The 63,130-nt window shown below is 45.3% G+C and overlaps 3 protein-coding genes and 1 pseudogene across 5 annotated transcripts; all 4 read right to left on the bottom strand.

Moving 5' to 3' along the window:
* Positions 1–16,379: 16,379 nt before the first annotated feature.
* On the bottom strand, positions 16,380–50,196 carry LOC112621181 (glutathione S-transferase Mu 1-like). Its single transcript, XM_025380467.1, is given in 9 exon segments — positions 16,380–17,307; positions 47,154–47,264; positions 47,355–47,450; positions 48,401–48,422; positions 48,424–48,499; positions 48,598–48,679; positions 48,996–49,060; positions 49,493–49,568; positions 49,892–50,196. Coding segments are annotated over 9 exon segments (654 nt in total). The 5' UTR covers positions 49,928–50,196; the 3' UTR covers positions 16,380–17,217.
* On the bottom strand, positions 18,576–22,646 carry LOC112620616 (glutathione S-transferase Mu 5-like). Its single transcript, XM_025379350.1, has 5 exons — positions 22,632–22,646; positions 21,071–21,209; positions 20,872–20,972; positions 19,600–19,695; positions 18,576–19,512 (listed from the first exon to the last, which is right to left on the bottom strand). Exons 1-5 carry the CDS (start codon positions 22,644–22,646, stop codon positions 19,189–19,191), a joined length of 675 nt encoding a protein of 224 aa, XP_025235135.1. The 3' UTR covers positions 18,576–19,188.
* GSTM2 (glutathione S-transferase mu 2) lies at positions 32,241–38,510 on the bottom strand. 2 transcript variants are annotated; one of them, XM_025380446.1, is made up of 8 exons: positions 38,381–38,510; positions 38,014–38,089; positions 37,522–37,586; positions 37,132–37,213; positions 36,931–37,031; positions 35,840–35,935; positions 35,639–35,749; positions 32,241–32,781 (listed from the first exon to the last, which is right to left on the bottom strand). In XM_025380446.1, the coding sequence occupies exons 1-8, from the start codon at positions 38,414–38,416 to the stop codon at positions 32,692–32,694; spliced, it is 657 nt and encodes a 218-aa protein (XP_025236231.1). In that variant the 5' UTR covers positions 38,417–38,510; the 3' UTR covers positions 32,241–32,691. The 2 variants fall into 2 exon arrangements, with proteins under 2 accessions (XP_025236231.1, XP_025236239.1); XM_025380454.1 differs by lacking the exon at positions 35,639–35,749 and having other exon boundaries at positions 38,381–38,462.
* A 4,072-nt stretch (positions 50,197–54,268) lies between the features above and the next one.
* Positions 54,269–55,062, bottom strand: LOC112604966 (annotated as a pseudogene). Its single transcript, XR_003115313.1, has one exon. The product of XR_003115313.1 is annotated as a 60S ribosomal protein L7 pseudogene (transcript).
* Positions 55,063–63,130: the final 8,068 nt, after the last annotated feature.

The raw sequence follows: 63,130 nt of genomic DNA, 5'->3' as shown, positions 1-63,130 counted from the left end.
CCTATCTCAATATAATTCTTCATAAAAACACACGTGCTCTCCCTGCTGATTGTGTCCGACTAATCTCCCAAACCGCAACCCCTTCTACAAAGCAACAACTCCTTTCCTTCCTAGGCATGGTTAGGTACTTTCACCTTTGGATAAACTAGTTTTACCATCTTGACTAAACCATTGTATAAACTCAGAAAAGGAAACCTAGCTGACCCCATAGATCCTAAATCCTTTCCCCACTCCTCTTTCTGTTCCTTAAAAACAGCCCTGGAACCTGCTCCCACACTAGCTTTCCCTAACTCATCCCAACCCTTTCTCATTACACACAGCTGAAGTGCAGGGCTGTGCAGTCAGAATTCTTACACAAGAACCAGGACCATGCCCTGTAGCCTTTCTGTTCAAACAACTTGACCTTACTGTTTAGGCTGGCTCCCACATTATTCCTGATACCACACCTGACCCCCATGACTGTATCTCTCTGATCTACCTGACATTCACTCCATTTCCCCATATTTCCTTCTTTCCTGTTCCTCACCCTGATCACACTTAGTTTATTGATGGCAGTTACACTAGGCCTAATTGCCACTCACCAGCAAAGGCAGGCTATGCTATAGTATCTTCCACATCTATCCTTGAGGCTACCACTCTGCCCCCGTCCACTATCTCTCAGCAAGTCAAACTAATTGCCTTAATTGGGCCCTCACTCTTGCAAAGGTACTGCACATCAATATTTATACTGATTCTATATATGCCTTCCATATCCTGCACCACCATGCTGTTATATGGGCTGAAAGAGGTTTTGCTATGCAAGGATCCTCCATCATTAATGCCTCTTCAATAAAAACTCAAGTCCGCTTTACTTCCAAAGGAAGCTGCAGTCGTTCACTACAAGGGCCATCAAAAGGCATCATATCCCATCACTCAGGGCAGCACTTATGCTGATAAGGTAGCTAAAGAAGCAGCTAGCATCCCAACTTCTGTCCCTCACAGCCAGTTTTTCTCCTTCTCATCAGTCACTCCCACCTACTCTCCCACTGAAACTTCCACCTATCAATCTCTTCCCACACAAGGCAAATGGTTCTTGGACCAAGGAAAATGTCTCCTTCCAGCCTCACAGGCCCATTCTATTCTGTTGTCATTTCATAACCTCTTCCATGTAGGTTATAAGCCACTAGCCCATCTCTTAAAACCCCTCATTTCCTTTCCATCGTAAAAATCTATCCTCAAAAAATCACTTCTCAGTGTTCCATCTGCTATTGTACTACTCCTCAGGAATTTAATCCTCCCTTCCTTATACGTCAAGCTCGAGAATTTGCCCCTGCCCAGGACTGGCAAATTGACTTTACTCACATGCTCCAAGTCAGGATACTAAAATATCTCTTGGACTGGGTAGACACTTTCATTGAATGGGTAGAGGCCTTTCCCACAGGGTCTGAGAAGGCCACTGCAGTCATTTCTTCCCTTCTGTCAGATATAATTCCTAGGTTTGGACTTCCCACCTCTAAACAGTCCAATAACAAACCAATCTCTATTAGTCAAATCACCCAAGAATTTTCTCAGGCTCTTGGTATTCAGTAAAATCTTCATACCCCTTACCATCCTCAATCTTCAGGAAAGATAAAACAGACTAATGGTCTTTTAAAGACACACCTTACCAAGCTCAGCCTCCAACTTAAAAAGGACTGGACAATACTTTTACCACTTGCCCATCTCAGAATTCGGACCTGTTCTCAGGATGCTACAGGGTACAGCCCATTTAAGCTCCTGTATGGATGCTCCTTTTTATTAGGCCCCAGTTTCATTCCAGACACCAGCCCAACTTGGTCTGTGCCCCAAAAACTTGTCATCCCTACTATCTTCTCTCTAGGCAAATTCATAGTTACCATTCTCAACTACTTGTAAATGCCCTGCCCTTGTTTACACTGCCAGTTTGCACTTTTCCTCCAAACCATCATAAATGATATCTCCTGGTTTTACCTCAAACCACCACCCTTAAGTCTCTCTTGAAGTAGATAGAAGATCTTCAGTGGCAAGGTATACTCCAATACTTTCACCCTGATGAAGTCCTATTCTTTACTTTTATACTCACTCTTATTCTTGTTCCTGTTCTTATGCCACTCTCTACCTCTCCCCAGTTATCTCCACCACACTATCAATCTCACTCACTCTCTCCTAGCCGTTTCTAATCCTTCTTTAACAAACAATTGCTGGCTTTGCATTTCTCTTTCCTCCAAAATCACCAAAGCCTCAACTTACTCACTGCTTAAAAAGGGGGATTCTGTATATTTTTAAATGAAGAGTGTTGTTTTTGCCTAAATCAATCTGGCCTGGTGTATGACAACATAAAAAAACTCAAGGATAGAGCCCAAAAACTCACCAACCAAGCAAATAATCACGCTAAACTCCCTTAGGCACTCTGATTGGATCCTGGGTCCTCTCAATTCTTAGTCCTTTAATACCTGTTTTTCTCCTTCCCTTATTCAGACCTTGTGTCTTCTGTTTAGTTTCTCAATTCATATAAAACTGTATCCAGGCCATCACCAATCACTCTATAGGACAAATATTCCTTCTAACAACCCCACAATATGGCCCCTTACCACAAAATCTTCCTTCAGCTTAATCTCTCCCACTCTAGGTTCCCACGCCACCCCTAATCCTGCTCAAAGCAGCCCTGAGAAACATTGCCCATTATCTCTCCATACCACCCCCAAAAAATTTTTCGCTGCCCCAACACTTCAACACTATTTTATAAGAAGACAGGAATGTCAGGCCTCTGAGCCCAAGCCTGCAGATGGCCTGAGGCAACTGAAGAACCACAAAAGAAATTAAAAGGGCTGGTTCCTGCCTTAACTGATGACATTACCTTGTGAAATTCCTTCTCCCTGCTCAGAAGCTCCTCCACTGAGCACCTTGTGACCCCTGACCCTGCCAGCAAGAGAACAACCCCTTTGACTGTAATTTTCCACTACCTACACAAATCCTATGAAACTGCACCACTCCTAACTCCCTTTGCGAACTCTCTTTTGACTCAGCCCACCTGCACCCAGGTGATTAAAAAGCTTTATTGCTTACACAAAGCCTGTTTAGTGGTCTCTTCACACAGAGGCACATGACATAAACTGAGTTGCTTCTTTTAATATGCAATTTTAAGTCTATTTAACTGACAACTGGTTGAGGTTGTGAAACAGCTTGTCAAGAATCTGAAAGTCTAAAATAGGAAAAAAGAAAACGTTTTTCTTTTATGAGTCTATAAGATATACTTCTATGGGCATGCCTAATACATTCTATGTATTTATGTGTTGTGGTCACAATGTTTCACTACCAAAAATATATAAAAGGCTCTAGTTAATTGGCTTAAAGAAAAATAAAAGCATTTAAATCAAATACTTTATAAGGAAAAGAGAAAAGACTTGTTAAATGCTTTTTCAAGTTTAGGTAACTTAAGTAAAATCTTTAGTAAATAAGCTAGCCAATTATGGGTAAAGTAATATTAGAAATGTCTTAAAAATTGCCAGCATACATTTTTGTTTGCATTCATTAATCAAGCAATTTCATTCTTACCCCTGCCAAATACTATAAGATGTCAAAATTTGGCATTGGGGTTACAAAACTATAAACCCAGCCCAAAACAGAATGACCTGTGCTTGTGTAATTTTTAATATATAAGACATTAATATTGGTTTAATGAAAATAGCTGCATCTTGAATTTAGTAAGATTACCATAACTTTTAATCCTGTGGCTTTAGGCAATCTAGTCCACAGGCAGTAGGAGGTTTGTTTTGGGAAAGGACTGTTATCGCCTTTGTTTCAAAGTCAAACTATAAATTAAGTTCTTCCCAAAGTCCAGGAATGAACAAGGACAGCTTGGAGGTTAGAAGGAAGATGGAGTCAGTTAGGTCCTATCTTTTTCACAGTCTCAGTTTTAATTTTGCAATGACAGTTTCATAACTTTAAATGGTAACTATTACAGTTTTCATAAATAATCTTGGTAAACAATTAACATAAAATAGGTAAACATAATGGGATAAATACTTGTAGACAAATTTCTCAGAATCGAAAGGTATATTAAATTTAATAATAGATATTTCATTATTTAGGTATGTTACAATAAATATATATTGTAGGAAAATATTCTTGCAAAAAACAAAAAAGTATCCCCTTTTTTAAAAAGGTGAACAAGTTTTGTCTAATTCAAAGTTTAGGCCAGGCATAGTGGCTCATGCCTGTAATCCTAGCACTTTGGGAGGCCAAAGTGGGCGGATCACCTGAGGTCAGGAGTTCAAGACTAGCCTGGCCAACATGGCAAAACCCCATCTGTCTAAAAATACAAAAATTAGCTGGGTGTGGTGGTGCATGCTGGTAATCCCAGCTACTCAGCAGGCTGAGGCAGGTGAATCACTTGAACCCAGGAGGCAGTAGTTGCAGTGAGCCAAGATTGCGCCACTGCACTCCAGCCCCTGGGCAACAGAGTGAGACTCTGTCTTAAAAGACAAACAAACAAACAAACAAAAAAACAAAGTTTATTTAATGGTTATGTATAAAACAAGGTAAAAGAAACCAGGAAATAGAAAGAAAGAATGTTATAAAAATAAAGAGAATTTTTTTGTAGCAAGGAAGCTTAAAGAGAAATAATTTTATGAAAAAGAATCTTGTATGGTAAGTTTAGTCCTAAAATAAAATGGCTGTTTGTTTAAAAAGAAGGGGTGTTCAGGACAAACCAGAAAGTCCAATTATGTCACAAATGGTCAGTGCAAGTCACAATAATAGGATTTATTTAAAAAAAAAAAAAAAAAACTCTTATGTGATCAAGTTGTCATACTATTATTAAGCTTTGGTTTGCTTAGGAATAAAAACTGAGATTTAAAAAATTTAAATTAAGTTTATTATATCCATGTGTCTTCCTGTGTGTGCTTTTAAACTCCTTGTGACATTGCATTACAGGGTTTTGACTCCTGAGTCTAGAAAGGACAAAATCTTGCTAAATCCTGCTAAATCTTAAACACTGACAGCAATTAAATCCTCATTTTCAGGCTCAGCAGAAGATGCCAAATCAAAATAAACTGCATTCCTAAGACACACAGCCAGAAATTACAGCTATTCAATTCCTCAAGTCCTGGGGGCTGTCGTGGAAGAGGTAGGTGCATGACATTGTAAGGGCTGATTTTGAAAGATAAAATAAGTTCAATTGCTCTATAAATTAATCATTAATGTTAAAGGCACACTGATGCAAGACCAGCATATGGGACCCTGTGTCAGATTAACAAGGTTTTCTTAAAGCATTAATTGACACCTTAATAAAGGTTATGAAAGGCTTATGAAAGCTATATTTTATGGTCAAGATTAAAATTTTATACATTCTTTATAAAATTTAGAAAAACAAATGTAATTGGCTTCATGCTGTTTTTATTAGGGCTTATTGTGTGGAAAATTAAGTCTCTTCTCTCGAAGGATAAAGATTTTCACCTTTTTTTAAAAAAAAATCCTGGGCCGGGCGCGGTGGCTCAAGCCTGTAATCCCAGCACTTTGGGAGGCCGAGGCGGGCGGATCACGAGGTCAGGAGATCGAAACCATCCCGGCTAACCCGGTGAAACCCCGTCTCTACTAAAAAATACAAAAAACTAGCCGGGTGCGGTGGCGGGCGCCTGTAGTCCCAGCTACTCGGGAGGCTGAGGCAGGAGAATGGCGTGAACCCGGGAGGCGGAGCTTGCAGTGAGCTGAGATCCGGCCATTGCACTCCAGCCTGGGCGGCAGAGCGAGACTCCGTCTCAAAAAAAAAAAAAAAAAAAAAAAAAAAAAATCCTGAGTTATCACTTTGGTTAAATGAATGACTTATTTTACAATAACCTGTGATCCTATTTTGTGGTATCAAATGTTTTAAAACTTTGATATTTGACAAACATTCCAAAATCAAATTATAAATTATGTCTTTTTCTGACCTAATTAATCCTTTAAGATATTAGCTTCCCTAAAGCCCAAAAATGTCATAATTTGGCTTATTTGGTACAAAAATTATACAGGAAGCATTGACAAATATGAAATAGTGTTTGGTTTTCTTTGGGCTGAATTTGTATAAATAAGTTATTGGTATGTGTTCCAAAATTATGGGACACTCCTATAATTCTGATATAATTTAGTATACATTATCAGTAATAATTATAATTCTTATGTTAAATTATTGTACGCCACAGAGGTAATAAATTTCCTTGTCAACTGTGCCTTTGACTATGGCTGCCCTAAAACTTTTTGTCATTCAAGGACAATAGTCTTTTTTTGGTCCTCTTTAGATGGTAGTAATTAGCTAACAGGTGTTCTTAAATGGAGGTGTCTGATAACTTTGGAGATTGTGACATTAGAATAGAGAAAAAAAACTTTCAGGACTCTAATGGAGAGCTAAAATGTTCATTAATACTAGGCAGAACATGAATTAACTGCATAAACTGAACTGATAGAAGACTAAAGTAGGCCAGGCACGGTGGCTCACGCCTGTAATCCCAGCACTTTGGGAGGCCGAGGTGGGTGGATCACCTGAGGTCAGGAATTCAAGACCAGCCTGGCCAACATGTCAAAACCCCATCTCTACTAAAAAAATTTAAAAATTAGCCAAGCATGGTGGTGGTGGGCACCTGTAATCCCAGGTACTCAGGAGGCTGAGGCAGGAGAATTGCTTGAACCCGGGAGGCGGAGGTTGCAGTGAGCCAAGATCATGCCAATAACTCCATCTCAAAAAAAAAAAAAGAAGACTAAAGTAATCTTTTTAACCTTTGTTTTAAACATTGTTAATCCTTTGTTTTGTTTTTCAGTGTCTTGAAATTTTTCTTTTGAGCTATTGACAGCTTTTAACAATTTAGTATACTCCTATGAACAAAATTTGGAGCACATTTGTTTCTGTCTACCTGACTTCTCCACAATTTGGAAACTATTTGTGAGTATTCTTAACTTATGGCAATACAGTTATTTGCATAAGTGCAATAATGCTGCAGACCTTGCTGGACTGAACAAAGGAGGATGAATGCGGGAATAATGACAAATACTAAGAAGTATATTTGGAAGAAGGGGTCAGGGGGCTCTTTGCTTCTAGTGACTAGGGCACTAAGCTTCTAGAGCCCTTCGTATGCATTGACTAAAGGAGATAGGGAGAAGGGGGCGGTTGTGGTCAGCTGCTTGACTTAGTGCAGGGCTGCATGACTGCATTATTTGAACGGTAGGCTCCAGATGTCCCAATAGATAACCTCAAGGAGCACGATGCCAGGGAGTGACTACCCTCAGCATACCTTCTGGTGGCAGGCGCAGATGCGAGTTTGCCCACATTCTGCATTCATAATAAACAGTTTGCTGCTTGATCATATAGCCTCCAGCGGAATGCTGAGTTGGTCACAACCCTCAGGCTTTTGGCTCCCAACACAATAATAATCTGTTTTCATTTGTAACAGGACACACTTGGAGAAACTGGTTATTTTACCAAAGGTTTGACTTGAATGGTGTGCTTTCCTTTAAGGAATCAAACTTGGTTTATGGAGCCAATAAAGCCACTTGCAAAACTGGCCTCATACCTTTGTCCGCCTGTGGTAGGTAAAGAATGTCACTTTCTGACAGGTCCAGGAGCCCCAAGTTTATCTTGGAACCTCAAGGGCAGAGGATCACCCAATTCATAGGTATTTTATGTCACAAATCCATGGCTGAGCTCAGCTTTAAAACAGTCTTTTCTAAGAGTCCTCCTGTGAACCCAGAAAATGTGAGACAAGTTCCAGAAAATCCAAGACAGGTCTTTATTTATTTATTTATTTATTTATTTATTTTATTTGTTTATTTATTTATTTATTTATTTTTAAAGGGAGTTTTGCTCTGTTGTCCAGACTGGAGTGCAATGGCACCATCACAGTTCACTGCCATCTCCGCCTCCCGGGTTCAAGTGATTCTCCTGCCTCAGCCTACCAAGCAAGTAGCTGGGATTACAGGCGTCTGCCACCAGGCCCAGCTAATATTTGTATTTTTAGTAGAGATGAGGTTTCACCATGTTGACCAGGCTAGTCTTGAACTCCTCATCTCAGGTGATCCGCCTGCCTCGGCTTTTCAAAGTGTTGGGATTACAGGCATGAGCCACTGCGCCCAGCCAGATCTCAGTTAATTTAGAAAGTTTGTTTTGCCAAGGTTGAGGATGAGTACCGGTGGCGCAGCCTCAGGATGTCCTGACAATATTTGCCCCAGGTGTTCAGGGCACAGCTTGATTTTCTACATTTTAGAGAGACATGAAACATCAGTTAATATATAAGAAGTACATTGGTTTGGTCTGGAAAGGTGGGACAATTTGAAGCAAAGGCAGGAAGACTGGAAGCAGGGAGGGAGCTTCCAGGTCACAGATAGGTGATACACAAATGGTTACATTCTTTTGAGTTTCTGATTAGCTTTTCCAAAGGAGTTAAATCACATATGCATCTATCTCAGTGAGCAGAGGGGTGACTTTGAATAGAATGGGGAGCAGGCTTGCTCTAAGCAGTTTCCAGCTTGAGTTTTCCTTAGTGATTTTGGGGACCCAAGATATTTTCCTCTTACGCTCCTGTGGAATAATATTCCATCAAAGCACATTTAAAAGCCTATGCAGGCTGGGTGCAGTGGCTCATGCCTGTAATCCCAACAATTTGGGAGACCAAGGCAGGTGGATCACCTGAGGTCAGGAGTTTGAGACCAGTCTGACCAACATGGAGAAACCCTGTCTCTACTAAAAATACAAAATTAGCCGGGCATGGTGGCACACACCTGTAATCCCAGCTACTCAGGAGGCTGAGGCAGGAGAGTCACTTGAACCCGAGAGGCGGAGGTTGCAGTGAGCCAAGATCGCACCATTGCACTCCAGCCTAGGCAACAAGATCAAAACTCTGTCTCAAGAAAGACAAAAAAAAGCCTATGTAAAAAAGAATTATTCTTGCTGCACTGTTTACAAATAATTAGGCCAAGTACAATAAAGCAAACTAGTCCTACCATGATTTGTCTTTAGCGAAAATGGGAAACTGGAGAGAGAAAAATTATGTTTCAAAAACTATAGTACACCTAGTGTTAGATTTTAGTCTTGCCTATTGTTTTTTAATTTATATTATTTTCTACAGTTTGGACCAAATTCTAATTTTTCTTGGCTACAAGTCTTCAAAATAATGTTTTCAATTTTTTTCTTCTTTTCTCCCATTTTTTCTAATTTAGAGTCATGGAAAACTAACTTGTGCTTTCTTAAAACTCTGCAAACTAAAGCTAGACAAAATAAACTTCAGAAGAAAAATAACAGCAACATATTTACATACATAAGCCACTTTCATGCCTCCCTACTAATGTATGGACTTCAGAGTAATGTGGCTTATATCGATTTTTCCAGGATTGTTCTTTTGTTTGTTGTTGCTTTTTCTCTCTTCCTCCCCACTGTTTTCTCTTCATAGGATGTGAGACCTCACAACCTGCTAAACAGGACCTACACATCTAGGAATAAGCCATCCTAGCTACGAGACATGAGATGAAACCTGAGACCAGAGACTCGTTTTCTTCTAAAATGCTTTCTCCAAAAGATTTTTAAAAAGAAAAGGAGGGAAATGTGAAAGGAAAATATTTGGGGCCCCCAAAATCAGTAAGCTAAAAAGAAAATTGAAGCCGGAAACTGCTTAGGACAAACCGGCCTCCCATTCTATTCAAAGTCATCCTTCTGCTCACCGAGATAGATGCAGATTCTGATTGCCTCCTTCGGAACGGCTTATCAGAAACTCAAAAGAATGCAACCATTTGTCTCTCACCTCCCTGCGATCTGGATGCCCCCACCTGCTTCGAGTTGTCTAGCCTTTCTGGATGGAACCAATGTACTTTTTACATATATTGTTAAGCCATAGCTTTTACATATATTTACAAACCAAGCTGTGCTCCAACCATGTTGGGGACATGTTTGTCAGGACTTTCTCAGGCTGTGTCACGGGCACATCCTCAACCTTGGCAAAATAAACTTTCTGATTTAACTTGGACCTCTCTCAGATTTTCTGGGTTTACAAGTTCATGGTCTGGCTTATTTCTTCCTTGAGTAGGCCAAATTGGAATGAAACATTTCTGAAAATTAACAGGGATTGGCTCTTAATGGGGGTTAAGAGCCAATTTTACAATGGGGGTTTACAATGGAAGTAATTACAGATAACTGACACATGAGACTTAAATTCGGAAGAAAAGATTAAATGGGTGTGTGCACATTTGAATCTTAAATGAATAGGTGCTGCTGTGTGGCCTGACTTGGAGACAGTGGGCCAACCTAGTGTTCGCTGATGTTTTCCATGATGCAAAAGAAAAAGAATAGAACATGTCAGCTAATAATGTTTATGTTATATTGGAAGTTTGAAGGAAAATTATAATTATTAAATAGGCCTGTACTTTATCTTCTGTGGTACAACACTTTCAATTATATTAACAGATACTCTTTTTGAACCATGACCAAGACTCTATCTGCTTCTTTCCAAAATTATGTTTCAGGCCACGCGCAGTGGCTCATACCTGTAATCCCAGCACTTTGGGAGGTGGAGGGAGACAGAGGCAGGCCAATCACTTGAGCCCCGGAGTTCAAGACTGGCCTGGGCAACATGGCAAAACCCCATCTCTACAAAATACAGGGAAAAAAAATTAGTCGGGCATGTTGGCATGTGCCTGTATTCCCAGCAACCCAGGAGGCTGAGGTGGAAGGATCACCTGAGCCCAAGGAGGTCAAGGCTGCAGTGAGCCGTGATTGCACCACTGCACTCTAGCTTGGGCGATGGAGTGAGACCTTGTCTTAAAAAAAAAAAAAAAAATTATGTTTCAACTGGGAAGAGAACTAAAGGTATGCAGGGAATGTAGGGTGTCTATTGGGCCTTTTGGACAGAATATGCTTTGAGAGGATTTGTTGGGGCTATTCCAAAAGGCGGAGTCCTCTGGGGAAAACCAGATCTGTTTACGAGGAGTATGACCATTACCATTTACAGAGAGAGTTGTTCCGGAACCCATCAGAATGGACCCCTCTCGCTCACTGCTTTCAAGTCTCAGGTTACCATTTGGTAGTGGCCAGTCTGTCTCTGTGTGTCTGTCATCAGTTAGAGTTTCCCTCACCATTCCACACTAGCCACATGAGCTTAAAAAAATGTAGGGTAAGGTCAGGCGTGGTGGCTCACGCCTGTAATCCCAGCATTTTGGGAGGCCGAGGCAGGTGGATCACGAGGTCAGGAGATCGAGACCATCATGGCTAACACGGTGAAACCCCGTCTCTACTAAAAATACAAAAAAATTAGCCAGGTGTGGTGGCGGGCACCTGTAGTCCCAACTACTCGGGAGGCTGAGGCAGGAGAATGGTGTGAATCCAGGGGGCAGAGCTTGCAGTAAGCCGAGATCGCGCCACTGTACTCCAGACTGGGTGACAGAGCAAGACTCCGTCTCAAAAAAAAAAAAAAATGTAGGGTAACAAAGTGGGATGACAGTAAACCTGAGTGGGTCACAGAGGGATGGAGATAAGAGCCAATCCAAGGAGTGACTTTGGGTTGTTCATATCAATGCTTAGTATATAAGTCTTATTATGCAATATCTCTTCAGAGTCCCTTCACCAAAGAAGTGCATTCTATAAGCATTGTAAATAAATGCAAAACAGCTTATTTGCAAATCTGAGTGCAGCATGTTTTCTACTGTATCATACAGGCTCACCTAATTTTTCCCTTTTTTCCACTTCCCATTTCATTTGTTATTTTATAGAGGGTGAACTGGGTTTGTTTTTACTCTTTCTTTCTTCCTTTATTATTATTTTTTTTCCTCCAGAGACGAGTTCTCGCTATGTTGTCCGGGCTGGAGTGCACTGGTTATATACAGGTGCAATCATAGCTCACTGCAAACTTCTGTTTGCAGATCCTCCCACCTCATCCTCTAGAGTAGTTGGGACTGCAGGCCTGTACCACCACACCCTGCCCAAATTTGGGGTTATTAACTTTACACTTCAGTCTCTCGTTTTCAAAATATCAATATGAACATTATCCGCAGATTCCAAACTTGGAAGTGGATGCAGTAGATGACACTTTGCTTAGTGTCTGTTTTGGGAGAAAGTGGGTAAATGTATTTTCATTTGTACAAGGCATGGTTGCATATGCTAAACAGGCGCATTTTATAGTAGTGACTGTTATGGTAATAAATGGACATGGACATATGGAAAAATAATACGTTGTTGTTAGGTATCTCTCATCTGTGTCTTCTTAACACTCTTCCCATAGGTGGGGAATTTCTCACATTAGAATCCCACCTTCCTGAGGTAAAAGACTGCTTTCCCAATGTCCATTCTCCCTACCTTCTTTTGTCACAGAAACTTCATTTCTCCTGGGCACATTACTTCCCAGGCAAAAGATGTCATTTCCAATGTGATTGCGTTCTAGCCAATGATCATAAGCAGAAAGGGTATATGTTATTTCTTGATGTTTCTTTAAAGGGGAGGGAGCAACTCCCATTCCTCTTTTTCCCTCCTGCTGTTTGGAATGCAGATGTGATGGCTGGACTCTAGCAACCACTTTGGACAAAGAGGTGACATGGAGAAGGGAAACTACATGCTGAAGATAAAGTTAAGAAGCTAAGTCACTAAGGCCATTGTGAAGCTGACATTACCAGCACTTAAGTGTCTACCTCAAGACACCTTTTTACATGAGAAATAGATGTCTATCCTATTTAAGCCACTGTTATTATTTGGCTATATATAGCAGAACTTAATGCTAACTAATCCACTTGCTCTTCCAGCCTCCCTTGTGGCTGAGGCAAAGGCCTCTGCCCCAGATGCTGTTAATTGCACACAGTGGTGCAAGACTTCAGTTTTAAAGAAGCAAGCCCTGCTTCTTTGTTTTCTTATGAGAAGGGCAGTGATGGAGGGGTCAGGATTTTGGAGACAGCAGTGGTGAGACTGGTATCCAGTGCCACATGTCATGGGTAGGGGTTCTGGTGTTGGTGCCCAGCAATGGCTGTGGTGCCTTCTCTAGAATAATCTCACACATGTTTAGGCATACTTCCTGGCTACCCAGCTTCCAAGGCCAACTCCCTGGCCCTCCCAGGGATTCAGTGAGCTACCTGATATCACTAATAAATTCTTTTGCTGTTTTAGCAACAAGGAACTCTAAGTGATATGCCACCCACGTCAGGTCTAGCAGATTTTAAAGATCTTATCTTTAATACCTTAGCCTCGATCCTACCTGCTTTGAACCACTGGCTCAAACCCAAGATTTCTCCTATACTTGGGTTTAATTAACCTTTATTTCTACTTTTCTGGATGTGGGAGAGTTGTAATTGGCTACCAAAATCTATTGTTCCATTATAATATGCATCTATCCTTGCAACTAGATGTAGCCACACAACTGAATCTCGGCAATCGAATGTGAATGGTTGTGATGTGGGCAACTTCTGCCTCACTTGCATAATGTAAAGTCACATCTTTGGCTTGGGCAATACAGCTCCAACCAAGGAGATAAGGAAGCACCCTAAGGAATGACAGAGGCACAAGATGGAAGGAACTGGAGTCCCTGAATAACTTCACAGAGCAGGACAGCTTCCCGACAACCTAGACTCTTCTCTGTAGAACTGTTACATAAAAGGAGAATCGACTGTTTCCTATAAGCTGCTGTCTTGGGGTCTCTTTCAGCTTCATCTTTTTCTGCTAATACAAGGATAATGGAGGCATACAAGGCATGGAAGTTGTAATTAACAACAGATGATTACAGACCAATGCAGAAGCCACCAATACAGGCTGCTGTGTTCTCCCAGCGCATCTCATTTTCTGATCTTATTCTATTAATAGAAGGGGGAGACACACTGAACGCTGTATGAGCACTGTCATGAGGCATCGAACAATCTCACAGTCCAGGACTTCTGCTAGGTTCTAGCCACCATTAGATAATCCTTTTTGGTGGCTCAGTTTGAGGTACATAGGTTATACTACTTCTGTCTCTGACTTTAAAATGTATGTTTTTGTCTTTTATAATTTTGACCACAATGTGTAGAAAATCATTTTCATTTGCAACTCTCTTTGTTTACCACGTCTTCCCTCTTTTTAAGGATTAAGTGTTTTTCTTTGATAATCACCTTTCAAATCTCAAATGTAATACCTTACCTTTAATATAGCTATGCACTTTTAATTTGAGCTTCTAAATCAGGAATCAGAAAACTACCACCACCTACTGTTTTTTGTTCTGTTTTGGTTTTATTATTTTTTATTGTGGGAAAATACACATAAAATTACCATCTTAACCGTGTTAACAATTCACTGACATTAAATGTATTCAGAGTGTTATGCAACTATCCCCACTATCTAGCTCCATAACTCTTTTCATCTTATGAAACTGGAACTCTATACACCTAAAATAATATTTTCCTATTCTCTCAGCCACTGACAATCAGCTTTCTACTTTCTCTTTAGATGTTTTTTGACTCTCTCAAATAAGTGAGATCACAGTTTTTGTCCTTTCGTGACTGGCTTATTTCACCTTGCATAACGTCCTCAAGGCTCACCCATGTTGTAGCATATGTCAGAATTTCCTTTCTTTGTGAAGGCTGAATACTATTCCTTTGTATGTATACATGATATTTCATTTATTCGTTCATCTGTTGATGCACACTTGGATTAGTTCCACATTTTAGCTGTGTGAATAATACTATCGTGAACATGGGTGTACAAGTATCTCTCTAAGAGCTTGCTTTCGGTTCTTTTGGGTGTGTACTCAGAAATTGAATTGCTGCATCATATAGTAATTTTATGTTTAATTTTTTTGAGGAACTGCCATACTGTTTTCCACTGTGGCTGTACCGTTTTGCATTCCCACCGACTGCACAACAGTGCACCAATATCTCCTTATTCTCACCAGCGCTTGTGATTTTCTGCTTTTGAATACCATCCTAACGGGTGTGAGGCGGCATCTCGTTATAGTTTGGATTTGCATTTCTCTAATGATGAGTGATATGGAGCATTTTTTCATGTGCTTAGTGGACATTTTTATATCTTCTCTGGAGAAATGTCTATTCAAATCCTTTGCCCACTTTTGAATCAGGTTCTTTGGTTTCTGTTGTTGTTGCAGTCACCTGTGTTTGTAAATAAAGTTCCATTGGAATGCAGTGTCCCACCATTCATTTATGTATTGTCTCTGACTGCTTTTACACTACGATAAGGCTGAGTCATTATGACAGAGCCCACTGGCCAGCAAAGCCTAAAATGTTCTCTACCAGCCCTTTGCAAAAAGTGTTTGCTGACCTCTCTTCTAGATCTATGTTTATTTTACTCGTTTCATATTTTCATACTATCCACTTATCTTTTATCACAGTATTAACTCCTAACTTCTATTACTTTTTCCTTTTTATTTTTATCCCTTCTGTATCGAAGTTAAACATTCATAAATATTTGGCCTAACTAATTTTTCTTACCAGTTGCATAAGATTCTAACTTTGCTCAAATTTTTTCTTTCTTTTTTTTTTTTTCAGACAAGGGCTCACTGTCGCCCAGGCTGGAGTGCAGTGGTGCAATCTTGGCTGACTGCAGCCTTGACTTCCCGGGGTCAAGCAATCCTACCACCTCAGCCTCCTAACTGGGTGAGCGACATCATGCCCAGCTAATTTTTGTATTTTTTTGTAGAGATAGGGTTTCCCCATGTGGCCCAGGCTGGTCTTGAACTCCTAGACTAAAGCGATCCACCAGCATGGGCCTCCCAAAGTGCTGGGACTGATTACAGGAGTGAGCCACTGTACCCGGAAAATGAGTCATTTACTTCCTAATGACCTTAACATTACACCTATTTCTCCCTTTTACAGTGCAGCTGCAGGCAGTGATCATCTGGACAACGGCCCCACAAGACTCTCCTCAAAATCTCCCTGTTCTGAGCTACGTCTTAAGGTTGGGCCTTACTCCACTATCCAGCCACTGTTGGAGGAACCTGCTCATCAGATGGTGATCCAATGAGTCCTGCTCCTTTGTGGATGACTTGATATAAAATACCCACAACACCTGCTGACCACACAGATTGCTACTGTGTGACCCAACAAACCAGGCTTCCCCATCTCAGGTTAAGCCATTCAAAGGACAGCTAGCAGCTACTAAATGCTGAAGTTACAGAGAGCTACTGGCTCATTCTCTAAGACACATACATGTAAAATCTTCTGAACGTTATCCTGTATCTTCTCTGGTTAAGACAACTATATCCAGAGCTCTACATCCCAATAATGACTGTACAGGTTGGCAGAATCTTCCCTTGAGGGAACTCTTTCAATTTTTCACATTTTTGAAACATTTACTATATTTAAGGAACGTGACTGATACTAGAGGTAAAAAGTTCAATAAGACATGGCTTTTCTCTTCAATAAATTTATGATTGAGTTTGGGTGAAAAACAAGTACCACAATTACAATATAGTAAGATTATGTTTTATTGAGAAGTGTCATGACGAAGGAGATCTAGATCAGGGAAGGCTATCAGGACAGGGTGAAAGAAGGCAGTCTGCCTGGGAGCTGCTCAGCCCTCTTCCCTGTCAGCCCAGCCCCTCTTTGAACCATGCCAGTTCTAGACGGCCTACCGGAAAGCTGAATGAGGGAGGAACTTGGCACAGAGCACCTTTCTGTAGTAATCCCCACAGTGAGGAACAAAGGGATGTGGCTAGAGCGCAGAAATTACCAAGGAAACTTATGAACCTGCCTGACCACCACCCCCAACACACACACACACCCATCCACTAAGCTCTGGCTGTGGACAACAGAAGACAAAAAACCACTCACAATTCGAGCACAGTCCTGAGTCAAGGGAGCCTCAGGGAATAAGACAACACAAGGCAGGCATGGTTCGGGCTTTACTGGGCATCACACAGGGCTGCGGTAGGGACCTAGCAAAGGGAGCAGGGCATGCAGATGGTCTTTGAGGACAGTGCTAGGGAGCTCAGAGATCAGTCTGGCTTCTCAAAGAACAGACAAGCACCGACAGGAAAAGCAGTCAGGTTGGCGTTAGTGCAGGAAAAGAAAGACGTTAGGAGGGGGACTTTGATGGAAGACGGTGGGGAGCTGAAGCTTTAAAGACCTTGATGCAGGGAGGGATGATGTTAGAAGAAAGGAAGCCAATGAGGCCTTGGGGAAGAGAAGAGAGTAGAAAGAAGGAGAAAGAAGAAGGTGGGTCCAGGGAGTCGGGCTGTTCTCCAGGGTCACAGGCAGCAGGGTCGGCTCTTCCCTCCCATCTTCTGGCATCACGGGGCCCTATGTGCTGTTCCACGTGGCTGTCGCTCCAAACAAAAGACCTCGGTGGAATCGGCTGGACTTCATGTAGGCAGAGATCTTCTTCAAACCCTGAGGGCGGGAAGAAGGGGCCAGAGTCCGGTCTGTTGTCTAGTGGGGCTGGAGCAGCCTTGCTGCAGGCAGAGCAGGTCAGGGCCCTGGCCACAGCCTTTCCATGTGGGCTCAAGTGCTGGAGCATCACAGTCTCTTAGGGTCTCCAGCTCTTCTAAGTTAACTCTTCTAACTTCCTTTAAGTAATGTTATACCATAATAACAGCTACCATTTACAAAAGAGCTACACTGTGCTGGGTGATCTATATCCAAAAGAAATTACAACACAGCCTTAGAAAATCCACTCGACTACTCTCCAAGGTCAGTTCTATTATCACCATTTCTCATATGGAAGAACAGAAGTTCAGCAACTTCCTCACACTCAAATAGCTAGTAAGTGGGACAGGGCTGGGATATAGCCTGGTTCTGTCTTCAGTTCTAGCATGTTTTTGCCAAATTCTCCTCCTCTTCCACCCAGCCACACCCCATGCCAGATCCTGTCACTCTCTGTCTGCACAAACATTCTCCTTTTTCACAGGGAGGTTCTTGGCTTGCCTAGGATTGCACACACAGAAAGGACCTCCAGCAGAACAAAGGGGTTCAGAACACACCTGTGCAGCCAAGAAGAGAGCCCAGATCTCACCCAATGGCTTAGCAAAACCTGGATGAACTGGATAGGGCAAGGGTGAACCAGCAAAAGATAGGCCAGACCAGGCTCTAATCATTCCCCTTAAAGCACAGAGTCCAAACTTCTCCACCTGGTACCTGAGCTAAACCTCCCTGTGTCCCTGTGCCCCCACCACATCTCTAGACCTACTACTGCTAGCCAGGCCACATGACACTCAGGTGTGCTGCACACAATCTTACCAGGAATCAATGACCATGTAACTTCTAAAGAATTCAAAGAGATCCAGGGCTCCCTCTCCCCAAAGAGCCAGGGCCAGGCAGGCTTCAAGCCCCAGCCCTCGGCTGTTCCCCACTGCTCCCCTCCCACCACCTCTTACATAACCTCAAGGCTGCTCAGCCTGGACCAGAACCAGAGCTGATGGGAACTAGCTGAACAAGCAGGCTTTTTGATGGGGAGTGGCAAAGGGAAACAGATTCTAGGCTCAGAAGCCTGTTGAACTAATGCCTTGAATCCCCAGATCTGTACTAAAGTAGGATTTGCTGCTCTCAAACTACTTCAGCACGGGTGAGGGATGGTTCCCCATGAGTGAGGGGCAGGCCCCGGGCCCGGTATGCAGGTGGTGCCACACACACCTCACAGGCTGCTCTGCCTGCACTGCAGGCCTCTCACTGCACTCATTTCCAGGATGGGGCGGTCATCTATGCATCTCCCACTGTGCCTCACACCCTGCCTCATGCAGAGGAGAAGGTCGGTGAATAGGAGTAAAATCAGCGTGCTACTCATCTCACAGGGGGAACACTTGGAACATTGGAGGGAAGAAAGAGAGGAAGAAAGATAAAGAAGGACACTGCCCCAGCACAGAGCACGTCAACACACACTCCTTCAACAGGGGCACCCACATATGTCCCCTAATCCAGCTTCAGCCTCAGCTCCGTATCTCAGGATTTTCCACATGGGGGTCCGACCATGCAAAGCTTCTGGGGGTAGCTACGAATACTGCCTGTGGGTTTCGTACTCGACATCAATGCCACGGTGTGTCAGTCCTACTATTGCCAGCTGCATCCGCACTCCTGAAGTGCTCTGCCTCTTCCAAAACGTCCTGGGCGGTGAAACCCAGGCTGGATGAGGCCTGAGGAGTTTTTCTTTTGTCACAAAAGGGAGAGCCCTGACTGCCACCCATAGATCCAGAGGCTCACAGGGAGCCCAGCACAGTCTCCACTGGCTCTGGGGCCTTGAGCAAAGGCCTGACCCTCTCATTCTCAGTTTCCTTATCTCTAAAACAGGCAAGATAATTCTGTCACCCTGTAGGAATGTTGTAAAGTTCGAATTCCACACAATAGGTACAGTGTGCTGGGCACAGTTCCTGGCATAAAGCCAGCACTCAATAAAAGCAAGTTATTCTTTGTGTAGCTCCAGGACTGGGAAAGCATCTCAAAGGAGGGAAAGGAACAAGGGGCATCAAAGAGAAAGGAGGATGGGGGCATCACCTCAAAGCGGGAGATGAAGTCCTTCAGGTTTGGGAAGGCGTCCAGGCAGCCGGGCTCAACTATACGCCTCATGTCAAGGACATCATAGGCGAGGAAATCCACAAAGGTGATCTGCAGAAGGCCAAGAATGTGTGGTATGAAAACCCCGTAACACATGAAGGAAAACAAATCTCATTCCCCATTGCACTCCTCCTTTACCTTGTCTCCTGTAAACCATGGCCGCTTCCCCAGAAACTGTGAGTAGAGCTTTAGCTTTTCAGGGAGTTCCTCCAAGTATTTTGGCTTCAGTTTCTCCTGAGGCAGAACACAGCTGTCACCACCCTCAGACAAAAGCTCCCTGCATAGACATGGCCTCCTCAGGGCTGTGGATGGCCCAGGCTGGCCGTGGGCAAGCAGCCGTCTTCCCCGCAACTAAAACTGGGGCAGTGCCCAGGCTTCAGCTGGATACATCAGCATTTATTAGACTCTGACTGGGTGCCAGACCCTATCTGAAGTGATCAGAAGGCAGAGAGGAATGAGATGCTGTCCCTGAATCTGTCCTCACTGTCCTCCCAATGGCCTCTGGGTCAGCCCCAGGAGCGCCTGAGCACCTGGCAACCTCTGGACCCAGACATGGGCAGAATCAAGGATGCAAAGAACTACAGGAGCTCAGGGAAAGAAGTAGAAAGTTCCTTCTAATGCAGTGGCAGAAGAAAACAATGAACATTGAATAGTTTCCAGGGAGATGAGAAATTCAGGTTGAAAGGAAGAAGGGAGAGCCACCATCCGACTGGCTCTGAGCTGTCTGTTATGAAAATGTGTGGATCCCTGTGCATTTCAATGACAGCACTTGGAAACTATTGAGAAGATGCAATTCAAGAATGCCATTACATTCCTCTATCTTGTACTTGAGTCTATATATTCTAGGAGCAGGTAAGTGACGTGAACCAGCTGACAGAAATGACCCATGACAGAGGCCAGAGGCGATGAAGGAGATTCTGAACACAAACTTTACCATCTAGGAATTGAATTTCTACCCTGGGGTGCCTGGATCATGTCCTAAGATTGCTGGGAATTGCCTCTGCTTTTGTTGACATTGGAGTCGTGAGAATAACTGTTGATAGTATGGGAAAGCACTTGGAGGATGAGTGGTACCAAGGACTTAAGGAAAGACCAGTGTGTGCAGGAATGCAAGAGTCCTGGCCCCAAATCCAAACTCTGCCAGGTGCAGATCACTAGGGAGACTCGCAAATTCTGGGTTGTAGCAGATCATGACCAGTTGCATCCAGTTGTCCATGATCTGGTTCTCCAAAATGTCCACACGAATCTTCAGAAGAGGAGATGATTCATGTGGATATTTTGTAGAACCAGGCTATAGACGTTTCCAATCAGCAGGCCAGGGTCCACTACAGGCCTGACTTTGTGAGTCCTTCACTGGTCTGGGCCAGAAGCCAGGGAAAGGGGTGACTGGGAGTGGGGTGCAGGACTCACAAAATTTGGGTCAAAGCAGAGTCTGACCATCTCCATGCGGCTGTCCATAAGCTGGTTCTCCAAAATGTCCACAAGAATCTTCTCCTCTTCTGTCTCCCCACCTGCCACGCACAAAACACACTCACTCTGAGCATCGCACCCCAATCCACCCAAGGAGGAGGCCACCTTCCCCCCACACACTGCAACAAACCACACTCACACAGGTTGTGCTTGCGGGCAATGTAGCGCAGGATGGCGTTGCTCTGGGTGATCTTGTGAGTCCCATCAATCAAGTAGGGCAGCTGGATGAATGGGAAATTGGGGAAGCTCAGTTGGGCCACCAGGCCCCCCAGGAACACCTTCCCATAAGCAAGGGCAGAGAGGAGACCCGGCACTCACTGTGCCTGCTCATGACAGGCCTGAGATAGAAATACTGTCATATGGACGAATGAGCTTGGACACAGAACATCATGGAAGGGCTGTGTAGACAGCCAGGAGTGAGGGAATTGGGCAGAAGACTCCTGATCCTAACCCCTCTAAGCTGGGAGAGGAGATGCGGTCAGAGACACGTTGNCTACAAGTGAGTGTGCATCATCTAAAGACATAAGTGATTGACTTCTTTAATCTATAACTAAGTTCTGGGTCCTGAGACCTTACTCTGGAGCCTCAGTCTATTTACTTTATCTAAATGGGTCCAGGTGCCGGGTATCTGGTTTCCTGCTACCTCATGGAGGTGTGGGGAGTTCCCTCAGACCCCCAATAAAACTTGTTTAATGTTAAATGGTTCCTGTTAAGAATTCCTTTGTTATTTTGTTATGCTTTAAGGCCCAAGAAAGGCCTAAGCAAAACTCTTGGTGGGCTTTTGTTACATTCCAGCCTTTGTATAAAGGCACTGGCTTTTTTTTTTTTTCTCTTAACTTTTAATATCTAATCACTCAGTCAGTACTGAGCCAGTTGTTATGGAGGCCTGTGTTAGTGAGACCTGGTCTGCCACATAACCTGTCATCAGAGAGGCCAGAACCCTGTCCTGCTGAGGAGGGAAGTCAGAGTATGGTGGCCAGAGAGGAGTCTGAGGGCTCCCCACAGAACCACAGGCAGGGACCCTCACCTCTCCAGATCCACCGTTCTGGACCTGGACCTGGCTCCTGACCCATGTGTGTTCTTCAGTGTGAGACGGTGGCTCCAGTGGCCTTTGAAGTCACACTGTGATATGTGACTCGTGGTACAAGCTCCACAAAAACAATGTTCAACCTGCCAACTTTCTTCTTTCAAGGTAGAAAGGAGACTATTTCGAAAGAGTTGTGCAATGGCTTGGCCTGGGGTTGACTTTGCTTTGTTTAAAGGATATTACAAATAATAAATGGATATATGAAAACAGATGATAGACCTTTAAGGAGAAATCATTTTACAATGTAAAGGACAAGGTTATTGCACTGCGCTCGCTCGCTCTCTCTCGCTCTCTTTCTCCATATATATATATATATATATATATATATATATATATATATATTTGGTAATTAGCTAAAACATTGTTAGGACTCCAGAGCATGAACCCAGTATATCAAAAAAGTTTCAAACCACCTGGATAATGTGTGGATTGGGGTTGAGTGGCACAGGTAGATTTCATCACATCCCTATTAGGCCACAGAAATCAGGTGGTCGGCAGGTGTCTGCTAAGTTGGGGCACTTGGACACTGTGTCACTGAGGATGGCAAGGCGCAGTCCTTGTTGCAAACACTCCCCACCCATCCAGACCTGGGCAGTACTCCCAGCTCAAATACCTGGTAGGTATCCATGTTTAGGAAGCAGTTTTGGCCTCAAAGTGAATTCTCATGTAGATTTTCCTGCATTGAGGCAATAGCACCAGCACAGACACAAGTGCCTGGCCCTAGGAATTGTTACATTTCTCATTATGCATTAAGAGTTTATGATTCTGAGTTTATCCATCTTGAGCTGTGAAAGATAAAATGTCTAGATCCAACTAAAAGAAATGAATTTTTAAGAAAGCTAACACTCATGAGAATAATAATTTTGAAACACATAGAAGCGGTACTGTTACATTAGCATTCACATATTTGGTAATTCCTCTAATAAAACAACAGTTGTTGAGATCCTACCACATTCCAGGCACTATGAATAAAACAATGCTTCAAGGACACTGTACTTTGCCCATCTCCAACTACATATCAGGTGGGAACTTCAGGGGAGAGATTTTGAAACTACGGGACACTTCTTAGTGTTTTTGCACACTGAGAAGAAGTGGAGTGGGAGAGGGATTGAGTGCAGGAGAGAGAAGCAGTGCCTGCTGTTGCAAGGACTCTGAGGAGCCAGGAAGACGGGCCCCAGGCCCCAGGTGGCTTCTTCAGAAGGAGGAGTACAGCTCTGCGGAAGGCAGGAAGGGCTGGACCAGCAGGATCTCCAAAGTAGCTGCCACAGTGGCCACGAGAATCACACCAGCAGGGCAGTGCGTCTGTGGACGGAGAACCAGAGCAGTGGGGATGAGGGAAGATGCAAGTGTTCTGAAGGAAGGGGTTGTAGCCAGTTGTCACCACACAGAAACTCAGTCCCGACAGGGCTAGGTCTTCTGGATTTGTATGTGCTGTCCAAACTGCAAAATGCGGACAAGTTCTAATTTTTAAAACAGTGCTGGCACAGACAGTCAAAATGGACTGGGTCCCATTTTACCAAGGGCCTGTAATGGGACCTCTGGACTGGATTTCATAATTCCTTCTGTCTCTTCTGTCAACATTCTTACATTCTCAAGACAAATTAACAGAAAATCTACATAAAATGTTGTCAGAATTTTGAAAACCAATCTATTAGAAACAAATACTGACAGACAATAACATGTATCATACTTCATGGAAATGTATTAAAGTCTCTTAAATATTGTTTGGGTGAACTTAGGAAATCCAAAATATAAAGAATCTTTGCTTCAATCTGAAAAGAAGAAAATAAAAATCACCATATCCAAGATGCCACCAAATTTGAATTGAGAAAACATTTTTCCAACATGCCTGTTATACCAAAAATAAGGCAAACAAACTAGAATTTCAAGAAAGTAGAAAAGGAACAAAGTTAGAGATGGAAAAAGAAGTGGAAGCAAGAAGTTACCTTAAGAAGAATACTGAAACTAACCAATTTACTTGTTATACATAATAGATTATTTTCTTGAAAGTTAGCTAATTAACAGAGTATTAGTACAACAAAAACAAAAAATCAAATTACAAGTTAATAGAAATCAGAAAGAAGAAAGAAGATGTAGTACAAGTGATTTTTTTAAAATTGGGGAAACATTTTTTCTAAACTCTATGTTAACTGATGTTACCACCAAGTGGAAGAAACACAAACAGGCCAAAACATGTTAAGAGATAAAGATTCTGAATGAAGTAATAAAAGAGCAATAAAGAAAAATAACAACACAAAAGGGCATTTTATCCTTAGCTTTTGGCTGGATATGTTTTCAAAAATTTTGAAAATGGTGTGGATGACACAGATTGTCATAAACTACAGATATGACGTGGGAAGGACTACACAGGCAAGGATGATTATAAATCACTGTCACTTATCAGCCTGAATCCACACGTCAGGAATGCTACCTCAGAGGAAAGAAAATGGTGTTTTTCTTATAACTGGAGTTGTGCTCATAGGGAGCTTGCTGGGGGAGAGAGAGACAGAAAGGTGGGGGCAGAAGAAGGAGGGGCAGAGAGTACTCTGGGGGGCAGAAAGCCCATGTGGGAACACTAGTATCTAGGGTAATCAGAGTCGTTTATAATCTTTCTATAAATTTCTCAAACTCTGACACTAGATCAAAATAAAAGGTAAAAAAATTAAATATACATGTAATCATTAATAAGTATTAATAATACTTACATTATTAAATGTTGCATCAATAAGGACATAACTGAGTTACATTATGATTTTTTAAAATTATTATTATTTTTCAATGCCAGTATCCATCCAGGCCACCACTGGATGTGATTCAAGTGAAGGTGATTTTGCCCCTCAGGGGACACATACGTCTGCCTGGAGACTTTGTTCATTGTAAACAGCAGGAAGCGCCCATGCTATTAGTGGGGAGAGGATGGGTAGGATGCTGAGCGCCCTGCGATGCTCAGGACAGCACCCCACAACAAAGAATTCTGCCCTCCAAATCTCTGTCTGGCTGAGGTTAAGAAACCCTAGTCTATGACCCAGGACTGGGTCAAAAGCTGCAGTGGGAGAAACAAGGTCCTCGAAATTCTGGTGGCAGGAAGGAGGCCAAAGAACCCACTTCCCTGGACACCAGCTGGCAGAAGGGAGGACCTAGAGACAATCTCAGCTGGTGCAGTCCCTGCAGGCATCAAGCTGCTCATTAGCAATGAGAGAAGGAGAATTGGGCAGTGAAACGGTCTACTAGGTGGACAGGCTGGGCAGTCTGGTCTTCCAGGATACAGGGTAGGGAGTGGTGGGACTCTGGCAGCCAGACAGCAGGCCTCCCCTGCAGCTCTGAGCACATTGTTCCAGAGCCGGGCAGCCCGAGCTCAGCACCATGGGGTAATTCTTCTAGAGCTGCTGGGGCAAAGCTAGGCAGGATGAAATGAATTTATTTTAAAAGGTATCCACCCTGACTGAGAAAGGTGTGCAGAAAGTTGCTACAAGCCACTGCCAAACTGTAATGGCTTGACTAGACCCTCCCTGCATTTAACACCCCCATGGGGTGACCAAAAGTCGAATATACAATAAGCACCTGATGACTGCCACAGATATGGATATGAGTGATGCCAGTCACCACAGAGGCAGCCCCCTTCCCACTGTTCACCCACCCTTCCAAGCCTGCCAGAGACCCTCACCCAAAACGAATCATCAAAATGTGCAAGCAGATGTTTTGATCTTTGGAGCCTTTAAAATAATGATCATCAACAGACAGATTTACCAGGAGAAAAGAGGATATCTTCCCTGGAAATCTCCTTGGAGTTTACCGCAAGGCATCTCAGACAGTTCTTTCCATATAGAAAAAAAAACCCAGGTGTGGGCAGAAGCCACCCAGGTGCCGAGGCAAGTGACCGAGGGCACGAGCTGTTCCAATATAATAAAATATGTAAAACAAGAAGAGTTATACTAGATCTAGATCATAGATGTGATCATATATGAATATCATTAATCACTAGTTTGTAGCAACTACTCTTTATTCCACTATTATAATAATCCTTGCTCAACAATCATAACCTAGGAAAAACCAGGCCATACAGAGATAGGAGCTGAAGGGACATAGTGAGAAGTGATCAGAAGATAAAAGTGTGAGCCCGGCCGGGCGCATTGGCTCACGCCTGTAATCCCAGCCCTTTGGGAGGCCGACACGGGCAGATCACGAGGTCAGGAGATCGAAATCATCCTGGCTAACACGGTGAAAACCCGTCTCTACTAAAAAATATGAAAAACTAGCCGGGCGAGGTGGCGGGTGCCTGTAGTCCCAGCTACTCGGGAGGCTGAGGCAGGAGAATGGCGTAAACCCGGGAGGCGCCAGTGCACTCCAGGCTGGGTGACAGAGCGAGACTCCGTCTCAAAAAAAAAAAAAAAAAAAAAAGAGTGTAAGCCCTCTGTCACGCCTATACGGAGCCACCAGAGGGCTCCTTGGTCTAGCGGTAACATGAGTGTCTGGGATGACGCCCCTTACCAAGCGGACCGTGTTCTAGCGGTAGCGTCAGTGCCAAGGAAAAACACCCGTTACTTAGCAGACGGGGAAAGGGAGTCTCCATTTCCCCGGGGCGGGGGGAGTTTAGAGAAGACTCCCCTCCTCCACCTCTTGTGGAGGACCTGACATCAGTTAGGCCGGCCCCCAGTTATCCGGAGGCCTAACCGTCTCCCTGTGATGCTGTGCTTCAGTGGTCACATTCCTAGTCCACTTTCATGTTCCATCCTGTACTCCTGGCTCTGCCTTATAGATAGCAGTAGCAAAATTAGTGAAAGTACTAAAAGTCTCTGATATGCAGAAATAATGGTGTAAGCTGTCTTCTCTCTCCCTCTCTCCACCTTGGCTGCCAAATAGGGAAGGGCTCCCTGTCCAGTGGACATGTGACCCATGTGACCTTACCTATCATTGGAGATGGCTCACACTCCTTACCCTGCCCCTTTGTCTTGTATCCAATAAATATCAGCGCAGCCTGGCATTCGGGGCCACTACTGGTCTCCGCGTCTTGGTAGTAGTGGTCCCCCAGGCCCAGCTGTCTTTTCTTTTATCCCTTTGTCTTGTGTCTTTATTTCTACAATCTCTCGTCTCCACACACGGGGAGAAAAACCCACTGACCCTGTGGGGCTGGTCCCTACACCCAGCTAATAGATATGTTGTAGCCTTTTATCCTGTGTTCGATGTTTTAAAACTTACTTATTGATGACGGTGACCCACTTGTGTTTGGTTTTTTGTTTGTTTGTTTGTTTGTTGCTATGTGTAATAGTCAAGGTTCTTCAAAATGTGAAGTGTCACCACTAAGATAAGCCTGTAGGAAATTTATGTGTTTATTTATAAATTTAGGTATCTCTCATGGGAATTGGCTCACACAATTTTGGAATGAAGTCCCATGATCATCTGCTGCAGGATAGAGAAGCAGGAAAGCCAGTTATATCGTTCAGTGTGAGTCTAAAGGCCTCAGAACAAGGGTGGGGTGTGAGGCGACGGTGTTAGACCCTGATCAAGTCTGAAGGCCAGAGAACCAGGAGTGTGGATGTCCCAGGATAGGTGGACATGGAAGTCCCAGTCAGAGAGATCAAATGCACCCTTCCTCTGTCTTTTTCTTCTCTCTGGACCTTGACAGTTTGTTGGAAGCCCCCTCCATTGCTGAGAGAAATCTTGGCTCAGTCTTGTGATTCAAAGGCCAATCTCTTCTGGAAACTCCCTCACAAATACAATAATTTTACCATGTGAGTATCCCTTAGCTTGGTCAAGTTAATGCAGAAAATTAACCATCATATTATGCCACAGAAAACCAAGAACAAAATCACAATTAATTACATTGAGCCTGTGGGAGAAAAAGCCTTGACTGCCACAAGATCATTCTTACCCTTTCTCCAGGAGTTGACTAAGCCACAGGCAGAGAATGGGTAAACAGAGTTTTCTGCAGGAGATTCATGAACAGGTAGATTCATAGAGTGTGATTCATTGGCAGAAACATGCACAACCAATAAACAAAAAAGGTGAAGGAAGAAAACTTGAAGGTATTCTTTTTTTTTTTTTTTTTTTTTTTTTTGAGATGGAATCTCACTCTGTCACCCAAGCTGGAGTGCGGTGTGCAATGGCACGATCTTGGCTCAGTGCAACCTCTGCCTCCCAGGTTCAAGCGATTCTTGTGCCTCAGCCTCCTGAATATTTGGGACTACAGGTGCCCACCACCAGGCCTGGCTAACTTTTGTATTTTTTAGTAGAGACAGGATTTCACCATATTGGCTAGGCTGGTCTCAAACTTCTGACCTCAAGTGATCTGCCTGCCTTGGCCTCCCAAAGAGCTGGGATTACAGGCATGAGCCACCACACCCAGCCAGAAAATTTGAAGGTGTTCTTATTTAAAAAAAAAAAAAAAAAAAAAAAAGATGAAATTGCAATCCCCTAAGTGTCTAAAGTAGTGCAGAAAGTTCCGTGTACCTTGCTGGTGGCACCATAAATTAAGTCACTCTCTCTGGAGAGCAATCAAATTATCTGTTATAATACCATTAAACCATTCTCACTCTTTACCCTGTAGTAATCGCCTCTGGGGATCTACTCAAAATAACCAAAAACAGGAAGGAATTGTTGAAACATGATTACCCTGCTCTAAAAACAAATAAATAAGTTAGAAAAATCCACATACCCCATAGCATAAGAATAATTAGGCAAACTATCCACAGGAACTAATGTTAGGCAGCCATTTAGTATCAGAAGTAGGTATGCATACAGACTGCCAACATATACAGATTTTTTTTTTTTTTTTTTTTTTTGAGACAGAGTCTCGCTCTGTTGCCCAGGCTGGAGTGCAGTGGCACGATCTTGGCTCACTGCAGCCTCCACCTCCCGGGTTCAAGCAATTCTTCTGCCTCAGCCTCCTGAGTAGCTGGGACTACAGGCAAGTACCACCACGCCCAGCAAATTTTTGTATTTTTTTGTAGAGACGAGGTTTCACCATGTTAGCCAGGATGGTCTCCATTTCCTAACCTCATGATCTGCCTGCCTCCCAAAGTTCAGTTCTGGGATTACAGGCATGAGCCACCACACCTGGCCCATATACAAATTTTTAAGTAAAATGTTAGACCAGGCGTGGTGGCTCACACCTGTAATCTCAGCACTTCGAGAGGAGGAGACAGGTAGATAATTTGAGGCCTGGAGTTCGAGACCAGCCTGGCCATTGTGGCAAAACCTCATCTCTACTAAAAATACAAAAATTAGCCAGGTGTGGTGGTGTATGCCTGTAGTCCCAGCTACTCAGTAGGCTGGGCCACAAGAATTGCTTCAACCCATGAAGCGGAGGTTGCAGTGAGCTGAGACTGCACCACTGCGCTCCAGCCTGGGCAAAGGAGTGAGAATCTGTCTCAAAAAAAAAAAAAAAAAAAGTAAAATGTTAAAGAGAAAAAACTGTAGATTCTAACACTATACATGCACACCAATCTCATCTGAAGAAGTAGGCATGAAAAAAATCTAAAGAGAATTTGAAATGACACCATTCAGAAGAACCTATAATTTGCTTATTAACTATTCAGTGAGCACCTACTATGCTCAGGGACTGTCCTAGATGATGTGCAAACACCTGTAACATCAGTGAACAAGAAGAGACAAAAACACACGCCCTCACGACGTTGACATCTTATGCGGGAAAGCAAACAAACACAAGCACACAAATAATGTAAGACATACGTGCATGCTTTTCACTGAAGTGTCACATACATACAGTGCACAGGCCTTAAGTGTGCTACCCTGTGGAATTTCTCACTTGTATACTCTTCTGGAATCACCTCCCAGATAAAGAGAGAAAACTTACAGCACTCCACCAGGCGCCTTCAATAGGCAACCTTCCAGTTCTCACCAGGGTCACCAATCACCTGACCTGTGATACCATAGACTCATTTCCCTCTCCTGATTTTTGTGTAAGTGGAATGAGATCGTGTGTCCTTTCTCCTGTCTGGATCCTTTTACTCCACACGTCTGTGAGGCCCATCCATGTTTTTGCACATAGTATTAGCACGTTTATTTTTATTATAGTGGAGTAAGTATTCCATTATACGAATGATGGAATTATGTTGATAAACCACAATTCATTTGTTCGTTCTTCTAGTCATGGAATTTTGATTGTTTTCAGTTATTGGCTATTTAAAATAAAGCTGCTTTTGATATCATCATACCTGGTTCTGAGAATCCATTAGGACTCATTCCTGTAGGGTAGGACTTCTGGGTCCTGGGCAGATGTATGTTTAGCCCCAGCTGACACTGCCAGTATTCCAAAGTGGCTCTCCCACCAGCAAGGCATGACAGTTCCAGTTACTCCATAAATCACCAACAATTGTCAGTCCTTTCAATGTCAGCCATTCTAGTGGGGATGCAGTAGGATCTACGGGTTTTTAACTTTCTGTTGTCTAATGATGTTGAACACCTTCTCATGAGCTTATTGGCCATTTGGATATTCACTTTTGGGAAATGCTTGTTGAAATTCTGACTCATTTTTTAATTAGTTGTATTTTTGGATCTATAGTTTTTGGAGAAGAGACCATTGTTGATTTGTAACAAGTTCTCCCTGCTGAGCCTTGCATGAATACCTGACTATTTCTGGCATCGAAACTTAGGAACTGCTAAGCTATGAGATTCTTCCTCTGAAGCAGCTCACTCTCCAGTGAGATTTTAAATTACTTCAAGAAGATGCAATGCAGATAAAGCTATGGGATTACTGTCGGGGTGGAGGAAGCCTATGCTAGAATGTTCCGGCAAGGATGTGAGTCAGGAAGACATCAACCTGTAGATCCCCACGCAGTCTTTGGAATTACAGACCTCAGAATGACAAACAGTAGAAGCTTAAGTAAAAAAGCAAAAGATATGGCCAGGCACAGTGGCTCATGCATGTAATTCCAGCACTTTGGGAGGCTGAGGTGGGTGGATCACAAGGTCAGGAGTTGAGACCAGCCTGGCCAACATGGTGAAAACTCGTCTCTAAACCAAAAATACAAAAATTATCTGGGCACAGTGGTGCGTGCCTGTAGTTCCAGCTACTCGGGAGGCTGAGGCAGGAGAATCCTTTGAACCCGGGAAGGGGACGTTGCAGTGAGCCAAGATCACACCACTGCACTCCAGCCTGGGCAACAGAGTAAGATTCCCTCTCAAAATAATAATAATAATAATAACTTTAAAAAATCAAAGGATGCAGTCAGACGCATCCACCTACTCACCAGAAATGCTCAATTCTAGAAAAGAGTGAGTAAATCTATTAGAGGTCTGAAAGTTTTCATCATAGAATTCTATCCCCAGCTGATATGGTTTGGCTGTGTCCCCACCCACATCTTACCTTGAATTGTAATAATCCACAGGTGTCAAGAGTGGAGGCCAGGTGGAGATAACTGAATCATGGGGGCAGTTTCCCCCATACTGTCCTCATGGTAGTGAATAATCTCACGAGATCTGATGGTTTTATAAGTGGGAGTTCCCCTGCACAGGCCCTCTTGCCTGCTGCCATGGAAGATGTGACTTTGCTCCTCATTTGCCTTCTGCCATGGTTATGAGGCCTCCTAGGCCCTGTGGAACTGTGAGTCCTTTAAACCTCTTTCCTTTATCAATTACCCAGTCTCGGGTATGTCTTTATTAGCAGTGTGAGAACAGACTAAAACATCAGCCAGAGTATTCAGTAAGCATGTAAAGACACTTTCAGTTGTGCAAGGACTAAAGACATTTCTCTCACAGGTACCCAGGAAACAGAGGAAGTAAACCCAGAGAGAACGTCCTGATGACAGCTGTGCAGCAAGCCTGGAGAGGGTACCTGGAAGCCATCTGAGAAAACAATAGAGATTGGGTCCTGGAGACCTAACAGAAGTGATGCAGTCATATAGTGGAGAAAGTAAAAGAGACCCTGGTTCTCTCTGATGGAGATTCCACCCCCTTGGGGTCCTATTCAATGAGACACAAGCTCTGTGTAATTATGGAAAGCACTCAGTAAGGCTGGATGAATGAATGGGAGACCCAGGCCCAGAAAGAGACATCCTTTCCACAGAGCCTCAGGGAGCTTCCTGCTCTGAGTCTGTCAGAAATGGGAGCAAGAATTGTCAAATGCCTTACTATGCCCAGCAGACTCCGTTAGAACCCAGCCACTGCCAGGATCACCAGCCAGTCCCTTGGAAGAGGCAGTGACAGACAGACAGACAGTCTGGGTAGATGGCCAGGAGCAAATAAGACAAGACACACAGCAAACGTGGCTGAGGCTTTACTTTGATCAGGAAGGCCTAAGGCAGGGGTCATGTTACAGGAGCAGGGCCTGTAAACCAGTCAATGCTGCTCTTTCATGCAGCACGGGGACAGCTCGGGCCTGAGCTCCACAGGCGAGGGGCTAGGCAGGCTCCTCAAAGCAGACACAACCACTAACAGGAAGGAAGGTCAGGCTGGCTTTAGTGCAGCGAAGGGTAATGTTGGGAGGGGGATGTTCATGAAGAAAAGTGGGTAGCTGAGGCTTTAAAGGGCCTGCATGGGACAGGGGTTTAGGGGAAGTGAAGAGGGGATAATAAAGTCTTGGGGGTAAAGATGGGAATAAACAGGAGAAAGGAATGGGGAGGCAGGTGCTGGGATGCAGAGTCCAGCTGCGCTCAACAGCCTGGGCAGAGGGCTGAGTATGGGCTCCTCACTCCCACCTCCTGGCCTTCCAGGCATTACTTGTTGCCCCAGACAGCCATCTTTGTGAACACAGGTCTTGGGAGGAAGCGGCTGGACTTCATGTAGGCAGAGATCTTCTCCAAGCCCTGAGATGGGGGAAAATAAGGCCAGAGCTCAAGGTCAGCTGCCCATGAGGACAGCCCCACTGCAGACACAGCAGGTCAGGGCCTTGGCCACAGCCTTTCCACGTGGGCTCAAGTGCTGGGACATCACACAGCCTCTTAGGGTCCCCAGATCTGCAGAGTTAACTCTTCCAGCTTCCTTTAAGTAATGCTGTACCACAGTAACAGCTAACACTTATGGAGATTCTACACTGTGCTGGCTGCTCTGTACCCAAGAGAAATTATAACACAAGCTTAGAAAATCCACTTGACTGCTCTGCAAGGCTGAATCTACTATCATCGTTTCTCATGTGGGAAACAGAAGTTCAGCAACTACCTCACATTTAAATACCTAGTAAGGGGAACAGGGCTACAATGTAGCCTGGTTCTGTCTCTCTGGTTCTGGCCTCTTTCTGCCAAAATCTCTTCTTCTTCTGCCCCACCACCCCTCACACCGAGCCCTCTCATCCTTGACTGCACAAACAGTCTCCTTTTCCACAGGGAGGCTCTTGGCTTGTCTGGGTATAGACACACAGAAGGGACCTCCAGCAGAACAACGGGCTCACAACACACTCACCCAATGTCTCAGTAAAACCTGGATGAAAGTGGAATGGGGGGTGGCAGTGCACAAGAAAATGAAAGGTGAGACTAGGCTCTAATTATTCCCCTTGAAGCAGAAAGTCCAAAGTTCTCTATCTAGTACCTGAGTAAAATCTCACTGTGCCCTAACCCATGGCATCTCCAGCCCTGCTCTGCAGACTAGGTTACAAGACACTCAGATGTGCTGTGCACAATCTTACCGGGATTGAATGCCCAGATAAAGTATTCAGAAAGATCCAGCCAGGCATGGTGGCTCACACCTGTAATCCCAGCACATTGGGAAGCCGAGGTGGGTGGATCACCTGAGGTCAGGAGTTCGAGACCAGCATGGCCAACATGGTGAAACCCCATCCCTACTAAAAATACAAAAATTAGCCGGGCATGGTGGCGGGCAACATAATTGCAGCTACTCGGGAGGCTGAGGCAGAGAATTGCTTGAACCCAGGAAGCGGTGATTGCAGTGAGCCGAGATCACGCCACTGCACTCCAGCCTGGGCAACAGGCTTGACCCTGGCACATCACAGCTCATAGCCCTCCGCTCTCCTCCACCCCTCCCTTCCCACCACCTCTTATATAACTCCAAGGCCACTCAGCCTGGACCAGAACCACAGAACCAGAGCTGATGGGAACTAGCTGAGCAAGCAGATCTCTTGATGGGGAGTGGAAAAGGGGAACAGATTCAAGGCTCAGAAGCCTGATGGACTAATGCCTCAAATTCCCAAATCTGTAGTAATGTAGGATTTGCTGCTCTCAAACAAGTTCAGCACACACCTCACAGGCTGCTCTGCCTGCAGGCCTCTCATTGTACTCATTTTCAGGATGGGTCAGTCATCTATGCATCTCCCACTGTGCCTCACACCCTGCCTCATGCAGAGAAGGTCAGTGAATAGGAGTAAAATCAGCGTGCCATTCATCTCACAGGGGGAACATGTGGAACACTGGAGGGAGAAAAGAGAGGAAGAGGGCAGGCGCGGTGGCTCATGCCTGTAATCCCAGCACTTACGGAGGCTGAGGCAGGTGGATCACCTGAGGTCAGGAGATCGAGATGAGCCTGGCCAACATGGCGAAACCCCATCACTACTAAAAATACAAAAATTAGCTGGACGTGGTGGCACACACCTGTAATCCCAGCTACTCAAGAGGCTGAGGCAGGAGAATCACTTGAACCCAGGAGACGGAGGTTGCAGTGAGCCGAGATCACTCCACTGCACTCCAGCCTGGGCGACAGAGCAAGATTCCGTCTCCAAAAAAAAAAAAGAGGAAGAGAGGTAAAGAAGGAAAGTGCCCCAGCACAGGGCATTTCAGCATAAGCTCCTCAACAGGGACACCCACATATGTACCCTAATCCAGCTCCAGCCACAGTTCTGGCTCTCAGGATTCCCCACATGGGGGTTTGATTGTACAAAGCTTCTGGAGGTAGCTACAAATACTGCCTGTGGGTTTAGTTATTCAACATCAATGCTACTATGTGTCAGTCCTACTATTGCCAGCTGCATCCATGGTCCTGAAGTGCTCTGCCTCTTCCAAAATGTCCTGGGCTGTGAAACCCAGGCTGGACAAGGCCTGAGGCTTTTTCTTTTGTCACAAAAGGGAGAGCCCCGACTGCTGCCCATAGATCCAGAGGCTCACAGGGAGCCCAGCACAGCCTCCACTGGCTCTGGGACCCTGAAGAAGGACTGATTCTCTCATTCTCAGTTTCCTTATCTCTAAAATGGGGGAGATGATTCTACCACCCTGTAGGAGTGTTAAAAATTTCAAATTCCACGCAATAGGTATAATGTTCTGGGCACAGTTCGTGGCATGAAGCCAGCACTCAATAAATGCAAGTTATTCTTTTTTTTTTTCCCCACTTGAAATGGAGTCTCACTCTGTCATCCAGGCTGGAGTGCAGTGGTGCAATCTTGGCTCACTGCACCTTCCACCACCCGGGTTTAAGTGATTCTCCTGCCTCAGCCTCCTGAGTAACTGGGATTACAAGCACTCACCACCACGCCCAGCTAATTTTTGTTTTTTTGTTTTTTTAGTAAAGATGGGGTTTCACCATTTGGGCAGGCCAGTCTCAAACTACTGACCACAGGTGATCTGCCTGCCTCAGCCTCCAAAGTGCTGAGATTACAGGCGTGAGCCACCGCGCATGGCCATAAATGCGAGTTATTCTTTGTGTAGCTTCAGGACTGGGAAAGCATCACAAAGGAGGGAAAGGAATAAGGGACATAAAGAGAAAGGAGGACGGGGGCATCACCTCAAATCGGGAGATGAAGTCCTTCAGGTTTGGGAAGGCGTCCAGGCAGCTGGGCTCAAATACTTGGTTTCTCTCAAAGACATCATAAGCGATGAAATCCACAAAGGTGATCTGAATAAGGCCAAGGATATGTGGGCTGAAACCTCCATAATATAGGAAGTATGACAAATCTGTACTGTCCCCATCACATGCCCCCATTACCTTGTCCCCAAGAAACCATGGCTGCTTCCCCAGAAACTGTGAGTAGAGCTTCAGCATTTCAGGAAGTCCCTCCAGGTATTCTGGCTTCAGTTTCTCCTGAGGCAGAAAACAGCTGTCACCACCCTCAGACAAAAGCTCCCTGCACAGATGTGGCCTCCCAGATTTGTGCATGGCCCCAGCTGGCCATGGGCAAGCAGCCATCTTCCCCACAGCTGGAACTGGGGCAGTGCCCAGGCTTCGATTGGATATATCAGCATTTATTAGACTCTGACTGGGTAGCTGGAGTCTTCCTGAGGTGATGGGATGGCAGAGCGGAATGTGACACTGTCCCTAAATCTGTCCCCACTGACCTCCCAACAACCTCTGGGTCAGCCCCAGGAGCACCTGAGCACCTGGCAGGCTCTGGACCCAGATATGAGCAGAATCAAGGATGCAAAGAACTAAAGGAGCTCAGAGAAAGAAGTAGAAAGTTCCTCCTAGTGGGGCAGCAGAAGAATACAATTGCCATTGAGTGGTTTCTGCAAAGATAAGGAGATATTCAGAGGATGAGTAGAAGAAAGGAGGGGAAAAAGGAGCCTCTGGCTGCCCCTAAGCTGCCTGTTAGGAAAATTCGCTGATCTCAGTGTATGTCAAGAGAGCACTCAGAAGACACCAAAATTGCAGGTGCCATTAGATTCCTTTGTTTTGCACTTGTTTTCCTCATAGTTTGTGTATTCCAAAGCAGGCAGATGATATAAACCACTGGGAGAGATGGTCCAAACCACTGGGAGAGAGAATCTGGAAAGAGGTCATGGGTCAGAGATGGAGGGGACTCTGGAAGTAACCATTACTATCTAGAGAGTGAATTCATACCTGGAGAGTCAGGATTCTGTAAGTAGATTGGTGGGGAATTGATTTAGAGGTTTTATTTGACATGACTTTGGGGTTTGAGGGTCACTCTGGTGGCAGTATAGGAAATAGCTTGAAGGATGAGTAGCACTAAAGAGTTCAAATGGAAAACAGGACCCATGTAGATGGCAGGACCAGAGTCTTGGCTCCCGATCAAAACTCTGCAGGGAAAGGGGAGACTGGGAGTGGGGTGGGAGACTCACAAAATCTGGGTCATAGCAGAGTCTGGCCAGCTGCATGCGGTTGTCCATAAGCTGGTTCTCCAAAATGTCTTCCCGAATCTTCTCCTTTTCGGTCTCCCCACCTACCACCCACAAAACATAGACTCACTCTGAGCATCGCACCCCAATCCACCCAAGGAGGAGGCCACCTTCCCCCCACACACTGCAGCAAACCACACTCACACAGGTTGTGCTTGCGGGCAATGTAGCGCATGATGGCGTTGCTCTGGGTGATCTTGTGAGTCCCATCAATCAAGTAGGGCAGCTGGATGAATGGGAAACCGGGGAAGCTCAGTTGAGCCACCAGGCTCCCCAGCATCCCCTTCCCATAAGCAAGGGCAGAGAGGAGACTCAGCACTCACTGTGCCTGCTCATGGCAGGCCTGAAATAAGAATACTGTCATATGGACGAATGAGCTTGGACACAGAACATCATGGAAGGGCTGTGTAGACAGCCAGGAGTGAGGGAATTGGGCAGAAGACTCCTGATCCTAACCCCTCTAAGCTGGGAGAGGAGATGCGGTCAGAGACACGTTGCACTTGCCCCCAAAACCGCCCCTTCCCCTGCACCTACATTGGGAAAGTCCAGGCCCAGCTTGAATTTTTCATTCAGCCACTGGCTTCTGTCATAGTCAGGAGCTGTGGTGGGGAAGATGAAGTGAAAACAAACCTCCCCAGAGCCCAGCCCTCCTTCCCTGGGACCCTCCCAAGGAGCCAGTGGCAAGACCCCTGAGACAGGTGGACCTAGAATCTGACCACTCAGCCCTGCATCCCAGGGTTCAGAGAGAAAGAATCTCGTTGAGGGCTCTGGACCCCACAAGGCTAAGGCTTCCAGGGTTTAGGCAACCCCTAAGGGACACCCAACCCAATTAGACAGGGGGCCCAGCATCCCACCCCAGCATTCTGCCTTGCAAGGCCAGTGGGCTCCCTCACCAGGGCTCAGGGAACGGACAGCCTGCAGCTCCAGCAGGAGAGGCCTGCAGAGGCAGCCACAGGTGGCCACCATGGGTTGCTTGGTGCCAGCCTAGTGTGAGTGGGCAGGGCCCAGACACGAGGGTGCCATTACCATCCCCCATTGTGTACTTCTTTTCCTCGTAACTTGAGCCTGTGTATTCCAGGAGCAGGCGGATGGAGTGGGCCAGCTGGGAGAGATGGCCCGCAGCTCGGGTCAGAGATGGAGGGTCCCTGACTTGGGGACTTCTCTGCACAAGGGGAGCCCCCAGTTTACACTGCACATACCCATCGCCTCCTCTCCTTCCTGCCTCACACCTCCCCCCACCCCGCCCCGCCACACGCACACACAGCGGCAAGCACAGGCCCTCCTGTGAGGGGCAGCGCTGAAGACGAACCTTCCCTAGAGCCCGTCCCGCAGCTGCTCCACACTTCCCCACCCCCGAGCCCCCCGTCCCACCGCCCAGCGGACCCTCACTCACCCCGCGTATGTTCCAGTACCCCAGTGTCATGGGCATGGTGCTGGTTGCTGCGGATTCTGCAGACAGGCTTCGGCGGGGCGGGGCTCAGACTTTGTGAGAGGCCCAGAGAGGGTAGAGAGGGAGCCTTGCTGAGACCCCGCCCCTCGGCCCGCTCTGCCCCTGAAACGCGCCAATCTGGAGGCCCGAAGCGCGCTCCCGGGGCTGGAAGGAATAGGATCCCCTCCCACCTCCCAGCCCCAAGGGTTCCAGGAGAGAGTTCACCATGCCCAGAAGCCCGGCGGGGGCGGTGGTGGGGGGAGAATTGTTTGAGCCCAGGGGTTCGAGGCTGAACTGAGCTATGATTGCGCCGCTGCAACACTCTAGGTTAGGCAAGAAAGAAAGGCTCTCTCTAAAAAAGAGAGAGAGATTCTAAATAAAGTAATAATAGCCTAATAAAGAAAAATAACACAAAAGAACATTTGGTGCTCAGGGATTCACTGGATAAGTTTTCAAAACTTTTCAAAAGGCATGTATGATATAGATTGTTATAAACTGCAGACACACATGGCATGACAGACCTAACATGGGAAGGACAACACAGGCAAGGATGATTGTAACTGTCACTTATCAGCCTAAATCCAAATGTCAGGAATGCCGCCTCAGAGAAAAGAAAATGATGTTTTTGTCATAAGTGATGCTGTGCTCCTAGGGAGCTTGCTGGGCGGGGAGAGAGAAAGGTGGGGTGCAGGGGCTGAGGGACTCAAGGGGAGGGAGGAGAAAGCCCATGTGGAAACGTTAGAATCTGGGGTAATCAGAGGTCTTTGTATTAATTCCTTTTGCAAATTTTTCAAACTCTGATATTAAATCAAAATAAAAAGTTAAAAAAAAAAAAAAAAAACTACCAGGACAGACAAATACAAATATTATTAACTGAAACAAATGTTCCATCAAAAAGGACTTACCTTAAGTACATGAGTTACATTATGATTTCTATTATTATTTTAATACTAGTCTCCATCCAGCACATCACTGGTCTTCAAGTGGAGGTAACTTTGCCCCTCAGGGGACACGTAGGTCTGTCTGGAGACTTTGTTAATTGTCACCACTGGGAAGCGCCCATGGCATCTAGTGGGTAGAGTTTGGTTAGGACGCTGAACACCCTGCGATGCTCAGGACAGTGCACCACAACAAAGGATTCTGCCCTCCAAAATGACAGTACTGCTGAGGTGAAGAAACCCTCATCTAAAACTCGGCCAACGTGGTGAAACCCCGACTCTGCTAAAAATACAAAAAATTAGCCAGACCTGGTGGCGGGTGCCTGTAATCCCAGCTACTCAGGAGGCTGAGGCAGGAGAATCGCTTGAACCAGGGAGGCGGAGGTTGCAGTGAGCTGAGGTTGCACCACTGCACTCCAGCCTAGGCGACAGAGTGAGACTCTGTCAAGAAAGAAAGAAAGAGATAAAGAGGGCGGGGGGGAAGGAAGGGAGGGAGGGAGGGAGGGAAGGAAGGAAGGGAGGGAGGGAGGGAGGGAGGAAGGAAGGGAGGGAGGGAAGGAACCCAGGAATGGGTCAAACGCTGCAGTGGGAGAAACAAGGCCCTCAAAATTCTGGTGGCAGGAAGGAGAGCAGAGGACCCACTTCCCTGGACACCAGCTGGCAGAAGGGAGGACCTTGAGATAATCTCAGCTGGTGCAGTCCCTGCAGGCATCAAGCTGCACATCAGGAATGAGAGAAGGAGAACTGGGCAGGGTAACGGTCTACTAGGTGGACAGGCTGGGCAGCCCGGTCTTCCAGGGTACAGGGGTAGGGAGTGGTGGGACTCTCTCTGCCAGTCAGCCTGCAGGCCTCCCCTGCAGCTCTGAGCACACTGTTCCAGAGCCCGGCAGCCTGAGCCCAGCACCAGAGTGGGTAATTCCTTTAAGCTGCTGGGGTAAGGCTAGGCAGGATGAACTGAACTTATTTTTGGAAGGTATCCACCCAGCCTGGGAAGCATGCTGAAACACTGTCTACCAAATACATGAAAATTAGCTGGCCATGGTGGCCCTTGCCTGTGGTCCCAGCTACTTGAGAAGCTGAGGTGGGAGGATCACTGGAGCCTGAGAAGTTGAGGCTGCAGTGAGCCGTGATCACTCCACTGCACTCCAGCCTGGGTGACAGAGTGAGACCCTGTCTCAAAAAAAAAAAAGTAAAAAAAAGTCAAATTTAAAAAGAAGGTATCTACCTGACTATCGTGTGTAGAAAGGTCTCAAAAGTCACTGCCAATTTGCAATGACCTGGCTGCACTCTCCCTGCATTTAACACCCCCATAGGGGTGGCCAAAAGTTGAATATATAATAAGCACCTGATGACTGCCACAGACATAGATATGAGTGATGCTTGTAACCACAGAGGCAGCCCCCTTCCCACTGTTCACCCAACTTCCAAGCCTGCCAGAGACCCTCACCCAAAATGAATCGGCAAATTGTACAAGCAGGTGTTTTGATCTTTGGAGCCTTTAAAATAATGGTCAATGGGGAGATTTACCAGGAGAAAAGAGGATACCTTCCCTCAAAATCTCCTTGGAGTTTACTGCAAGGCATCTCAGACAGTTCTTTACATATAGAAAAAGCCCACAGGTAATAGATATGCTGTAGCGTTTTATCTTGTGTTTGATTTTTTAAAACTTACTCATTGATGATGGTGACCCACTTGTAGTTTTTTTGTTTGTTTGTTGTTGTTGTTTACTATATGTACTAGAAAGGGTTCTTCAAAATTTGAAGTGACGCCACTAAGATAAGCCTGTAGGAAATGTGTACGTTTATTTATAAATGTATCTATCTGTTATGGGAATTGGCTCACACAGTTTTGGAATGAAGTCCCACGATCTGCCGACTGCAGGATAGAGAAGGGGGAAAGCCAGTGCTATCATTCAGAGTCTAAAGGCCTCAGAACAAAGGTAAGGGTGGGAGGCGATGCTGTTAGTCCCTGATCAAGTCTGAAGGCCAGAGAACCAGGAGTGTGGATGTCCCAGGATAGGCGGAGATGGATGTCCCAGTCAGAAAGATCAAATTCACCCTTCCTCTGTCTTTTTCTTCTCTCTGGGCCCTGACAGTTTAGTGGATGCCCCCCTTCATTGCTGAAGGAAATCTTTGCTCAGTCTTTTGATTCAAAGGTGAATCTCTTCTGGAAATACCCTCACAAACACAATAATTTTACCAGCCATGTGAGCATCCCTTAGCCCAGTCAAGTTGATGCAGAAAATTAACCATCACATTATGCCACAGGAAACCTAGAACAGAATCACAATTAATTACATTGTGCCTATCGGAGAAAAAGCTTTGACTGCCACAAGATCATTCTTTAACCTTTCTCCAGGAATTGACTAAGCCACAGGTAGAGAATGGGTAAACAAAGAGTTTTATACAGGAGATTCAAAGACAGGTAGATTCATAGACTGTGATTCATTGGCAGAAACATGCACACACAATAAACAAAAAAGGTGAAGGTAGAAAACTTGAAGGTAGTCTTATAAATCTTTAAAAATATCATAAGATGAAACTGCGATCCCTCAAGTACCTAAGGTAGTACAGAAAGATCCATGTGCCTTGCAGATGGCACCATAAATTAAGTTATTCTCTCTGGGCTGGGCACGGTGGCTCACGCCTGTAATCCTAGCACTTTGGGAGGCCGAGGCAGGCAGATCACCTGTCAGGAGTTTGAGACCAGCCTGGCCAATATGGTGAAACCCCATCTCTACTAAAAATACAAAAATTAGCTGGGCGTGGTGGTGCGCACCTGTAATCTCAGCTACTCAGGAGGCAGAGGCAGAAGAATTGCTGGAACCCAGGAGGTGGAGCTTGCAGTGAGCTGAGATCACGCCACTGTACTCCAGCCTGGGTGACAGAGCGAACTCCATATCAAAAAAAAAAAAAAAAAAGCTATTCTCTCTGAAGAGCAATCAATTTATCTACGATAATACCGTAACACCATCCTCACCTTTTGCCTTATAGTAATTGCCTTGGGGGACCAACTCAAATAAAGTAACCAAAAACCAGAGAAGGAATTAGTTTAAACATGATCACCCTGTTATAAAAAGAAATAAATTAGAAAAATCCACATGCCCAATAGGGTAAGAATGACTAGGCAAACTATAATTTATCCACAGGAAGTAATGATAGTCATTAAATGTTAGAAATAGGCATGCATATAGACTGCAAACATGTACAGATTCTTAAGTAAAATGTTAAAGAGAAAAAAACTGTAGAACCTAAGAGTGTGTACGCACATCAGTCTCATCTATCCAAAGAAGTAGGCATGAATACAAACCTAAGAGAATTTGAAGTGACACACTATGATAAGTGTATAATTTGCTTAATAACTATTTAGTGAGAACCTACTATGCTCAGGGACTATCCTAAGTGATGTGCAAACACCTGTAACATCAGTGAACAAGAAGAGACAAAAACACACGCCCTCACGACGTTGACATCTTATGAGGAAAAGCAAACAAACACAAGCCACAAATGGTATAAGACTTATGTGCATGCTTTTCATTGAAGTGTAATATACATACAGCACACAGGCCTTAAGTGTGCTACCCTGTGGGCTTTTCCACTTGTATACTCTTCTGGAATCACCTCCCAGATAAAGAGAGAAAACTTACAGCACTCCACCAGGCGCCTTCAATAGGCAACCTTCCAGTTCTCACCAGGGTCACCAATCACCTGACCTGTGATACCATAGACTCATTTCCCTCTCCTGATTCTCGTGTAAGTGGAATGAGATCGTGTGTCCTTTCTCCTGTCTGGATCTTTTTACTCAACACGTCTGTGAGACCCATCCATGTTTTTGCACATAGCGTTAGCACGTTTATTTTTATTATAGCAGAGTAAGTATTCCATTATACGAATAATGGAATTATGCTGATAAACCACAGTTCATTTGCTCATTCTTCTATTCAGGGAATTTGGATTGTTTTCAGTTATTGGCTATTTAAAATAAAGTTGCTTTTGGCATCATTATACCTGGCTCTTGGAATCCATTAGGACTCATTCCTGTAGAATAGGACTTCTGGGTCCTGGGTAGATGCATATTTAGCTCTAGTTGACACTGCCAGTATTCCAAAGTGGCTCTCCCACCAGCAAGGCATGACAGTTCCAGTTACTCCACAAATCACCAACAATTGTCAGTCCTTTCAATGTCAGCCATTCTAGTGGGGATACAGTAGGATCTATGGGTTTTTAACTTTCTGTTGTCTAATGATGTTGAGCATCTTCACATGAGCTTATTGGCCATTTGGATATTCATTTTTGGGAAATGCCTGTTCAAGTTTTCAGTCATGGGTTGTATTTTTGGATATACAGTTTTTGGAGAAGAGACCTTTGTTGATTTGTAGTAAGTTCTCCCTGCTGAGCATTACCTGAATTCCTGACCCAAAAAATCAACAACTATTCATGGTAACATAGCTTGGGAACTGCTGAGCTGGGAGAACCTTCCGGTGGAGCAGCTCACAGTAGAGCTTGGGTCCTAGAGATCTAAGAGCTGTGATGGAGTCAGACAGTGTGGAAGACAGAAGGATCCTTGTTCTCTGTGACGGGAATTCCACCACCTCTAGGCATCTAAGACTTATTCTCTGAGACTAGCTCTGCCTAACCATGGAAAGCACTGGATAATACTGAATATAAATAAATGAAGATCTAGGCCCAGAAAGAGGCATCCTTTCTATAGAGCACTTTATGTGGCTTCCTGCTCTAAGGCGATCAGAAAAGGGATCAAGAAGTTGGAAACAGGGCCAGGCGTGGTGGCTCATACCTGCAATCCCAGCATTTTGGGATGCCAAGGTAAGAGGATTGCTTGAGCTCAGGAGTTCCAGACCAACCTGGGAAACATAAAGAGACACCATCTCACAAAAATTTTTTAAATACGGCCAGGTGTGGTGGCACACCTATAGTCTCAGCCATCTGGGAGGCTGAAGTGGGAGGATTGCTTGAGCCCAGGACTGGATGCTGCAGTAAGCTATGATCCCACCAGTGCCCTTCACCTTGGAAAGCAGGAGATTTTGTTTCAAAAAAAAAAAAAGTTGGAAACACCTTACTAAGCCCATCATAATCTCTATGAACCCAGCTACCGCCAGGGTCACCAGCCAGTCCCTTGGAAGGAGCAGTGACAGACACGGTCTGGGCAGCCAGGAGCAAATAAGACAAGACTATATATAGCAAGTGTGGTTGAGGCTTTATTTTGATCAGGTAGGCCTAAGGCAGGGGCCATGTTACAGGAGCAGGGCCTGTAAACCAGTCAATGCTGCTCTTTCATGCAGCACGGGGACAGCTCGGGGCTGAGCTCCACAGGCGAGGGGCTAGGCAGGCCCCTCAAAGCAGACACAACCACTAACAGAAAGGAAGGTCAGGCTGGCTTTAGTGCAGGGAAGGGTAATGTTGGGAGGGGGATGTTCATGAAGGAAAGTGGGTAGCTGAGGCTTTAAAGGGCCTGCATAGGACAGGGGTTTAGGGGAAGTGAGGAAGTCCGATAAAGTCTTGGGGGTAAAGATGGGAATAAACAGGAGAAAAGGACAAGGAGCCAGGTGCTGGGATGCACAGTCCAGCTTCACTCCACAGCCTGGGCAGCAGGCTGAATATGGGCTCCTCACTCCCACCTCCTGGCCTCCAAGGCATTACTTGTTGCCCCAGACAGCCACCCTTGTGTACAGAGGTTTTGGGAGGAAGCGGCTGGACTTCATGTAGGCAGAGATCTTCTCCAAGCCCTGAGACGGGGGAAAATAAGGCCAGAGCTCAAGGTCAGCTGCCCATGAGGGCTGGGGTAACCCCACTGCAGACACAGCAGGTCAGGGCCCTGGCCACAGCCTTTCCACATGGGCTCCAGTGCTGTGGCATCACACAGCCTCTTAGGGTCCCCAGATCTGCAGAGTTAACTCTTCCAATTTCCTTGAAATAATGTCATACCATAATAACAGCTACCACTTATGAAGATTCTACACTGTGCTGGGTGGTCTATATCCAAGAGAAATTACAACATAAGCTTAGAAAATCCACTTGACTCTTCTGCAAGGCTGAATCTATTATCACCATTTCTCATGTGGGAAACAGAAGTCCAGCAACTACCTCACACTCAAATAGCTAGTAAGGGGGACAGAGCTGCAGTGTAGCCTGGTTCTGTCTCTCTCCAGTTCTGGCATCTTTCTGCCAAATTCCCATCCTCCCCCAAATCCCTCAGGAGGTCCTCTTGCTCTCTGACTGCACAACATTCTCCTGTTTCACGGGGAGGCTCCTGGCTTGCCTAGGTTTACACACACAGAGGGGTCATCTGAAAATGTCCGTGCAGCCTGGAAGAGAGCCCAGATCTTACCCAAGGACCCGGCAAAACCTGGATGAAAGTGGACGAGGTGTGTTGGGCCAGCAAAAGAAAAGTCAGACCAGGTTCTAATCATTCCTTGTAAAGCAGAAAGTCTAAACCTCCCCACCTGGTACCTGAGCTAAATACTACTGTGCCCTAATCCACCTCATCTCCAACCCCACTGCCACAGACCAGGCTGTATGACACTCAGGTGTGCTCTGTACGATCTTCCCAGGATCAAATGGCCATGTAATTTCTAAGGATTCAGTCAGAGCCAGGGCTGCCTATTCCCAAAGGGCCATGTCCAGGTGGACCGTATGCTGCAGCCCTCAGCTCTCCTCCCCTCCCACCACCTCTTACATAACCCCAAGGCCACTCAGCCTGGACCAGAGCCAGGGCTGATGGGAACTAGCTGAGTAACCAGATCTCGATGGGGAGTGGGAAAGGAAAACAAATTCTAGGCTGAAAAACTTGTTGGACTAATGCCTCAAATTCCCAAATCTGTACTAAAGTAGGATTTGCTGCTCTCAAACAAGTTCAGCACGGGTGAGATGGTTCCCCGTGAGTGGGGGCAGACCCTGGGCCCGGTACCCAGGTGGTGCCACACACACCTCACAGGCTGCTCTGCCTGCACTGCAGGCCTCTCACTGCACTCATTTTCAGGATGGAGCGGTCATCTATGCATCTCCCACTGTGCCTCACACCCTGCCTCATGCAGAGGAGAAGGTCGGTGAATAGGAGTAAAATCAGCGTGCTACTCATCTCACAGGGGGAACACTTGGAACATTGGAGGGAAAAAAGAGAGGAAGAAAGATAAAGAAGGACACTGCCCCAGCACAGAGCACCTCAACACACACTCCTTCAACAGGGGCACCCACATATGTAGCCTAATCTAGCTCCAGCCACAGCTCTGGCTCTCAGGATTTTCCACATGGGGGTCCGATCGTGCAAAGCTTCTGGGGGTAGCTACGAATACTGCCTGTGGGTTTCGTACTCGACATCAATGCCACTGTGTGTCAGTCCTACTATTGCCAGCTGCATCCGCACTCCTAAAGTTCTCTGCCTCTTCCAAAGCGTCCTGGGCTGTGAAACCCAGGCTGGATGAGGCCTGAGGAGTTTTTCTTTTGTCACAAAAGGGAAAGCCCTGACTGCCACCCATAGATCCAGAGGCTCACAGGGAGCCCAGCACAGCCTCCACTGGCTCTGGGACCCTGAGCAAAGGCCTGACCCTCTCATTCTCAGTTTCCTTATCTCTAAAATGGGCAAGATAATTCTGTCACCCTGTAGGAATGTTGTAAAGTTCAAATTCCACACAATAGGTATAATGTGCTGGGCACAGTTCCTGGCATGAAGCCAGCACTCAATAAAAGCAAGTTATTCTTTGTGTAGCTCCAGGACTGGGAAAGCATCTCAAAGGAGGTAACAGAACAAGGGGCATCAAAGAGAAAGGAGGATGGGGGCATCACCTCAAAGCGGGAGATGAAGTCCTTCAGATTTGGGAAGGCGTCCAGGCACTTTGGCTCAAATATACGGTGGAGGTCAAGGACATCATAGGCGAGGAAATCTACAAAGGTGATCTGCAGAAGGCCACGAATGTGTGGGCTGGAACCTCCGTAACATAGGATGTATGACAAATCTCTAGTGTCCCCATCACATGCCCCCATTACCTTGTCTCCAACAAACCATGGCCTCTTCCCCAGGAACTGTGAGAAGTGCTGCATCATTGTAGGAAGTCCCTCCAAGTATTCTGGCTTCAGTTTCTCCTGAGGCAGAAAACAGCTGTCACCACCGTCAGACACAAGCTCCCTGCACAGATGCGGCCTCCCTAGTTCTGCGTATGGCCCCAGCTGGCCACGAGCAAGCAGCCGTCTTCCCCACAGCTGGAACTGGCTTCAGTTGGACATACCAGCATTTATTAGACTCCAAATGGGTAGCTGGAGGCTTTTGTGGCGATGGGAAGGCAGAGAGGAATGCAACACTATCCCTGAATCTGTCCCCACTGACCTCCCAACCACACTCCTCTGGGTCAGCCCAGGAGCACCCGAGTACCTGGCAGGCTCTGGACCCAGACACGAGCAGAATCAAGGATACAAAGAACTAAAGGAGCTCAGAGAAAGAAGTTGAAAGTTCCTCCTAGTGGAGTGGCAGAATAATACAATGGACATTGAGTAGTTTCTGGAGAGATGAGATTTTGAGAGGCTGAGTGGAAGGAGACAGAGGAACAAAGGCCCTCTGGCCGCCACTGAGCTGCCTGTTAGGAAAATGCATTCATCCCTGTGCGTGTCAAGGAGAAGCACTAGGAAAAGAATAGCACGGAATTCCACAGAGGAGGGTGCTATTACTTCTCCACTACGTATTTCTTTACCCCATAGTGTGAGTCTGCGTATTCCCCAAACAGGCAGATGGAGTGAACCAGCTGGGTTAGATGACCCGTGGCAAAGGTCAGGGGTCAGAGGTGAAGCGAATTCTGAATGCATGACTTTATTGTCTAGGAACTGAATTTCTAGCTTGGGATGTACGGACTTCCTATGATTGGTGGGGACTGATTTCAAGTTTTTATTTTATAGAGTTTAATGATATGTCAGTCACTCTGCTACAGTTCAGGGAACCCTGAGAGAACCAAGAGCAGTGAGGAGTTCAAATTGTGAATAGGACCAGAGTAGATGGGAATACAAGAAGCCTGGCTTCTGGCCCAGACCAGGGAGGGACTCACAAAATCAGGGCTGTAGCAGACTGGCCAGCTGATTGGAGACGTCCATAGCCTGGTTCTCCAAAATGTCCACACGAATCTTCTCCTCTTCTGTCTCCCCACCTGCCACCCACAAAACACACTCACTCTGAGCATCGCACCCCAATCCAGCCAAGGAGGAGGCCACCTTCCCCCCACACACTGCAGCCAACCACACTTACACAGGTTGTGCTTGCGGGCAATGTAGCGCAGGATGGCGTTGCTCTGGGTGATCTTGTGAGTCCCATCAATCAAGTAGGGCAGCTGGATGAATGGGAAACCGGGGAAGTGCAGTTGGGCCACCAGGTTCCCCAGCATCCCCTTCTCATAAGCAAGGACTCATGAGAAGAGAGGAGACCGGGCACTCCCTGTGCCTGCTCATGGCAGGCCTGAAATAAGAATACTGTCATATGGACGAATGAGCTTGGACACAGAACATCATGGAAGGGCTGTGTAGACAGCCAGGAGTGAGGGAATTGGGCAGAAGACTCCTGATCCTAACCCCTCTAAGCTGGGAGAGGAGATGCGGTCAGAGACACGTTGCACTTTCCCCCAAAACCGCCCCTTCCCCTGCACCTACATTGGGAAAGTCCAGGCCCAGCTTGAATTTTTCATTCAGCCACTGGCTTCTGTCATAGTCAGGAGCTGTGGTGGGGAAGATGAAGTGAAAACAAACCTCCCCAGAGCCCAGCCCTCCTTCCCCAGGACCCTCCCAAGGAGCCAGTGGCAAGACCCCTGAGACAGGTGGATCTAGAATCTGACCACTCGGTCCCACATCCCAGGGTTCAGAGAGAAAGAATCCCGGTGAGGGCTCTGGACCCCACGCGACTAAGGCTTCCAGGGTTTAGGCAAGCTCTGAGGAACACCCATCCCAGTTACCCAGACAAGGGGCCCAGCATCCCGCCCCAGCATTCTGCCTTGCAAGGACAGAGGGCTCCCTCACCAGGGCTCAGGGAAGGGACAGCCTGCAGCTCCAGCAGGAGAGGCCTGCAGAGTCAGCCACAGGTGGCCACCATGGGTTGCTTGGTGCCAACTCAGCGGAAGTGGGCAGGGCCCGGACACGAGGGTGCCCATTACCGTCCCCCATTGTGTACTTCTTTTCCTCATAGCTTGAGTCTGTGTATTCCAGGAGCAGGCGGATGGCGTGGGCCAGCTGGGAGAGATGGCCCGCATGCAGCTCGGGTCAGAGATGGCGGGTCCCTGACTTGGTGAATTTCTCTGCACCAGGCGAGCCCCCAGTCTACACTGCACGCACCTACGCACCTGCCCTTCTTCTTCCCCCAGTCTACACTGCACTGCACCCCTCTCCGCCTCCCCGGCACACACACACACACACACACACACACACACAGAGGCATGCACAGGCCCTCCTGTGAGAGATAGCCCTAAAGAGGAACCGTCCCTAGAGCCGGTCCCAGCCGCTCGGCACTTCCCGCCCACGCGCCCGGTCCCACCGTGCAGCGGACCCTCACTAACCCCGCGGATGTCCCAGTACCCCAGTGTCATGGACATGATGCTGGTTGGTGTGGATTCTGCAGACAGGACTCAGCTGGGCTGAACTGCGACTTCCTCTGGGGTTCCTGGCGTGCAGGGGCGGGACCTAGTGCCAGACCCGCCCCCTCGGCCCCGCTGCGCCCGCCGATGTTCAAGGTCTTCACTTCCAACCGGCGGATCTTCAAGGTTGTCACTTCCAACCAACAGGCGCGGGGGGAGGCACGGAGAAGATTGCTGGATCCTTACTGGCTGGAAGGAGTAAGATCCACCGCCACCTCCGAGTGTTCAGGGAGCAACGTCAGGAGGCCCTAGGCGGGGCTGGACCTCGCCAGCTTCCGTAGCCCCGCCCTGGGGCGTTCCACCCTGCCGCGCCCCGCCCCACCCCACCGCGCCCCGCCGCGCTTCAGAACTCTGCTAGGTCCCCAGGTACTTGGCTGTGCCCGTGAGAGTCAAGCCGGATCCTAAGAGAAAAGTTATTTCCCAGGTTCCTTCTTCTCCGGACGTGGCCCAGCCTTCCGCCTCTCGGCTGCCGAGTTTCCACAGGCTCTGGGAAACTGAGGCTGCCAGAGTCAGACCAAAGAGAGGTCTCAGAGAGTTTAATTCAACACTTCTTGGCAACTAAGTCTTAGAAGTCTGATGGTGTGCTCTCTCTGCTGAGTTGGGGAGCGTGGATGGAGGCCATGTCACTGAAGCTGGTAGAGCGCAGTCTCTGTCCCAGATGCTCCCGACCCTTTTGCGCTGGGCCAGTTCCCCAGCTCTGAGACGGTCCAGGCTCAGGAAGTGGCCTGTGTGTCAAGGTGGATTCCCATGTAGGTTTGCCTACAGCAAGGCGATAGCACCATGCACACACAAGTGCTTGGACTTCTGAATAGTTATACTTCTCATTATACATTAAGATATTAAGAATTTATCATTCTGCGTCTTTTTTTTTTGAAACGGAGACTCACCCTGTTGCCCAGCCTGGAGTGCAGTAGTGCGATCTCGGCTCATTGCAACCTCCGCCTCCCGGGCTCAAGTGATTCTCCTGCGTCGGCCTCCCGAGCAGCCGGGATTACAGGTGAGCGCCACGACGCCCTGCTAACTTCTTTGTATTTTCTGTAGAGATGGGGTTTCACCCTGTTGACCAGACAGGTCTTGAACTCCTGGTCTCAAGTGATCCACCGGCCTCCGCCTCCCGAAGTGCTGGGATTACAGGCATAAGCCACGGTGCCTGGCCTGTCATTCTGCGTTTATCCGTCTTGAGCTGGGAAAGATAAAATGTCTAGGTCCAATTGTGAAAATGATTTTTTAAGAAAGCTAACACTCATTAGAATAATAATTATGAAAGAAACCAGAACTGATATTGTTACATTAGTATTCACCCATTTGGTAATTCCTTTATTGAAACAACAGTTGTTGAGATCCTACCATATTCCAGGCACTGGAAAACAATCCTTCAAAGACATTGTACTTTGGCCACCTACGACTAGAAGTCAGGTGGGAACTCCAGGGGAGATATTTTGAAAATACGGGACACTTCTTAGTGTTTTTGCACACTGAGAGGCAGTGGAGTGGGAGAGGGGTTGAGTGCAGGAGAGAGAAGTAGTGCCCGCTGTTGCAAGGACTCTGAGGAGCCAGGAAGATGGGCCCCAGGTGGCTTCTTCAGAAGGAGGAGTACAGCTCTGCGGAAGGCGGGAAGGACTGGAACAGCAGGATCTCCAAAGTAAGGGCCACAGTGGCCACGAGGATCACACCAGCGCGGGAAGTGGGTCTGTGAACAGGGATCAGGAGCAGCCGGGATGGAGGATGCAGAAGTAGTGCCCTGGGGAAGAATGTGCACGCTGTTGTCAGTTCATTTTCTGCATGTCTGTGAGATCTAACTGGTTCATTGTGTGTCCACATTCTGCATTTCCTTACTTACCTTCTGTCTCAGCCTTTCCATAATTGAAAGAGGGGTTTTAAAGCCTCCCATTGTTAATGTAGAACTGTCTATTTCTCCCTTCAGTTCTGTCAAATTTTGCTGCATATATCTTGTTTTATTCCTACTATGGGAATTGCATCCTGTATGAGAGAAATCAGTTATCCTTCCTGGATGGTCTACCAGATGACCTGTGCTTTCCTCATTTTAGAAGCTCTTGGTATTTTTTTTTTTTTTTTGAGATGGGAGTTTCGCCCTTGTTGCCCAGGCTGGAGTGCAATGGCGTGATCTCGGCTCACCACAACCTCCACCTCCCAGGTTCAAGCCATTCTCCTGCCTCAGCCTCCCGAGTAGCTGAGATTACAGGCATGCGCCACCATGCCCAGCTAAGTTTGTATTTTTAGTAGAGACAAGGTTTCTCCATGTTGGTCAGGCTGGTCTCGAACTCCCACCTCAGGTGATCTGCCCCCCTCAGCCTCCCAAAGTGCTGGGATTACAGGTGTGAGCCACCGTGCCTGGGCACTTCTGGATATCTTTTTTAAGAAAACATGATTTCCTGGTGGGATGGTAGTTTTAAATATCTTGCAATCTGTAACAATTCATTGGAATCACAGGGTAAGTTACTGGGCAGTGGACAGAATGAGCCTGATGTCATGTAAGAAATAGGATTTTAGTGGAGCACTGATTACACTGGTATTAAGTATCATTTATTACAATAGGAATGAGTCACTTTTGTGTTCCTCAAGATGAACAGATTCCTTGAGTAGAATTAAATAGTTTCTGCAAAGCATGCTCAGATGTCTCTGAAGAAAGCAAACAACCATGGTAGCCAGAATAAACCCAATATTAGTCCTGATTGATTGGCCTTGTAACGGCCTCAGCAGAAGCAATTTGTTGGCATGAAGTCCAAGCGCAATTGTTGCAAGACTGAAGGTTAGGATTAACGATGTGAGTGAAACATGATTACCCTAAGGAGCCAGTTAAAGGGAGGTTGCCTTGTGAAGTTTTTAAAAGGACAGCTATGAAATTTTTGTCAGCAGGGTTGTTAGATTCAGAGTGGCAGCAATGGTCTGGAAAAAAAAAAAAGTATAAGAAAATTTTGTTTTCTATTAAGTGGTAGATCGAGAACATAAGAGGTCAGAAGTAATAGGATGAGGGCCAGGTACAGTGGCTTGTGCCCATCATACCAGGTACTTGGGAAACTGAGGTGGGAGGATCACTAGAGCCCAGGAGTCTGAGGTTGCAGTGAGCTATGATTGTTCCACTGCACTCCAGCCTGAGCAACAGAGTGAGACCCTGGCTCTAAAAAAAAAAAAAAAAAGAAAAGAAGTAATAGGATAAAAATAAGGAAGCTAACATTAATATTTTAGGTGGCTTCAAAGTAGAATAATAGCCAGGAAAGGGTGTTGGGTCAGAATGTTAATCCTTATCCAGAGTGCTGGGCAGAAGCTATCCACTTCTGAAGTCAGCATCTTCTGCAGCATACCTAAGAATCTCAGTTGAAGATTTCCAGTGGAGGCCGGGCACGGTGGCTCACGCCTGTAATCCCAGCACTTTGGGAGGCCGAGGCGGGCGGATCACAAGGTCAGGAGATCAAGACCATCCTGGCTAACATGGTGAAACCCCGTCTATACTAAAAAATACAAAAAATTAGCCAGGCGTGGTGGCCGGTGCCTGTAGTCCCAGCTACTCAGGAGGCTGAGGCAGGAGAATGGCGTGAACCCAGGAGGCGGAGCTTGCAGTGAGCCAAGATCGAGCCACTGCACTCCAGCCTGGGCGACAGAGCGAGACTCCACCTCAAAAAAAAAAAAAAAAAAAACCCACAAAGATTTCCAGTGGAATGCGTGTCCCAGAGTCCGGAGGAAATTTATGTCTTTTGAGCTAGGAAATAGTTAACCTAAGGATCCATACTTTGGAGTATTACTGCTGCGTCAGTTGTTAACAGTATCTGATAAGGTCCATTTCCTCGAGGATCAAACGTAGTTTATCTCAGGTCTTCCCCAGAACACTAAATCTCTTGTTGTGGATCATAGGTGAGTGGTTTGGAAATGCAGATCATATCTGTTGATGATAAAGTGGAAGGTACTCTATGACGCCCTTGCAATTCTTAATCATATTTCATCATCATTGTAATAGGACCAAATCAAAGATTGGTAGTGAAATTTTCAAATACATGGACGGGCCATTTTTCTTTTTCTTTTTTTTTAGAGACAGGGTGTTGCTATATTGCCCAGGCCGGAGTGCAGTAGCTATTCACAGGTGCAATCATAGTGCAGTACAGCCTCAAACTCTTGGCATCAAGCAGTCTCCCACCTCAGCCTCCTGAGCAGCTAAGACTACAGACGCGAACCACCACACCCAGCTTGGCCTTGTATTAATTCATAAGGAGGTAACCTGTTGGTCCCAGAAGGGGTTGATCTTATACACACTGAAGCTAAAAGTAAGATTTTATTTTATTTTTATTTTTCAATTTGAGAGCAGGTACTGTTTATTAACTGACCAGCTTAGAAAAATAATCATGGAAGACACCTTAGTTCATTCTTCTAATAAGCCTGTTGATCTGGTGCTCCCTGTTGCCAGCATCTCCACCCTCTACAAAATGGGTGGTCTTTTTCTTCATTCCACCTCGTGGAGAAGATAATTTGAAGGGCCACAGGAAGTTATTTGTTTCTTTGCAGAGTTTTCCAACAGTATAGATCCCATGAATCAGATCCTTCATGCAGATGATGCCATATTTACCAAGAGATCGAGCAATCAAAGCATTGTCTGTCAAAGCAATTCACTTCTTATTGATTTTGCCATAACCACGCTTGTAGATTAGTTCATTTACTGACTTCAGATTTGGGTACCCCCATGCAATGTATGGCTCTACAATCCTCAGCATGTTAGCTGAAGCCTTGTTGAGCTTCACAAAGGTTCCATTGAAGATTTGACGAAAGCGAAGAAGCTGCAACACCTTTCGGACCTTTGGGCTCACACCATTGATATCTCTGATCCTGATGACAAACACTAATGTGGGTTCTGCAGGCACATAGAAGTTGCCAGCTTTTCTTGCCCCCCTCGCTAGTAGAATTTCAGTTCTATATATCTGCCTATTCGCATTTTCACAGATATGCTTCCTCCTTGTCTTTTGAAGCATCTTTTGGGCAAACTTATTTCTCAGGCACTTGATCTTCAGTTCTGTGAAATTCCTTTTCTTTTTCTGAAGGTTTTCTGGCACAGCAGGAACCTTCTTCTTCTCTTTGACACCCTCCATGGTTCCAGCCAGGAAAGAGAAGATTTTAGACCACTGGAGTTTAAAGGAGGTTTGTTCATCTTAGCTGCCAAATTTCATTAGTTCTCTCTGTTTTTCCTGAGGACCATGGATGATAAGGACGGTAAAATTCTGGGGTAAAAGGCAAACTTTACAGAGTTCCTTAATAACAATACCAGTAAAATGAGTGTCGTTGTCATTATTAGAGAAATAAGTGGAAATTTCCAGGTTGGAAAACTAAATCAAGCAGAAATTTTTGCCACAGTTAAAACAGCCATAACTCTCCGGCAAGGAAAAGCTTTAATCATCCATCTTGAAAGAGAAAATAATAATAATAATAATAATAATAAAAATAATCAGAACATATTTATAGTGCATTGCAGGAGGCATTCATATAAAGTGATTGGAGGTCTGAAGGGCCCTCGAGATCTTAGTTCTTATTCATATCCCACCTTTGCATTTACTAGGATCGCATTGCTGGCAGTAGGACAAGTTTTTTAAATATCCTTAGGAATACCTCTAAAATTACCCCCACCAATGTTGGTTTAGTATTGTTGCCAGTTTATCCCTGCTATTATGAGTAATGTCACAAAGCATTTTTCTGAAAGTCCACTTTAAATTATTTGGCATTATGTGTCAGCTATCCTGAGAGCATTAAATAATCTCTTTTGCCATGAACACCCAAAATTTTCCCACTTCCAGATTTGTTCACTTTTCTACTTTTTGGAATCAGAGGTTTGTCTCTGACAGTTAAAAATGGCCTCTTTGATCCTCTAAGACCCCTCTTTTCTGTGTGATTTTCAGGAGCGTTGATCTTGGTGATGCTACTTGGGTTAGCATAGTGGTCCGCTAAAGTATTACTGGAAATTCTGGGTCTTTGTGCATTGAATGGTCGTCTACTTTTATTACAGCTATTTCCTCAGGTAACAGCAAAGCAGCTGAAAGTTTTACTTTTCATCCATCATCCAATTTTTGCAGGTTTTTGTGGAGGTTAGAAAACTCTTCATTTCCAAAGCATTCCCAATTCACAGACTCCCCAAAAGTGCATCTGCCATTAGTGTATATGCTTACTGTTTTACACTTTACCAGCCAGCAGACCCAGATGAGGGCAATTATTTCAGTCATTGCAGCTGATTTACTTTCTGGAGTGGTCTCTACTTTAAGGGTGAATTTAGGTCTGTGATAGCATTTTAAAATACGAACAAATAAAATCAGATCAGGGCTATCCAAGGGAATTTCCAACAAGATATTTTAAGAGCATGTGAAAAACACTGAGAGTTAACAGAATAATTTGGTAAAAAAAAGAACTTCTAGTAATCTGGGTGTAACACAACTGAGTCATTTCACATGACAGAGCCAAATCCTAATTTTACTCCTTTAGTACATAATTTTCTAATATATTATAATAAAGGCTCTATTAATATTCCTTTATTTGTATGCATTTAGGCATACACAGATATATAAATATACAAATAGGTAACAAATTAAAACTTTTCTTAAGTTGTAATAAAAACACTTAAAATGAGATCTGCTTGTTAGTGGTGGAGGGCATTCAGGTTCTTGGCATTTTGTTTTTTTGTTGTTGTTGTTATACTTTAAGTTCTAGGGTACATGTGTACAACATGCAGGTTTGTTACATATGTATACATGTGACATGTTGGTGTGCTGCGCCCATTAACTCGTCATTTACATTAGGTATATCTCCTAATGCTATCCCTCCCCCCACCCCCTACTCCACAACAGGCCCTGGTGTATGATGTTCCCCACCCTGTGACCAAGCGTTCTCATTGTTCAATTCCCACCTATGAGTGAGAACATGTGGTGTTTGGTTTTCTGTCCTTGCGATAGTTTGCTCAGAATGATGGCTTCCAGCTTCATCCATGTCCCTGCAAAGGACATGAACTCATTCTTTTTTATGGCTGCATAGTATTCCATGGTATATATGTGCCACATTGTCTTGAACCAGTCTATCGTTGATGGACATTTGAGTTGGTTCCAAGTCTTTGCTATTGTGAATAGTGGGTTCTTGGCATTTTGAATAAAGCAAGGAGAGAATAAAGCAACAAAAGCAGAGTTTTATTGAAAATGAAAGTACACTCCACAGGGTGGGAGCAGGCCAAGCATAGGGTCTCAAGAGCTTGCATTCAGAATCTTCTGGGGTCCAAATACCTCCTAGAAGTTTCCCATTGGCCACTTGGTGTTCACCCCATGCAAATGAATAGTGGTCCACAATCAGAGGCTGAAGTGAAGTTACAAAGTTACACTGCTATGCAAATATCTGATTGGTTGCTTTCTGCAACCAATCAGAGGAACTGTCCATTTTCCACCTGCAGAGCTCAATAGCAGGGGGTTTGCAAAGGGAGTAGCTTCTCGTCCTTTTGTTACTTCGGCATGGAAAGTTGGGATTTTCTTTTCGATTTAGTTCTAGAAAGTCAGTGTGAATCAGCCTTAGGTTCCCTGCCTCCAGACCCTATTCTCCTGCCTCAAACTCTCTTAGCAAATTTTTAAGTACACAGATACACAGTATTGTTAACTGTAAGCACAGTGTTGTACAGCAGATCTCTAGAATATGTTGTATAACTGAAACTTTATACCTCTTGAATAGCAACTCTTCATTTCGTTACCGAAACAACAGGGATTCAGTCTGAGTCCTGCTGTTTGCTGCAAAGATAGCCAACAACTGAGATGATTACTGCCAAGTAAGAAGGCTTTAATTGCTGCAGTAGAGGAGATGAGAGATCAGTCTCAAATCCATGTCCCTGACTGGCTAAAATTAGGGGTTTATATAGCAGAGAAAAAGTGTAACTATGTATGGGAAAACAGGAATTCTGGAGGGCTAAGGAAGCAATCACGACAAATGAGGGGCCTGGCATCTCATTGTCTGGATGTGATGATCTGTTGAGTTTCCGTTCTTTGATACCTTTTGAGAGGCTTGGTATTTCGTTATCTGGATCTGGTGAGATTCAAGCTTTAAGTTTGTTTTAAAAAACAAAAACTGTCTATGGCCGGGCGCAGTGGCTCACGCCTGTAATCCCAGCACTTTGGGAAGCCGAGGCAAGCTGATCATGAGGTCAGGAGATTGAGACGATCCTGGCTAACACAGTGAAACCCCGTCTCTACTAAAAACATGAAAAATTAGCCGGGCGTGGTGGCGGGCGCCTGTAGTCCCAGCTGCTAGGGAGGCTGGGGCAGGAGAATAGCATGAACCCGGGAGGCAGAGCTTGCAGTGAGCCAAGATCGTGCCACTGCACTCCAGCCTGGGCAACAGAGCGAGACTCAGTCTCAAAAAAAAAAATGTTTTTTTTAAACTGTCTATGGACAGTTGGATTGGTTTTAATTTCCTCCTCTCCCAATCCCCTGAAAACAGTCATTCTACTTTGTTTCTATGAGTTGGCCTATTTTGGATACCCCACATCAGTGGAATCATGTAGTATTTGTTCTTCTGTGATGAGCTAATTTCTCTTAGCATAATGTCATCCAGGTTCATCCATAGTGTTATATATTGCAGAATTTCCTTCTTTTTAAGACTGATTAATATTTCAGTGAATGTACATACCAAATTTTCTTTATTCATTCATCTGTTGATGAATATTGAGGTCGTTTTCATGTCTTGGATATTGTGAATGGTGCTACAATGAACAAAGGACTGCTAATATCTCCTTGGGATCCTTCAATTCTTTTGGATGTGTACCCAGAAGTGGGATTGCTAGATCATTTAGTAGTTCTGTTTTAAATTATTTTATGAACCTCTATACTGTTTTCCATAGTGGCTGCACGATTTTACATTCCCATCAACAGTGTACAAGAGTTCCAGTGTCTCCTCAACAGCACTTGTTACTGGTTTGGAGTTTGTCTCACTTTGTTTACCTTTTTTTTTTGGATGATAGCCACTCTAACAGGTGTGAAGTGATATTTCATTGTGGTTTTGATTTGCATTTCCCTCATGATTAGTGATGTTGAGCATCTTTTCATGTACCTGTTGGCCATTTGTATGCTTTCTTTCGAGAAATGTCTATTCAAATCCTTTGCAAGGATGGCTCATCATATGTAAAACAATCAATGTAACACACCACGTTAACAAAATGAAGGATAAACATCAAATGATCATCTCAATAGATGCAGAAAAAGCATTTGACAAAATTCAACATCTTTTCTTAGTAAAAACTCTCAACAAACTAGGTATAAAAGGACAAAATAAAGACCATATATGACAAGCTCACAGCTAACATTATACTCAACAATGAAAAACTGAAAGCTTTGTCTGTAAGATCAGGAACAAGGTAAAGGATACCTGCTCTTGCCACTTCTAGTCAACATAGTACTGGAAGTCCTAACAGAGCAATTAGGCAAGGAAAAGAAATTTAAAAGTCATACAAATTGGAAACGATTAAGTAACACTTTCTCTGTTTGCAGATGACATAATCTTATATGTAGAAAACCCTAAAGACGCCATACAAAAAAACTATTACAATGAATACACAAATTCCATAAAGTTGTAGGATACAAGATCAACGTACAAAAGTTAGTTATGTTTTGGTACACTAACAACAAAGTATCCAAAAGAAAATTACAAAAAACGATCCCATTTGCAGTAGCACCAAGAAGAATAAAATAGTTAGGAATAAACTCAACCAAGGAGATGAAAGACTTGTACATAACACTGATGAAAGAAATCAAAGAAAACTACATAATATTGATGAAGGAAATCAAAGAGGACACAAGTAGATGGAAAGACATCCCATGTTTATAGATTGAAAGATCTAATAATGTTGTTTAAATGTTCATGTTCATGCTACTTTAAATGATCTACAGATTCAATGTGATCCCTATCAAAATCTAATGGCTTTTTTTTTTTTTTTTGAGAGAGTCTTGCTCTGTTGCCCAGGCTGGAGTGCAGTGGCGCGATCTTGGCTCACTGCAACCTCTGCCTCCTGGGTTCAAGCGATTCTCCTGCCTCAGCCTCCAGAGAAGCTGGAATTACAGGCACCTGCCACCATGCCTGGCTAATTTTTGTATTTTTAGTAGAGACGGGTTTCACCTTGTTAGCCAGGTTGGTCTCAAACTCCTGACCTCAGGTGATCTGCCCATCTTGGCCTCTCAAAGTGCTGGGATTATAGGCATGAGCCACCTCACCGAGCCTCTAATGGCATTTTTTTACAGAAATAGGAAAAAAAAAATCCTAAAATTCATATGGAACCACAAAAGATCCCAAATAACCAACACAATCTTGAGAAAGAAGAACAAAGCTGGAGGCATCAACTTCCTGATTTCAAAATATATTACAAAGCTATAGTAATTAAAACAGTATGGTACTGTCATGTAAACAGACACAAAGACCAATGGAACAAAACAGAGAGCCCGGAAACAACTTATGTGCATATAATCAACTGATCTTCAACAGGGTGCCAAGAATACACAATGGGAAAACGATGGCCTCTTTAACAAATGGTTTTGGGAAAACTGAATATCCACATACAAAAGAATAAAATTGGACCCCTGTCTTACACCATACTAAAAAATGGGCTCACAATGGATTAAAGATTTAAATATAACACCTAAACCTATAAGACTCCTAGAAGAAAACGTAGGAGAAGGTCTTCATGACATTGGTCTAGACGATGATTTCTTGTATATGATACCAAAAGCACAGCCAACAAAAGCAAAAATAGACAAATGGAATCACATCAAACTAAAAACCTGCACAGCAAAAGAAACAACAGTGAAAAGGCAGTCTATGGAATCAGAGAAAATATTTGCAAACCACATATCTGAGAAGAGGTTAACTAACATCCAAAATACATATAGAACTCCCACAACTCAATAGCAAAAGTTATTTTAAAGCTTTTAACTATAGGTTTACAATATAATTGAATAAAATATGTGTATATTAAATGTATCTTTTGACTAAACTGTAGTAACTTTTCTAAATAAACAGAAAATCATACCTTATTCTGTACACATACCTGTATCTCTCTGCATTAGTGTATCCAGTACAATTAGCCATCTATTCTCATTATTATATTTAATTAGAGTAACCAATCTTTTCTTGTTTTCTCAAAAAAAAAAAAAAAAAACCCAGAGAATAGAAAGTTTAAAAACTGTCCAGCTAAGACTGGGCACGGTCCCACCATGCCCAACCCAGTACTGACATTTTCTGAGATTTGATCTCACACTTGGCTGCGGGCCTTTTACCTAATTCCTTGGAGAACAATCCTACCTCTGCTACCTTTGGCCAGCCATTGGAAGGGGCATCCAGCTCTCCGCCAGCCACCTCACCCTACTCAGACAGGGGGCCCAACTCCACCTCAAACCAGCAGAGGTGGAAAAGAGTCTTTTTTCCTGCTGTTCGTCTGAAGGTGCAGGTCATCCCTAAATGCAAGTGGCAGTCCAGGTCTCCCCTGCACCCTGGAACATCCTTCTCCCTGGCCTCTGCTCCTGGGTGTCTTCAGGAACATAACTTCTTGATCACCAATTTAAGTATGACAGAGGTGTTTAGAAAAAAGCTATGTTCCCTTTAAAGAAGGGGCTTATTCGCTTTTGCTAATAACCCCAGCCAATACTTATTGAGTGTCTATGACATGTCTACTATATATACCTCTTCACTAAATTCTCAAAACATCTCTTTGAATTATGTCTTTCTTCCCTCATTTTATGGATGAGAAAACTGAGTCTCAGGAAAATTAAGTAACTTGCCCAACGACACACAGCTAGCAAGTCACCAAGTTGTATCTATCTAGTCCAGTCAACCACAAGGCCTAGGTCTACCCAGAACACCACACTGCCTACAAAAGGCTGCAGGGTGAAACCACAGGACCCAAAGAGCCAACAACAATCCAAGACTCTCCAGACACCGTGGGGGCTGATAGTAGACAAACTTGCACTAAGCCGAGAGGCCCTCACGTGCCAAGCGCAGTAGGCATTTCTTAGAATTCTTTGTGTCTTTTGTTTTCATTATCAGCAAGAAATGCTAGTTCACAAGGCTGGAATATTGCAGGGTAATGTAGATCCTATAAACACACGCTAAGCGGGGAGTAAACAAGGCAGCAGACATGCGGGGGAGAGACCTGAGCCGACTGCGTGGGAAAGCTGCAGAGCAGTGCACCGGGGAACACAAACATCATTGGCTGCAAAAAAAAAAAAAAAAAAAAAAAAAAAAGCTCCCTCTAATGAGTCTTTGGGGTTTACTGTTGCTGTTTCCCTAAATACAAGAAAGTGCACAGAGAGAACGAGGTCAAGAGGCGGGAGGCGATGAGTTGGATCTGGCAGGAATGCAAAGTAGGTTTTAAAGACAGCCCCAGAAAACGGGAGCTGGGCCATAGATGCATGCAGGGGTCTGACCTGGGGTTGGGGACAACCAGGTAGCAATCTTGGTGGTGGTGGGATTCTATCAGTTTTGTCTGTGGTGCAGCATCAGGGGTTAGGGACGTCCTCCAGAGGAGCGGCGAGGGAAACTAGGGGTGTCGGTAGACGATCTGGGATTCCAGGTCGCCTCCAGCCTGGCTGAGAACTGCCGGATCAAACAGAAAGCAGAGGTGATGCTTTCTCATGCAGACGGGCTGGGTGGGAAGGAAAGGCTGTGGCTTTATGGCACACACAAAGTATGTGGGGTCAGGACATACCACAGATCCCCAGCTCCTCTGCCCGCCTCTCCCGCGCTGGCCCAGCCCCGCAGGCAGAGGCACGGGCCATTGATGCAGTATTTGGGGGTGGCTGATCCCAAGCAGGAGGTGCAGCCTCTCCCTGAGACGAGGTGCAGGCAGGAGAAGAGTGGGAGAGAAGCCTGGAGGTCTCCTGTGGCCAATGGGCCCCATGTCTGCCCCTCAGCAGCATGGGATGACTGGCGAACCCCGGCAGACCCCACATTTACTAGACTCCACAGCTACTGGTAGGGTTACAAGTTTAAGTGACTCTGAGGCCTAAACCTCCGTCCGATTTCTGGGAAGGGAGATTCCAGCAGCGCGCCCTGGTGGCCAACCGTGCACCTCCCAGGTAGGGAAAGGCCCTCCCGCCTGCGGGATCCCCAGGCCAGTCCCGCGGGCGCTGCTCTGCTCTCAGCGCTACCCAGCTGTAA

This window comes from Theropithecus gelada, chromosome 1 (genome assembly GCF_003255815.1).
Source record: "Theropithecus gelada isolate Dixy chromosome 1, Tgel_1.0, whole genome shotgun sequence".
In the NCBI taxonomy this organism is placed as follows: Eukaryota; Metazoa; Chordata; class Mammalia; order Primates; family Cercopithecidae; genus Theropithecus; species Theropithecus gelada.
Note: the sequence above shows the minus strand (reverse complement) of the source record. Positions and strands in the feature narration are given on the sequence as shown.

Coding starts and splice junctions, on each gene's coding strand:
- LOC112620616 (XM_025379350.1), bottom strand. Junction 20,973..21,070: donor TGCCCGCAAGCACAACCTGT/GTGAGTGTGGTT, acceptor TGTGCGTGGCAG/GTGGGGAGACAGAAGAGGAG. Junction 19,696..20,871: donor TCTGCTTTGACCCAAATTTT/GTGAGTCCTGCA, acceptor GTTCTGCCTCAG/GAGAAACTGAAGCCAAAATA.
- GSTM2 (XM_025380446.1), bottom strand. CDS start 38,416: ATGCCCATGACACTGGGGTACTGGAACATACGCGGG. Junction 37,587..38,013: donor GAAGTACACAATGGGGGATG/GTAATGGCACCC, acceptor TCCCCACCACAG/CTCCTGACTATGACAGAAGC. Junction 37,214..37,521: donor TGGGCCTGGACTTTCCCAAT/GTAGGTGCAGGG, acceptor CCATTCATCCAG/CTGCCCTACTTGATTGATGG.